This window comes from Asparagus officinalis, chromosome 3 (genome assembly GCF_001876935.1).
Source record: "Asparagus officinalis chromosome 3, Aspof.V1, whole genome shotgun sequence".
NCBI classification, from domain to species: Eukaryota; Viridiplantae; Streptophyta; class Magnoliopsida; order Asparagales; family Asparagaceae; genus Asparagus; species Asparagus officinalis.
The window spans coordinates 62166210-62236500 of record NC_033796.1 but is presented as its reverse complement, the minus strand read 5'-3'; the positions used below and the strand labels follow the sequence as shown (position 1 = coordinate 62236500).

The window sequence follows — 70291 nt, the reverse complement described above, 5'->3', positions numbered from 1 at the left end:
CCGGCCACTCCGACTGAAATTAGACGGTCGTAGCTTTGCCTACGCTTAGGCGTCCGCCTAAGATGCCTAGGATGCTTAGGATGTTTTTAAGAACATTGATATTATAATACTCAATGAATAATCTCTTTTTCCAAGAAACAGTCATCATTGTCTCAACTATCAACTTTGAGGTCAAACAGTTTAACGATAAAGGCCATTTTGGAATGTAGTAAAGGAGAGCAAGATCATTATGGGCTACATAAGTTTTTTGATGGAATGTAGTATAAGCAATCTTGCTCAGCTTAAAGGTATGGATAAAACTGTACCTTTTTGATTTATGAGATGATGCATAATTAATCCTCTACCATCAATCTCGTAGGACCTTATGACCAAAGACTCTTAACAAATTGTTTCGTGATATGTGTTGGCTAACAACCCTAGCGATCAAGCCCATAATAGGGAGAAAATCTTAGAGAGACTCCAGAAAAGAAGTAAGATAAAGATGTTGAGCCATGACCCTTTCACCATAACATTGGAGGGGGTGAGGTCAAAGTGCGACCCTTGAGGTCTTGTAATACAAAAGATCTCAAAGATACTAAGCTGGTAATGTGACAGGTCAATATATTACAATCCCACTTTTACAATGAAAACATCACCACATTCATTCAAAGCTACCCATTAAAACACAAGCTAGTAGGGTAAAAATATCTTCAGCTTTGATTCAATCACAACGAGATACTCAAGTATTGCAAAATAATCACCATGAATGTAAAAAAGTGCCTCCTCAAAGAGCGGAAATACGTGCAAACAAACCCTAAATTTTTTTGCTTAACTATGTTGTTTTAAAAGCAATGTAAGCCTGTCTGGGCCTAAGCAGTAATTGAGCTGCTTGCGCAAGTGTTGAAAGCACATGTTGAGAGCGCGTAAGTAAGCATTAGCTACTTATGCAAGCTTTACCACTAAAAAATAAGCATGCTACCCATTTAAGGAATAGTACAATGAAGAGAACATGTTCGTCAAATCGGTGCGGATCAAAACTCGATATGCAAATCTATTTTAGATAAAACACCAATGATAACATTTTAAATCTTGTAAAAATTCTTCTCTATCGATGTCTCCCATTAACCTTCCTCTTTTACCCCTAGGGCTGTAAATCTCGCACCTTCAATTATGGTATTAAAAATTGCCTTAAAACATCTAGGTGTTGCTTAAGCTTCCTCCTAGTGCCCTAGGCATTGGACACCATGTCGAGTGTTTAAACAATACTTTGCGTTTTCTAAATCATTCTTATCCACTCCAAAGGTTGGCTTAAGCACGAGACAATGTCTACTAATAGCAACCTCGTGATATCACATTTTTATCTGTCTTTTCATTTATGAGGGAGCGATTGATTACGCAGGAGAGATTGCACGTGAACTCTTTGATGAAATTTGCTAATGGATTGTCTTCTCAACAAGACAGAAGATGCAAAAGCTACAATTTAGTTGGTGTTGCAAATGTTGTCTCCCATTCATATTTTTGTGATTTGCGCCTTAGCTTCTTGTGCTTCCATGTGTGTTTATTATATTTGATACAATGTCTACATGTGTGACTGCTTTCCTTTTGTATTTGAATGATAAAACATGCTATGCAAAAACTTATTTACATGAAAGACAAAGAGAAAGCATTAATAAAAACAAAAAACAAAAGGAAAAAGAAAAAAAGAAAGAGTGCAATGGACTTACCATTCTAGAGTACCTTACAAATATGACAAGCTATGAATGAGGTATTGATTGCCGTGAACTTGAATTGCATGAAATATACAAAAGCACTGAGGAATGGAACATATCATTGGGTTTTGAAGTATTGTTTTCCTGAACATGATGAATGTTTTTGCTTCACTAAAAATGTTTCTATGAAGTAACAAGAAGGCACACTATAATAACCCAATAAGAAAAGAAAAAAACAATTTGAGATATTTGAAATTGTTTGTTGACACGTACAAAGTAAGGGAAAACCTCTGAAATGATTTCAATATTGAACCTTGGACATATGATAGTTTCGAATCAAATCTCTACGCATTTCACCGCTCCATCGAACATTCCCTCTGTCCTACCATACTCTAGCTTGGTAGTTTCCACCGCATGTCCAGGGTTGAGCCCTGGGATTTGACGACGGACCACCTAAATGGGATACATCAAACTCGCATGTCCAGTAACTTATGTGTGGTATTTGAGATGTCTTTCGACATCTAGAATGTCTTCTAATCTAGATGAATTTTCTAATCCTAAACAGGTTTTTAAAATTATTTTGAAAGATGTTGAGACACGCCCTTTTTACCATCACTTTGAAGGGGTGAGGTCAAAGTATGACCCCTAAGTCATAATACAGAAGATTTACAAGATATTGAGCTACTAATGTGGCATGTGAACGATATATGACAACCACAATTTCACATGAAAACATCACCACATGCATTCAAAGCTGGCTAATACAAAACAAGCTAGCGGTGCAAAAATATCTTCATCTTTGATTCAATCATAACGAGATACTCAGATATTGCAAAAATAATCCTGAGGAACATATAAAGCGCCTCCTCGATGATTGAAAATACATGCAACTAAATCTTGAAATTTCTTTCCTTATATGTATTGTTTAATGTGGCCCCACTCAGGCCTAAGTAGTTTCAAGTTGCTCGCACAAGTATTGGAAGTGCCTAAGTAAGCGTTAGCTACTTACGCATGCTTTGCCACTAAAAAATAGGTACTATATCCATCTAAGCATAATACAATGAAGAGAATTTTGGTCAAATTGATGTGGATCAAAACTTGATATAAATCTATTTTAGATAAAACACCAATGATAACATTTTAAATCTTTGTAAAATTCTTCCTCTGTCAATGTCACCTGTTAGTCTTCCTCTTTTCCCCTAGAGCTGTAAATGCCTCTAATTACGGCATAACAATCACTTTAAAACACATATGTGCTACTTAAGTTTCCTCTTAGGACCCTCCGCATTGGGCGCCATGTTGAGCGTCTAAAAATGCTTTGTGTTTTCTAAATGATACTTATCCACTCCAAAGGTTGGGTTAAGCACCAGACAGCCAATACTAAATAGTAACCCATGATATCACCTTCTCATCTACGTGGAAGCAGTTGATTGCGCGGGGAAGATTTCATGTGAACTCTTTGATGAAAATTGCTAATAGATTTTCTTTTGAACCAGACAGAAGATGCAAAGCCTACAATTTAGTGGGTGTCACAAATGTTGTCTCCCTTTCATATTCTTGTGATTGGCACCATAGCTCCTTGTGTTTCCAAATGTGTCTTGTATCTGTTACAATACCTTCCCACACGTGTGACCATTTTCCTTTCATTCTTAAATGATAAAACAAACTATGAAAAAACTTGATTACAGAAAGAGAAAGCACAAGGAAAAAACAAAAAATAAAAGGAGAAGAGGAGAAAGGAGTGCAATGAACTTACCATTCTAGAGTACCTTACAAATATGACAAACTATGAATGAGCTATTGCCTTATCCATTTACATTAGAAACTAGATCCGCATGTTACATATGTAAAGTATCCAGAAAACTGAGTGGCATTATTGTTGTGGCCTTGAATTGCATGAAATATACAAAAGCACCAAGTGGTGGAACATATCATTGGGTTTTGAAGTATTGTTTTTCTATTGAACATGATGGACAGTTTGCTTCCCTAGAAAAGGTTTCTGTGAAGTAACAAGAAGGCAAACTATAACAACCCAATAAGAAAAGAAAACTCCAACCTCACTACAATAGGTTTTTAAGGTATTTATCTTCACCAATTTAAGATGAATATGTATTCTCATAAATTAACACTGGGCGAAAACTAGTCATCCTAGATGGTAAAGATTTGTATGGGATATTCCATCCAGGATGTCTGCTAACCCAGTTGGATTTTCTAATCCTAGGCAGTTTTTTATAATTATTTTTCAAATCAAAAGTGGTCCCCCTGCCCAAGAGAGTCACTGCTCCAGTGTCTGTCACGTATCAATCAATGAAGTGCAAGTGTTTGTGTCAGACGTGTTAGAGACAATCTGCTTCCTGCCTTTGCATATATGTAGACACTTGACATTGACCTTGAAGGTACAGAAATTTGCTTGATATTGAGCATCCTATTGTTGATGGCGGATACCTTGCATACTTATATTTGAAGTTGAGCACCTTTCTCAATTCTCAGTAATTTAACCTTGATCTAAGAGAGTGTCACTGCTCCAGTATCTGTCACGTGTCAAGCAATGACGTGCAAGTGTTGGCGTCAGACATGTCTTAGAGACAATCTACATCCTGCCTTTACATATATGTAGACACCTGTCATTGACCTTGAAGGTACAGAAACTTAACTTGATATTGAGAATCCTATTGTTGATGGTGGATACCTTGCATACTTATATTTGACGTTGATCACCTTTCTCAATTCTCAGTAATTTAACCTTGATCTAAGAGAGTGTGATTCTCCAGTATTCACATTCTGAAATGGATTAATCTTTTCTCCCTTCTTATGTTTTAGTCAATCCAAAGGACTGTGTGTCTTGAGCACTTTTACTATTAAAAAATGTTATGATGCTCTTCTTTTCTCTTAACCTTTTACACAGTTTTACCTATTCGGGAAAATATATCTTCTGCTTATTTTCCTTTTGTACTATTCATTAGTCAATTTCCATATTTCATTCATCTAGATGCTGTTGGTCATCCTTTTTGTTGGTCTCTCGTCGCATATGATTCTCTTAAAATTATTAGTGGACATTGTATCATAGTAATCAGTTCCAATTTGCTTTTTGCCTTTAGTCAATATCTCAACCATACATTTCACGTAGACCGTAGAATGATGATGAAATGTTAGATCTTTTAACTATAACCCGTGTTTATCTAACCGATCTAGTTTCTCGGGTTGTTTATTCATTTCATTTATTATCAGTCAAATGTCATATTGACCGAAACACTGTCCATACCTTTTGAAATGGTTTATGATTTGACATTTTTCATTTAGCTCTATGGGTGCTTATATTTTATCAGTGAAGTTAATGATACCCTGTTGATTTTGTTTCTCAGACAATTCCTCTACAGTTGGCTAAGAAATGCAATCTTTATGAAAAGGACGAAATCATCCTTCGTGATCCTCATGGTACTTCATGGCCTGTGAGATTATCCACCTGGCGTGATGGGCGTCTGTGCTTGTCATCTGGTTGGTCCAATATATACGGAAAGAACAGGTTAAAGGAAGGAGATGTCTGTGTTTTGGAGTTTGTTCAAGGATGTAGTGCAATAAATGTTCACTTTTTTCGAGCTGAGGAGTATAATGCAATATCAATACCAGTATCACGTAAGCAATTTCACAAAATTTCAGTTTCCTGATTTTTCAGTAAGTGATAATATTTTACTTGCATAATGTTAATTAAATAACTTGTTATTACTCTTACAATTATTGATTTAAATGCAGATATCATTCCGTTGTGATAGAAATCATTGAGAGTTGGAGTCTAATTACTTCCATAATATGATCAGTCCTATTTGGTGCTGGATTGTGACTTAAAGAAAACAAAATCAAGTAAAGAAATAATAATTATGAATCTTATGCCTTTCATATTAAGGATTTTTCAGGGACTTGATTCTAAGTGGATAGCTTAATATGTTTCAAGCATACTAAATAAGGAGTTCAGATTTGTAAACTTTACTGTAGACATCATGGGTGTACCTTATTTGAATGTAGTAAGTAGCGTACTAGGTAATATATTTTTTGGGGATCATAGCAGTGGTTAACATTTTGGGTCAAACGTGCCTGTAGCTTTAACATCAAGGCCTAGTTCGAGAACTCCTTATTTTGGATTCTGTTACAACGCTCATTAGCTTTTCTCAATTTTCTGTTGGTATCATCTAAAGAAAAACATGAATCTTTTAAAGTACCTCGATAATTTTCATTTATGAATATGTACTGTTTGATGTCCCTTTACCTGTAAAATTTGGTTAGCTTATGTTGTTATTATTCAGATAACAACTATTCCGATTGTTTTCTCACTGTATCTCATTGCTTAACAACCCGTGCTTTTGAAGTGTCAAAAAGCAGCAGATTCGTATTACACCAAAAAAATTATCTACTCAGATAATATTTAAAGCAGGCTATGACACATATATCTTTTTTAGAAAAGTCACTATGTCTTGTTTCATGTTCTTGACTTTCTTAGTGTCACTGATGCAGATGAAAGACCTGGAGATATTAAGGAAAGTGTTTCAAGACCATTGACTGCAGATTATAAGGAAAGTGTTGCAAATGCACCCGAATCCTCTGAATCAAGTCGTCCAAAGTTCACCATACTTTGGAATTCAAATCATTTGTATCATGTGGTGCGTTTCAATTTTTTTACTTTTATTTTAACCTCCTTGCATCTATGAAGCACGGACACACATAACATGAAGCCGTGTCGTGTCGTGTCCATGTCGGACACACGTGTCGAACACACATATCCTATGTATTTTTTAGGATTTGCCTCGTGTCGGCGTGTCGGATGGCCGTGTCGGATCCGTGTCCGTGCTACATAGCCTTGCATTATCAATCATGGATATTATTGGGCAGTACAAAACACTATACTTTACATTTTAAGCTATGAAAGAAATTAGAAATTACGTTGTTATTCTAGCTCAAATCACCTTTTTTGTGTGATCAATCCATAAAATTCATTACATAAACAAAGGAAAAACAATCAGAGAGAGTGTGGTGCACGTACACAGCTACGCTTCTACCATGAATCCTATCTTTAAATGGCAATAATCGAACATAATACTTCTTGGATACACCTTAAAAACTTTTAGTACTTGTGCTCTGAATTAAGGTCACATATCTAACATATTTTTCTCAGTTTAATAAAATATACTTAATAAATTTTCCTAGTAATTATCTGTACAACTAGTACTCGTTGGTAATCATGTCACATTTCTGTTCGTGATAGTTTTTACATACTACAACAGTTGTCTTATGCTAGACCACTGTTATAAATAGCGGTAAATAGCCCCACAATAGCGGTGCTAATAGCTTCCCGCTACACTACGCTGTCACCTAATAATGATAACATATTGCAGAATATGCGTTTTTCGTTTGCAAAAGCGGCCAATAGCGCACCACAGCAGTGAGTAGCGGGCAAGTGTGGGCAAAATTCGCTTTTTTATCGCTATTTAAAAGTGGTTTGAGATTTATTTTTTTAAAGTTATACCCAACCCGCAACAACTACATCCCACCGCCTCCCTCGCTTTCCGGCGTACTCCCACCGCCTCCCATAGCCTCTGGCACTTCCCCCCAGCACTTACTCTCACCTCCTCTCGCCATGAGCTCCTCCTAGTGCAGTCCTCTCAGCGCTTAGCTCATCTTCTCGAAGATGACAACTCTTTGACTTCTCCGGTTGTCTTCGGTATTATGTGATGATTACATGTCTATTTCATGTTTAGGATCTCTTTAAATCATCAAATGCAATTTTAGATTTTCTGAACTTTTTTTTATAATTTTTCTTTTTTTAATATTTATATATTATCTAAATTAGGCTGCTATTTTGCCGTAATAGCCTCAACTAATCTTAGCGATGCCTCACCGCTACACAACACTATCCGCTATCGATAACCTTGTGATAGACCTACTTTGACATGTTAGGACAAATATCGAGTAGAGTTATAGTCTAAAACTATTAAATGTGATCCAAATTTGACATGGTTAAAATTGTGAAAGTGCAAGATTTTGGTTCATATTAATAAAATAGAATTAGAGGAACAAAGTCGTCTTGAAATTTACAGATATATCAGTTGTTTTCTATAAAAAAATGCAACCTTGCCATGTGTAGAATAACTAGTGAAATTCTACTCTCAAAATATCGTAAAATCTGTTCATATTCTAATCTTGAAGGAGCTGACAGCGCACATGCAATTAGAGCATAAATAGTGATATGATAATGACCAAGTTAATAAGAATTTTTAGCCAATCTTTATCCTTCTTACTTAGTGGATGTCATATATCACTTAAGTTACGTGCTATTTACCAAATCTATTGTTCTTCTTTATATGGGAAGTTTAATTGACATGATGGAGACTTTTTTTAATTTACATAATTTCTGTCAAATTTTTCTTCTTTTTGTATTTTTTATACTTGTTAACATTCTCTGACTCCTACTCCAGCGAATTCCAAAGAAAGTTGCAAAGGAAGCTCGCCTGAGCAGCTGTCAAAATACTACTATAATTGATCCTTCCGGGAAATCGTGGGCTGTGGACATCATTCTCCGCTCTTATGGCCAATTAGAGCTTGGGATTGGGTTGTCCTCTTTCTCAAGAGGAAATAACTTGGCTGAGGGTGACAAATGTGAATTTGAAATTTTCGCAGGAGACTACATAAGAGTACACATTATTCGCGCTGGAGAAACTAACAACTCCGGCACTGATGATTAATGTTGATGACTTGATGGTGGAAAATACATGAGTTGCAGTTAACGTATCAAATTGAACTTGAGAGTTTTCAGATATCTATCTAGTTTTATGAGCCCACGGGCTAATTTGTTGTTTTATGATAATAAACGTTATGTATTTGTCCTCAGATATACTGAAGCCTCCAAATTTAATAGCTCGTTGGTAGAGCTTAGAAGGAGCACTTTTTGTTGGTCAAAAGCATTTGAAGCGCAAGCTGATACTGTGTATGATTTATTTTTTTAAGGAATGAATGAAATGTTTTAAAAGGAGTTTTTGTTGGTCAGGAGCATGTGAAACGCAAGCTGATAACCGTGTATGATTTATTTTTTAAGGAGTGAATAAAATATTGGGAAAAGAAATTGATGAACCATAGTATTTCATATACTTCTGATGTTATTTCGTTTTATTCTGATATTTTTCACATGTTGAATTGTTCTGAAACCTTCTGTTATTCTTGGTTATTCACATACGCATCTTAGTTGAGAAGTGAAATCCTATCTTATTCAATGTATTTTTGTGGGTTTTAGTGAGTGAAAGACTTTCCTGTTTAGAGCATGTTTGGGAACTTTAGATTATAAAAGGATTAATCCATGTGGATTATGATCCTAAATGTTTGGTAACTGTAGTGGATTATGATCCTTTTTTTGTGGTTGAGTGTTTGGCGGATTATAATTCATTCTTATCAAAATGGCCAAAAAGGACATGAGGCTAGTGGTGAATTATTAAACAAGTATTCGGATTTAGTGAAATCACGAAGGACATAATTGTCTTTTACTAGGTCAAGCCTCATGGCTTGTAATCCACAAAAAATAAGCTAGGATACCCTAGCTTGTTTTTTCGCTAGATTACATGCCAAAAATACCATTTGGTTAACATCTCAAAGTGGCTCGTAGACAATTTGCTAAACATGCTCTTAGTGTATTTTTTATAGGACAAGATACGATCGAATTACATTACATATGTTTAGTTTTTTCTGTCTACTTTTTCAAATTTGCTATAGCTCTACTTTGTATTGATGTCTTTTATTGAGAAGTGCATTGCTTCAACAATATCAGCGCAACCCGTTTGGTTGGTTTTCTAGCATTCAAAGAAAACAAAAATAGGGTGAAGAAGCAACTTTTGATGATTTCCTTCCTTTTACTCAAATATAAAATGGGTTTTCTAGACTTTAGGTTAAAAAATAACGTCAAGTTGGAGGAATGGATGAGCAAGTGGGATATGAAAAATAGTGGTGGTCAATAAGGTAGTTATGAAGAATATGAGATGAATGGAGTTAAAATGGTACGCTTTTGCATTTTTCATGTTGGGCGCAGAGTCACGCCCACCTACCAATTGTTGGGCGCAGAGTCACGCCCACCGCCGCGGAAGCGATATCACCTGAGAGAGAGCACTGGCTTTTGTTTTCACAAAAGTACAGGTCAAACTCGATATCTGTGTTTCGCGAAGGAAACCCATACTCAGTAGCGAAATATCTCAGCGAAGTGAGATATCCACTCTTCCTCTCATCAGTGCAAGGACTGAACTATCGAGGGCACCTGCAAGTAAAACAAATAGTTATGATAATACAAAAGACGAGATTTACGTGGTTCGGCAACTTGCTTACGTCCACGGGAGGGGGGTTTCACTATGAGGAGAATACCAAACTATTACAAGTTCTCTCTCAACTCACTCTTTCTTTTCTCTCAAAAGAACTCCAATACAAACCCACTTAGTATTTTTCCCCACTAATTTCCCCACACCAATAACTCCTCCACTCCTTCTCTATTTATAGGAAACCAAGGGGAGGGGGAGCCGAAGAATTGGCGGGAGCTCGCGGCGGGAAATAGAACGCGTGCGGGAAAGAGAAAAAAAATCGCGCGGAGCTCGATGCGTGACGTGGGCGGGCGGCCCTGCTTTCGTGCGCGCGCACGAAAGCAGACGGTGCTTTAGTGCGCGGGCACGAAAGCGGGCGGGGTTCACAATTCTCCACCTCGTACATCATTTGATAAACGTTAAATTTTGGACGAACACCAGAAGAACCCCACGAACTCCACCAGAGAGATATCCAGGCCAAACCAGGCCAAATCAGCATCACTATACCGCGACTGCCTACATACCCTCCACCGGGATCAAACTAACCATAGTTCTGCTACTATACTCCAACATAGTTTCCACCTCACCTCTATCACTGCCCCGCAGGACCATGCCCTCTTGGGCAACTCAACACGGGCTGATATGAAGTAAGTCCAAGCAATTCTTAAACTTGCTACCTGTGACCACCTTGGTTAACATGTTCGCGGGATTCTCATTCGTATGCACCTTCATGAGAGAAATAGCACCTTCCTCTATGACATCCCTCACAAAATGATACCTGACGTCGATATGCTTAGTACGAGCATGGTGAACTTGATTTTTCGCCAAGTGAATCGCACTCTGACTATCGCACCACAAGTTCACGCTTTCCTGCTCGATCCCCAAATCGTCTAGGAGACCCCACAGCACAATGCTTCCTTCACTCCCTCCGCCATAGCCATGTACTCGGCCTCTGTTGTAGAAAGTACCACTGTAGCCTGCAACATCGATCGCCAACTAACTGGAGCTCCATGTATCCTGAATACATAACTAGTAGTAGATCGCCGTCTATCTAGATCGCCTGCATAATCTGAGTCCACGTACCCGTCGATCTGACATGTATCACCACCAAAACACAGACCCGTATCCGCGGTACCTTTCAAGTACCTCAGGACCCATTTCACCGCTTCCCAGTGCGTCTTTCCCGGATTCGCCATGAATCTACTGATCACACTAACCGCCTGTGAAATATCAGGGTGTGTACACACTATTGCATACATCAAACTGTTAACTGCACTAGCATAGGGAACATGCTCCATGTGTGCCTTATCTTTCACTGTAGTAGGAGATTGTTTACCTGAGAGCCTAAAGTGTGGAGCCAATGGGGTCACCACTGACTTTGCACTTTGCATCCCGAACCTCGCGATCACCCGCTCTATGTAGCTCTTCTGACTCAAGAACAATCGCCGATTCGCCCGCTCTCTTCTAATCTCCATACCCAGTATTTTCCTAGCAGCGCCCATGTCCTTCATCTCGAACTCATTGCTAAGTTGAGATTTCAGTTTATCTATCTCCACCTTGTTTTTCGATGCAATAAGCATGTCATCCACATACAACAGGAGATAGATATAATCACCTCCACGAAGCTTCCGAATGTAAACACAACAATCATAGTCGCTTCGGGAAAACCCATGCTTCAGCATGAAGGAGTCAAATCGCTTGTACCACTGTCGCGGAGATTGCTTCAATCCGTAAAGTGACTTCCTTAAGCGACATACATGATTCTCCTTGTCCTCAACCTTGTATCCCTCAGGTTGATGCATATAGATCTCTTCATCCAAGTCTCCGTGCAAGAAGGCCGTCTTGATATCGAGGTATTCCAGCTCAAGATCACCATGAGCAACAATACTCAATAGCACCCGAATAGAGGTGTGTTTCATCACCGGAGAAAATATCTCATTGTAATCCACACCCTCTCTTTGTGCAAACCCCTTAGCCACTAGCCTCGCCTTGTACCTTATACCACCGAGCTCTGAAGGATCTTTCTTTCTTTTATACAGCCACTTACAACCTATAGCTTTCTTTCCTTCGGGCAATGGGACCATCTCCCATGTTTGGTTCTTCCAAAGAGATTCCATCTCCTCCTCCATCGCAGCCAACCAACTCTCGCTATCCTTGTCTCGAATAGCTTCCTTGAAGGAGACCGGCTCATCTTCCTCCACCGAGAATGTGTACTCAACCAAATTAACATGCCCATAGTACTTCAGGGGTTGATCAGCCCCCAGCTTCTGTACCTGCTTGTATACTCGTCTTGACCTAGTGGAAGCCAAGCTATCCTCGAGCTGTTGTTGTTGTAGTCTCCTCCTGCTCAAGCTCATCATCTACCTGATTTCCCACTTGAACACGACTAGAACCTGGTTGGTCTTTAGGTTCTATCTCAATAACCTGGGACTTGGAAGTCCCAACAGTCTTAACACCACCATCCTTGGGCACCTTAACAATCATGGACTTCTCATCAAAAGTAACGTCCCTGCTGATCATGAACTTCGAATCTTCTGTACACCAAAGGCGGTAGCCTTTTACGCTCTTTGCATACCCCAAGAAAATTACCTTCTTGGCCCTCACGTCAAGCTTTCCCTTGTTGATGTGATAGTAGGCGGTACACCCAAAAATCCGGAGCCTCTCATAATCTGCATGCTCCCCTGACCACACCCGATAGGATGTATCACTGTCTAATGTCGAATGTGGAGATCGATTCACAATATAGCAAACTGTAGCAATCGACTCTGCCCACCATTCTTTGCCCAAACCAGCATAAGATCGCATACTCACTGCTTTCTCCCGCAGTGTTCGGTTCAGTCTCTCCGCGACCCCATTTTGCTGTGGTGTAGATCTAACTGTCCAGTGTCTGGCAATGCCCTCCTGATCACAGAACTCCTTGAAGACACCATCTGTGTACTCTGTACCGTTGTCAGATCTCAGTGTCTTCAATTTCTTCCCTGTCCTGCTCTCAACCATCGCCTTCCACTTCTTGAATGTCTCAAATACCTCATTCTTATGCTTCAGAAAATAAATCCATGCATACCTAGAATGATCATCTATGAATGAGACAAAATATCTGGAACCACCCTTGGAAGTTGTCGAAGCCGGACCCCAAACATCCGTGTGCACATAATCTAGTATCCCTCTGCTCTTGTGATTGCTCCTTAGAAACCGGACCCTGTGAGCCTTTTCATACACACAATCCTCGCAAAAATTCATACAAGGTTTCTTTAGATTCTTTAGCAAACCCTCTTTACCAAGCAGATCCAAACCCTTCTCTGACATATGCCCAAGCCGCCTATGCCATAACCGTGTGTGCTCACATTGGTCTCCACCACTTCCTTCAGCTTCAACTGCTGCATCTCCCATCACTGTCGTACCCGAGAGAGTATATAGATTACCGTGATGAACACCCTTCATCACTGTTAAGGAACCCCGAACAACCCTCTTCACTCCGTTCTCTGTTACGATCTTGCAACCCCCGGAGTCCAAAGCACCAACTGAGATTAGATTCTTCCGCAAGTCGGGAACGTGCCTTACATCCGTCAAGGTTCGAACCACTCCATCATGCATCTTGATCTTGATATCACCTAGCCCTACCATTTTACAAGCATGGTTGTTCCCCATCAGAACGATTCCACCATCAATGCTCCTGTAGGTAGTAAACCACTTCCTATTTGGACACATATGGTAAGAGCAACCAGAATCAAGAATCCACTTCCCGGAGGTATCCTCGCCACCCGTGACGACATAGCATTCCTTATCGCTCCCTTCCCCTGAAGCGTAGCTCGCCTCTTCCTTGCCTTCTCGTCTTTCAGTCTTGTTGTTGTTCTTTTTCCCACCTACTCTCTTGTTAGGACAATCGACCTTGAAATGCCCAATTTCACCGCATTTGAAACACGCTCATCCCGCAAGAGGTCTCGATTTCGATCTAGACTTTCCTCCATTGCCTTTTCCTCGCTCATTGCCTCTTCCTCTGGCAAACAGTCCATGCGCTTGTTCTTTGTTACCACCAGTGGCCATATCACTAGTTGTAATTTTTCGAAGATCATCCGCTAGAAGCGCCGTTCTAGTCTCATCCATCGACAAACTGTCACCCACAAGCATCAATGTTTGAACCAAATTCTCATAGGACTTCGGCAGAGATAGAAGTAGTAGAAGCGCCTAATCCTCGTCTTCCACTGTCACCTCAATGTCCTTCAAGTCTGATAAGATCCTATCAAACTTGTTAATGTATTCCCGGATTGACGAGCCCTCCTCCATCTTGTAAGTATACAATTTGGATTTTAAATAGATCCTGTTCGTTAGACTCTTCGTCATGAAGGTGCTTTCTAACTTCAACCACACGCCCGCAGCCGTTTCCTCCCCATCCACCAAGAAAGCTACATCCCTTTTAAGGCAAAGGATAATCGACGCCCGTGCTTTCAGATCCAGCTCCTCCCAATCCTCATCAGACATATTTTTGTTCTTCTCTTTTCCAGCCAAAACCTTGTGCAACTTTTGCGAAATAAGCAAATTTTTCATTTGCATCCTCCAATAGGAAAAATCATTTTTCCCATTGAATTTTTCAATCTCGTATTTACCAACTTTACTTGTTTTACTTGTAGAAGTTATTATCCGCTTGAATTATGTAAATCCGATTCTCTCAAGAATTTTTAACAATTACTTGTCTTTTACCACACAATATTCAACCACCACCTCAGATTAGAAATTTTACCACCTCCAGTCTGAATAAGAGGCTCTGATACCAATTGTTGGGCGCAGAGTCACGCCCACCGCTACGGAAGCGATATCACCTGAGAGAGAGCCCTGGCTTTTGTTTTCACAAAAGTACAGGTCAAACTCGATATCTGTGTTTCGCGAAGGAAACCCAGACTCAGTAGCGAAATATCTCAGCGAAGTGAGATATCCACTCTTCCTCTCATCAGTGCAAGATATGAACTATCGAGGGTACCTGCAAGTAAAACAAATAGTTATGATAATACAAAAGACGAGATTTACGTGGTTCAGCAACTTGCCTACGTCCACGGGAGGGGGGTTTCACTATGAGGAGAATACCAAACTATTACAAGTTCTCTCTCAACTCACTCTTTCTTTTCTCTCAAAAGAACTCCAATACAAACCCACTTAGTATTTTTCCCCAACTAATTTCCCCACACCAATAACTCCTCCACCCCTTCTCTATTTATAGGAAACCAAGGGGAGGGGGAGCCGAAGAATTGGCGGGAGCTCGCGGCGGGAAATAGAACGCGTGCGGGAAAGAGAAAAAAAATCGCGCGGAGCTCGATGCGTGACGTGGGCGGGCGGCCCAAAGCAGACTGCGCTTTCGTGCGCGGGCACGAAAGCGGGCGGGCGGCCCACGTGGGTGGGCCCCCTGTCCCCCGCTCACATTTCAAATTTATCCTCTTCATAGTTCTTAAACTATGTGCAAATTATGGGCGTACTTCATGGAATTATTTGAATTAGTGACTCGCATAGGGTTAGAACATCAAAAAAGGAATTTTCTTAAATAACAATATATAGAAAAATGCTATAACATTCTTTTTTTTTATTTCAAGGTGAGAATCAAACAGATAACTAGAAAAGAAAAGAAAAGCATTAAAGAAATATATTTCCTACAATAATTTTTCATGGTTTTTCTTGCAGCCAAACATCCCCTTATTAATTGAAGTCTTTTCAATTCTTGAGTCATGCATTATTACGATCTATTAATTCTATCACGTTTTATATAGTGGTTGTTACCCACAATATAAAATGATAGGAAGCAAAAATCCCCTAAAGAGTGACACAAATTATCATATTCTTACGACAATTTATCGTCTCTCTACTTCTTTCTCTATCTTAAACTTACAATTATCCAGTCATCTTGCTCCAATTCACGTGTGTTGCATTTCGATATTTAAGTTTTGAATACTCTAATATAAGCACTCAACTTCTTTCCTCTACGCTCCGAAACCTTTGAAATGAGCATGGGTAATAGTTTTCTTTTATTTTTATTTTTATTGAAATGAGGACTCCACAAATGTGAAGACTTACAACTAGCTAGATACATCATAAAAAAATTAGAGAGTAGAAGAATAAGCTCCTCCACCTCTACGGAGGGGCTTCTTCTAAACAAAATCTAGCTATTCTTTAGATACAAGCCCCTCAAAACTATTAAGTTCTTTGAAGCAAGTCTCCATGATTTATTAATTCGCACCACTTAACCCTTCTAAACTAATAAGTTGTTAGAAATTAACTCTAAATTATAGGTTAAGAAACTTTAGCACGATAGAGTTGGTTTCCGATGGGTTCAAAGTACACATTGGCTTAATTTTTTGCCTTTGCAGGAGGGTAGGTTGAAAACAAGGACACAAATGAAACAAGAAAATTGCTCATTATATAGTTAAGTGGTGTCAAGTGGATGATAATTAATCACCGGGACTTGTTTCAAAAAACTTAATAGTTTTGTGGGACATGTATCCAAATATGATAACTTGCGGGGCTTGTATCCAAATAGATGAGATTAGGGTTGGTGCTCCGATAATAGGGTCTCTTTAAATTTTTTTAATTGATAAAAACGGAAGATGGGCTTTAAGATAGGAAGGATATATGCGTCTTTCCCTTTTAATTTTTTTAATCTTGATTCGTTTTTTTCCCCAAACCACCATTTACCTACCTCTTTAAATCTACTTCTGATTATTTTTAAAGAATAATTTCACTGCATAAATGGATAGAGAGCACTGAGGGGGTGTTACTCATTTGGAATTGTTTACTAAAACTAGGATTGTTGTCCAAAAATTCTATAATCTAGGATTCAGATTAGGATTGAGATATTTTAGTTAAAGTCCTGTACTTTTTGGAAGGACTGTAAAACTTTTGATGGATTCTTGGACAGGGTGTTAAATAATTATTAACAGGCACAACTATTCTTTTACAAAACAAATAATTATTATTTAATTAATAAAATTTTATGACTAAAATTTAAGAGTAAAATTTTACTACTAATTTGTATATTTCAATATATAAAAATAAATATAATATAAAATTTTGTTAAAAAATATAAATATTAAATTATTTAATATTTTCATTATTTAACTTATATTAAATAATACCTATTTTCAATTAGATATTTAATTAAATATTAAATATATAAATAATATATATTAATTGACATAAATATTAAGTATATATTTAATATTTAATAAATTGTTTTGCATATTTAACATATGATAAATCATTAATATATTTAATATCAAATATATTAGACTATTAATTTTAATACTAATTATTTAAGCTTGAAGCGATTTAAATAATATTAAACAATTAATATTGTTAAATATAAAAGATTATTTCATTTTAATTTATGAAATATATTTTAGGAATCTGATTAAAAATTATTTAAAATTAAATATATTTACTATAAAATATATTAAATAACTAAAAATAAATATTTTAGCTATTTAATATTTAATATTTTCTTAGTTAATTTTAAAATATTACTTACAGGTAATATTTACATATTTACTATATTTCTTACTAAGAATATATAAATTATATTAGTATGAAATATTTTATATGTTTGAGATATGATAAATAATAAATGTATTCAATATTTAAAACTAAATATATTGTATATTAAATATATTAATGATTAAATATATTAAATATAAAACTGAGTAAATAATATTAATTGTTAAATATATTTCATTTTATGTATTTAGTATATTAATTAAAAAGTAGTTAAAACTGAATATGTTACATATTTTATTAAATAATTACCTAATATTAAATATAACTAGAAATGTCTTGTCAATATTAACTAGTAGTGTTTTTTTTTTAAAATGTGGACTCGTTAAATGAAGTGGAGAGCGAAAATCCTGTTAGGGTTGAACACATGACAACCTGTGCCCTTCCAGATCTTATGTCGAAAGTAGGCAAACAAGAAATCACAACAAATAAAAAAAACTTGCAGGAAAGAACGAACAAAAGAAGAAAACACCAGATTTAACCCGCGGGTGGGACAACCGGTTAGCAGCTCCCCATGGAGGAAGAGATTTCCTTAGGCTTTGTTCTTACCCTTGTCCCCGCTCTGTCCTGCCTTGGCATCCCTTCCTTGTCCTTCTGGAACATAGTAGTCTCAATCTCCTATGAAATGGCGGCCTCAGCTACCTCCCTAACTGAATAGAACCTCCTCGAGACGAGGTACCGACGGAGATTAGGGCGTAGCCCTGCTAAGAACATCTGAGCTTGACGCTCTCCTGTCTGCCACATACCCGTGAAATGCAGCAACTCCATAAACCGGCTCTCATAATCTGCCACTGTCATGTCCCCCTGAGTCATCCGGGACAACTCAAGCTCCTTCCCAGTCCGTGCTGCAGAAGAAATATACTGCCCATCGAAGAAGTAGATGAAATCCTCCCATGTGAGGGTCATCCTCTGCTCTGAAGTAAACTGTAGCCGGTACCATCTCCCGGCATCTCCCTTCAGACAGTAGGATGCCAACCTCTGCTTCTGAACCGAATCTACACTGAGTATGTTAAGTATATTGCTCACATCCTCCTTCCACTTGTGTGCTGCAAGAGGGTCTGGTGACCCCTGAAACTCTGGTGACCCCTGAAACTCTGGTGGTGTCCGTGGTGCTATATGAGTCGTTACCAACTCCTCAATGGCTGTCATCCTGGCAATAAGAGGAGCCATGATAACCGCCAAATACTGAGGAGCCTGCTGTGGTTCTGGTGGTGCCTGCTCCTGCTCGGGTGGAGCCTGCTGCGGCTCAGGTGGGGCATGCTGGGGCTCTGCCTGAGCGGCCCTTCGAGTGCGAGGTCACCCACGTCCTGCCATCTCTCTGATCATAAGAAACAATAAAGTTCATGAGTCAAAGTAGACGTATATTCTATTCATACATAGTACATCACAATATGATTTTCACATTACATAATATTCACGCATACACTTTAAGCAAAAATAGTTGTCATAAAAAAAAATTCTCAAAATTTTGAAATCCTTAGCGGACTCTACACATGAATCCTAAGAAACTCTAACCTAGCTCCACGACTCGACACATGATGATCCTAGGGATACTGAAACTAGAGCTCTGATACCAACTATGACGCCCCTGGGTTCACACAAGGCTGCAGTCCGAGGTGAAACCAGAAATGTCAAACCTGCCATGCACCACACCGTGCAATAACATGTTTCACCATCACAATTACTATCTCTCTAGTGAAATCAACAACAGGTGTAGTACAAAGCAAGTAAAAGATTATACAAGAATCAACTGATGAAATAATAAAGATTTAATATTTCATTATCTAATATACTGGAATACAAGTAAATGTCTGAAATGTACATAGTCAAAGTCTGAAATGAATAATAAAGATCTGGAGACCTCAACATGTCTTAAAGTACATAATGTCTGATACAGGAAATAAGGCACACAGCCTTTATAACTCTAGAACATAAACCTCTCAAGTCTGAAATGTCTCAAGTGGAGTACAAAAATAAATACATCTAAAAAGAGGATAATAGACACTAGTATGGGTCGCCCTCAACCTGCGACTCTCCGGGCTCCTGGCTCGTTACCTGAAAGGGGGAGGGACAACGAGCGTCAAAGCACTAGCGAGCAACATCACAACCAACCCCAAGGGATATGGCTCGTTGTATATGAAAATACAGTATTACATAATAATATAAATCATTTACACAAACATTAATGGGTTTTAGTACTTAGGGAAATACAACACGAGCATAGGTACGTCGAGCGAAATAATCCAAACAAGGAAACCCTCATGTATATACCTTGTATCTCAAATTGTACATCCCTAAATACCAAACCCGAAGTTGGTCACAAGAACAATAAAGAAAAGAATACATACCCATCTCTACCGATAAAATGAAAATAAAACGAAGCTACAATAGGTGTTATGTACGACCTAGGCAGCAGGGACTCTATCATCCCCAGCTAATCAATATTCGTGTACGCAACTTGGTTGAATTAACTGCCAGTTTAGCAAATCCTAGAAACGGTTTGGAAATGGATTATGAGGTGCAACACGAGGACTCTAAATCGGACTTATAGGCAACACGAGTACTGAAATGAATTATAGTGCCAAAACGAGGACTGTGCATAGAAAGATATACCTACCGATTCGTAACTGCCCTGCTGTTGCGATCTACAACTATGCACAAATGTCCATCTTACATGCACAGATTGCAAAGAGATTGTATGGCAGAATTTAATACCGATAAAACATCAGGCAACACAGCAAGTCAAGAGAATATAGCACAGTACCCGCATCATATATATATTTAATCATGTAATTATATTACGTCATAGTAGATAACTGCATATACACTGTATAGTGTATTACTATAGTAGTTATATAGGTATCCAGCAGATGATTAAACGAACACAACCGAAACAAGGAAATACGTGATGAAGTCGATCGTGCTCATATCATAGAAGGGTCGACTCAGTCTTATCGGGTTCGAGCTCATGATCCGATAACAGTGATCTAGCAGAAAGTTGAGAAGTAACGGAGAGTCTTCGGAGTCGACTCATAACAGTCATAGGGAGTCGACTCCCATACCTGATGAGTCGACTCGGTGATACAGTCGTGAGTCGATTACGGGCTTAAATCTACATATACTACAAGTGTAAATTCCACCGAACTCGATCCATCTTACATTATAGCTGATCTAGCATCCTCGATAGCTATTCAAGTTCTAAGACATTATACGGAGAAAAAGTGTTAAATCAATGTAATCAATACTGTATATTTAAATCTAACAATTAAGCCCTAAACATTGAAAAGGCATGTTAACATAAGAAAACTCATAGTTGTTTATTCTTAGAAATATTTTCAATATCTGGTTTCTCTCAAAAAATCGTTGGTGAGATATTTAAGAATCGAACACTGATTTTGAAGCATTCAGCCTAATAAGAACATGATTTATACTTGAAATAAGTCTTAGGCTCATAAAACTGCATGAAGAAATTGTAAACCATTAAAACATGAAGAAGGATGGGCGATATTTAATCCCTCAGATATAGATGATAGACCACCATTCGCGTGGCAATCCACTAAGAGTGTTGCGAAAATCTCCAAAAATCGGGGCGCAAGAATACCCAAACACAGGACCGCTTTAGGGGGGAGAGGAGGCTAGGGTTTACTCTAGGGTTTGCTGATGAAAGAAGATGTTTTCGGAGAGGGAAAATAAGAGTGAGTAAATAGAGACCCGCGCCGAAACCCAACAGACCCGAACTGAGAAAACAGCCAAAATACAACCGAGAGTCGACTGGTTACTGATAGGCGACTCATGGGTATCGGTCGAGCTCCAAATTCATAGACGATCGTCAGCATAACAAAGGCAACAGACTCGATGCAAGTGAGTTGACTCATGAAGTGTTCATGGGCGACTCAACATATGAGTAATCGTGACTTAGTCATGGGTCGCTATGACTAAAAAGCGATTCTTCGATTTCTGTTGCGGACACCGATTTCAAATTTGCAACGAAACCTCATACTGAGGCATATCCACATCTCTCGATAAATCAAAACCTAGTTTTCTGTACAACCTGATGCGCATGAAGATATTTTATCATATATTAAATATGCGTGTTCAGTAATATTCAATATATTCGAACGTATCAAATCACGGGTCGATACATTCTTCACCTCTACAAAGAATTCTCGCCGGAATTCAAGCGAAATCAACTAACTCATAAAGATAAATCTGAAAGCATGAAAAGGTCTAAGCAAGCTGTACACTAGCGTGTATAGCACATTTCAAATACCTGAATGCTTAGTGTACAATAGTGATATTCATACTTAACAGTCTACGAATGATAATTATACTTCCGTAGACCTATCTAACGAACTAGGTCGGTCGAGAAAATCTAAACGAGAACCCCATGGTAACTCACTCCATGTGGTTCCGAAAAGTGAAATTAAGTGAAGAATACCCCTCATACTCAGGTGTGTAGAATATAAGTACGTCATATAAGTAGCATTTAAGATAGAACCCTAGTAGGATAAATTACAATAAGTCATATCATAGGAATAATTTAATTATGGTTTATTACTACCTGCTCGAGCAAGTGGGAGCCTCGCGCGGCATGTCCTCCTCCCGTCCCAAGGAAGCTCCTTAATCACTTCGGTTCAATTAGAAGTTTCACCATGAAAGCGCACCTTGTTCTGAGTCTCTTGTATCTCTAGCAGTGTACGTGGGATTGGTAATATGGATTCTTGAATTCAATAGCGAAAATATCCTGGACACTTCATCTCCGGTGCATCCAACACTCGCATGTCTCTCGCTCATCATGGAAGGTGCTGCTTGAGCAGAAAATCAGGAATACATTGTGTATACGAGACATAGAAGATGGGAAGATCTAGTCTGTGATGACAGCTCCAATGCGCGTCCAAATCCGGGAACAGGTCGCATGTATCCGTCGGTGCAAGCTTCTCACCCTCCCCGAAATTCGCTGTAGCCCGNACATTTGATAACAGAAAAGGACTTTGTGAGTCGACTCATGACAGTCATGGGTCGACTCATGACTTATGGGTCGACTCGTATGCTGACGAGTCGACTCAGCAGAAGTAAAAAGACAACATAATTGGACTTCGTGAGTCGACTCATAACAGTCATGGGTCGACTCAACCTGATGAGTCGACTCGTGATAAATCGTGAGTCGACTTACGGGCTTAAATCTACATATATCACAATTTAAATTCACCAACTCGATCCATCCTTCCATTATACTGATCTACATCTCGATAGCTATCAATTCTAGACTATGATACAGTGAGAAATTTATATCTAATGTGAAAATCAAATACTTATATGTTAAATCTAACAATTAACCCCTAAACATGAAAAAGGCATTTAACCAAAAAGAAAACTCATATTTTTATTCCTTAAAAATATTTCCAGATCTGGGTTTTCTTCAAAAACTCGTTGGTGAGTATTTAAAATCTGAAACACATGATTTCTAGCATTCACCCTAATAAGAACATTGATTTATACTTGAAAATAAGTCTTAGGCTCAATAAAACTCATGAAAAACATTTGTAAACTATTAAAAACATGAGAGAAGGATTGGGCGAGATGTTACTCACCTCAGATATGATGATGAACAATCCCCTTCGCTGCAATCCACTAAGAGTTGCTGAAAATCTCCAAAAATCGCCCAAGAATACCCAAACACGAGCTAGGCTTTAGAGGGGGAGAGGAGGCTAGGGTTTCTCTAGGGTTTGCTGATGAAAAAGAGTGTTTTCGGGTAGAGGGAAATATATATGAGTAAATAGAACCCGACCCGAAACCCAACAGACCCGAACTGAGAAAAGCCAAAAATCCACGATGAGTCGACTCATGGTATATTATGGGTCGACTCATGGGTCATGGGTCGACTCATAATTCATGAGTCGACTCAGCAGAAACTAAATGGCAACAGGACTCGATGCCGTGAGTTGACTCATGACAGTCATGGGTCGACTCAACATGATGAGTCGACTCGTGACTTATCATGGGTCGACTCATGGACTAAAAACTGCATTCTTCGATTTCTGTTGCACACGATTTGCAAATTTGCAACTCAACCTCATACCTGAGGCATATCCACATCCTCATAAACTCAAAACACTAGTTTTCATGTACAACCATGCCATGAAGATATTTTATCATATATTAAATATTGCGTTTCACTAATATTCACATATATGAATTATCAAAATCAACGGGGTCTTACATTCTTCACCCCTTAAAAGAATTTCGTCCTCGAAATTCAGGAAATCATATCTAACTCATAAAGATACTTGAAAAGCATGACAAGGGTCTAATCCAACCTGTACACATACACATTTCGCAATACTGAATGCTAGTTAGCACATAGTGATATTCATACTTAACGATCTAAAATGATAATATTCTTACCTAACCCCTAATCTAACGGAACTAGTACGTCGGGCAAAAAATCCAAACAAGGAACCCCCCATGTATATACCATGTGTTCCGAAAGATTAAGAATTAAGTGAAAATACCCTCATTCTAGTGTTAAATATAAGTATCAAAATATATGTAGATATAAATATTCAAGTAATAAGTCATATCATAAATACTTTAATTAGTTTTACCTGCTCGAACAAGTGTGGGTAGTCGCGTCGCATGTCCTCCTCGCGCTCCCAAGAAGCTTCCTTAACTCCACTTCGGTTCCATTGAACTTTCACCAATGGAATCACCTTGTTCCTGAGTCTCTTGTCTTCTCTAGCAAGTATGGATACTGGAATCTCAATAGTCGACAAATTATCCTGAAGCTCAATCTCCGGTGCATCCAACACTCGCTGTCGCTCCTCATCATGCAAGTGCTTCTTGAGCATAGAAATATGGAATACATTGTGTATACTAGACATAGAAGCTGGAAGATCTAGTCTGTATGACACAGCTCCAATGCGCTCCAAAATCCGGAAAGGTCCAATGTATCTCGGTGCAAGCTTTCCTCACCTCCCGAATCGCTGTACGCCTTTCATAGGCGATACCTTCAGCATAACCAAATCCCCAATCTGAAACTCGAGGGGTCTTCGCCTCTTATCTGCATAACTCTTCTGCCGACTCTGAGCGGCTAGAATCCGCTTCCTGATCAACGCTATCTTCTCGGTGGTTTGCCTCACAAGCTCTGGTCCAAGCATCAAATTATCCTCCGGCTCTGCCTAACATATCGGTGATCTACAGGGTCTCCCATACAGTGCCTCATACGGAGCCATACCGATCGTCGCTTGATAACTGTTGTTATAAGCGAACTCTATCAGTGGGATATGATCCTCCCAGCTGCCTTGGAAGTCAATGACACATGCTCGCAACATGTCCTCCAACACTTGGTTCACCCTCTCCATTTGACCATCTGTCTGTGGATGGAATACACTGCTATAAGATAGCTTGCTGCCAAACGAGTCCTGAAAACTCCTCCAAAAATACGAAGTGAAAACCGATCCTCGATCCGACACAATCGTATCTAGAACCCCGTGCAATCGAACTATCTCCCGAATGAAGACCCTCGCATACGCCTCAGCTGTATAAGTAGTCCTTACTAGGATAAAATGTGCTGACTTCGTCAACCGGTCCACTATCACCCAAACCGAATCATTCCCCTTCTTCGACTTAGGCAACCCTACAATAAAGTCCATAGAAATGTCCGCCCACTTCCATTCTGGGATAGGCAACGGCTGAAGTGTGCCTGCTGGTCTCTGGTGCTCCGCCTTCACTTGCTGGCAGGTAAAACACTTTGCCACATACTCTGAAATCTCCCTGAGCATACCACTGCACCAAAAGTGCCTCTTTAGGTCCTTGTACATCTTTATGGTCCCTGGATGTACTGTGTACCGAGTACGGTGTGTCTCATCAAACAACTCCCTCTTCAGCTCTGCACTGGCTGGCATAACCAATCTACCCTTCATCCGTAGACCTCCATCTGCTCCAATGGTCTAATCGGCCTTAGGCTCTTTGGAAATCTCCTCCTTACGGATTTGAATCCAAGAATCCTCTAACTGAGCTCTAACAACTCTGCCGCTCCAAGTTGGTTGCACTGATATAGCTCCCAAAAATACACTAGTGCCACCAAACTCAGGTCTAAAATCAAAATGGCTAAGAGTGAGAAGGTCTCGGTGCAATGAGCACCTCAAAGCCGCAATCTGATGTCGACGCTTCCTACTCAAAGCATCTGCTACGACGTTCGCCTTCCCCGGGTGATACTGAATCGCAAACTCGTAGTCCTTGATAAACTCAATCCACCTCCGCTGCCTCTGGTTGAGTTCCTTCTGAGAGAAAAGATATTTGGACGCCTCCTAATCCTGCCAATGATGCATCTGTGTAGACGACGAATGTCCTGTCGTTGCTCGGGATAGTCAAAACTGGTGCTGAGGTCAACTTAGTCTTCAAGATATCGAAGGCCTTCTGGCATTCTGTGCTCCAAATAAACTGTACACCCTTCTTCGCAAGGCGTGTAAGTGGCGTCGAAATCTTCGAGAAGTCCTGGATGAACTTCCTGTAGTAGCCTGCTAATCCCAAAAAGCTGCGAATCTCTGTCACTGTCTTTGGTGGCTCCCAATCAAGCACTACTGTAACCTTAGCTGGGTCTACTGATATGCCCTCTCTGCTGATGATGTGGCCGAGAAATCTGACTTCTGAAAACCAAAACTCGCACTTGCTGAACTTGGTATATAACTGGTGCTCCCGTAGGGTCTGCAAAGCTAAACGGAGGTGCTGCTCATGATCTGCCTCCGATCTCGAATAAATGAGGATGTCGTCGATGAAAACAATCACAAACTGATCTAAGAATGGACGAAAAACCCGGTTCATCAAGTCCATGAATACCGCGGGTGCATTGGTCAACCCAAATGGCATGACCAAGAACTCAAAAGATCCATAGCGCGTGAGGAAAGCGGTCTTGGGGATATCCATCTCCCGAACCCGCAACTGATGATAACCAGAATGAAGATCAATCTTCGAGAAAAATCACGCTCCCTGCAACTGGTCGAACAAGTCATCAATCCTAGGCAGTGGGTACCTATTCCGGATAGTGACCTTGTTCAACTCCCGATAATCTATACATAATCTCATGCTGCCATCCTTCTTCTTCACGAAGAGGACTGGCGCGCCCCACGGAGAATGACTCCGACGAATAAAACCCTGAGCTAACAACTCGTCCAACTGATCTGAAGCTCTCTCATCTCAGCTAGCGCCATGCGATAGGGCGCGCGGGATATCGGGGCTGTGCCCAGCTGCAACTCAATACAAAACTCAACCTCTCTCACAGGAGGTAACCCATGTATGTCCTGAAAGACATCCAGATAATCTGAGACAACTCGAGTCTCTAACAAATTAGAACTCTGATCCCGCAGCATCACCTCGTCGATGAACGCCAGAAATGACTCCGCAAAGCGATTGCCCTGAGAAGTGGCCACAATCATCTCGGACCCATCGGACGCTCGCAATCTGACTATCTTCGCAAAGCAGTCAATACTAATATGGTAGGAAGACAACCAATCCATACCAAGGATAATATCGAACTCGGACATAAGCAACACTATCAAATCTACTATGAACTCCGACTCGTCTAGACTGACGGTACACCTCCTACAAATGCTCTCCAGAAGCGATACCTCACCTAAAGGGGTGGAGACTGATAAAGGGGTGTCTAGAGGCTGAGCTACGAGCTGGAGTCTAGCCATAAATGCATGCGAGATGAAAGAATGCGAAGCTCCCGAATCGAAAAGAATACGGGCTGGAACGGAATTCACAAGGAACGTACACTCCACAACTGCTCCGCTGGCACCGTGATCATGGGGAACCACTGCATATACTCTGCCTGTGGCTGAAGACTGCTCTACTGCTAATGCTAGAGAATATGGAACAATCTGCCCCAGGGGAGCCTCCTGGACTGCTCGAACCTGCCCCTCTGCCCTCTGCGTCACTGGCGGTGCCTCAAGCCTGTTCTGCTGACCCTGACCTCTGCCCTGCTATCGCTGCTGCTGCTGGTTCGGGCCTCTGCCCTGCTGAGCTCCTGATGGTGCACTACGACACTCTAATGCCTTGTGCCCGACCTTGCGACAGTTGAAACAAGATCCCTGGAACTTGCGCTGCTGATGCGCTCTCTGATCCTGCTGGGGTCCCTTCTTATGAGGGCCCTGCTGCTACTGATGCTGATGTCCTGACAAAGGTCTCTTGTTCTTACCTTTGTCCCCGCTCTGTCCTGCCTTGGCCTTCACTTCCTTGTCCTTATGGAACATAGTAGTCTCAATCTCCTATGAAATGGCGGCCTCAGCTACCTCCCTAACTGAATAGAACCTCCTCGAGACGAGGTACCGACGGAGATTAGGGCGTAGCCCTGCTAAGAACATCTGAGCTTGACGCTCTCCTGTCTGCCATATACCCGTGAAATACAGCAACTCCATAAACCGGCTCTCATAATCTGCCACTGTCATGTCCCCCTGAGTCATCCGGGACAACTCAAGCTCCTTCCCAGTCCGTGCTGCAGAAGAAATATACTGCCCATCAAAGAAGTAGATGAAATCCTCCCATGTGAGGGTCATCCTCTGCTCTGGAGTAAACTGTAGTCGGTACCATCTCCCGGCATCTCCCTTCAGACTGTAGGATGCCAACCTCTGCTTCTGAACCGAATCTACACTGAGTATGTTAAGTATATTGCTCACATCCTCCTTCCACTTGTGTGCTGCAAGAGGGTCTGGTGACCCCTGGAACTCTGGTGCCCTCATCTTCTGATACCTCTCTACCATACGGAGCCAAGCTTCCTGCTCCATGGCTCTATCTGGTACCGCTAGTGGAATAGCTGTATGTGCTAACTCTGGGTCTCTCTCTCTGATCGGGACGGCTCGTATCCCCTGCTGCTGAGCTACCAGTGGTGGTGGTGTCCATGGTGCTATATGAGTCGTTACCAACTCCTCAATGGCTGTCATCCTGGCAATAAGAGGAGCCATGATATCCACCAAATACTGAGGAGCCTGCTGTGGTTCTGGTGGTGCCTGCTCCTCCTCGGGTGGAGCCTGCTGCGACTCAGGTGGGGCCTGCTGGGGCTCTGCCTGAGCGGCCCTTCGAGTGCGAGGTATCCCACGTCCTGCCATCTCTCTGATAATAAGAAACAATAAAGTTCATGAGTCAAAGTAGACGTATATTCTATTCATACATAGTACATCACAATATGATTTTCACATTACATAATATTCACGCATACACTTTAAGCAAAAATAGTTGTCATAAAAAAAATTTCTCAAAATTTTGAGATATACGCATATATCGTCCTCACTCATACTAGGAAATCCTTAGCGGACTCTACACATGAATCCTAAGAAACTCTAACCTAGCTCCACGACTCGACACAGGATGATCCTAAGGATACTGGAACTAGAGCTCTGATACCAACTGTGACGCCCCTGGGTTCACACAAGGCTACAGTCCGAGGTGAAACCAGAAATGTTAAACCTGCCATGCACCACACCGTGTAATAACATGTTTCACCATCACAATTACTATCTCTCTAGTGGAATCAACAACAGGTGTAGTACAAAGCAAGTAAAAGATTTTACAACAAATGCAAAATCTACAGTGGAGCTCAAAAGAAAATATATCTAAATAGCCGGCTGAAGCTAAAGTACATCGTCATCAACCTGCGACTCTCCGGGCTCCTGGCTCGTTACCTGAAAGGGGGAGGGACAATGAGCGTCAAAGCGCTAGCGAGCAACATCACAACCAACCCCAAGGGATAGGGCTCGTTGTATATGAAAATACAGTTAATACATAATAATATAAATCATTTACACAAACATTAATGGGTTTTAGTACTTAGGGAAATACAACACGAGCATAGGTACGTCGAGCGAAATAATCCAAACAAGGAAACCCTCATGTATATACCTTGTATCTCAAATTGTAGATCCCTAAATACAAAACCCGAAGTTGGTCACAAGAACAATAAAGAAAAGAATACATACCCATCTCTACCGATAAAATGAAAATAAAACGAAGCTACAATTGGTGTCATGTATGACATAGGCAGCTATCATGCCCCAGCCTAATACAATATGTCGTGTACCCAACTTGGTTGAATAACGTGCTCAAGGTTTAGCAAAAGTCTAAAACATGTTTGAAATGGATTATAGTCCAACATGAGGACTCTAATGGATTATAGCCCAACACGAGGACTTGAAATGGATTATACTCTAACACGAGGACTGTGCATAGAAAGATATACCTACCCTATTCTTGTACATGCCCTGCTGTGCTGATCTAAACCTATGCCACAAATGTCATCTTACATGCACAGATGAAAACAAGATTTACTGCAAATTTAATATCCGATAAACAAGGCAACACCGCAAGTTCAAGAATAGTAGACAGTACCCTCGATCATATATATATATACACTGTATATATGTATATATATATGTATACAGCAGATGATTAAACAGAAACACAACCGAAACAGGAAATACTGTGATGAGTCGACTCGTGCTCATTCATGGGTCGACTCATGTATCATGGGTCGACTCATGATCCGATACGAGTCGACTTAGCAGAAACTTAAGATAACAGGAAAAATTTCTTCGTGAGTCGACTCATAACAGTCATGGGTCGACTCAACCTGATGAGTCGACTCGTGATAAGTCGTGAGTCGACTTACAGGCTTAAATCTACATATATCACAAGTTAAATTCGCTAACTCGATCCATCCTTCCATTATACTGATCTACATCTCGATAGCTATCAATTCTAGACTATGATACAGTGAGAAATTTATATCTAACGTGAAAATCAAATACTTATATGTTAAATCTAACAATTAACCCCTAAACATGAAAAAGGCATTTAACCAAAAAGAAAACTCATATTTTTATTCCTTAAAAATATTTCCAGATCTGGGTTTTCTTCAAAAACTCGTTGGTGAGGATTTAAAATCTGAAACACATGATTTCTAGCATTCACCCTAATAAGAACATTGATTTATACTTGAAAATAAGTCTTAGGCTCAATAAAACTCATGAAAAACATTTGTAAACTATTAAAAACATGGGAGAAGGATTGGGCGAGATGTTACTCGCCTCAGATGTGATGATGAACAATCCCCTTCGCTGCAATCCACAAAGAGTTGCTAAAAATCTCCAAAAATCGCCCAAGAATACCCAAACACGAGCTAGGGTTTAGAGGGGGAGAGGAGGCTAGGGTTTCTCTAGGGTTTGCTGATGAAAAAGAGTGTTTTCGGGTGGAGGGAAATATATATGAGTAGATAGAACCCGACTCGAAACCCAACAGACCCGAACTGAGAAAAGCCAAAAATCCATGATGTGTCGACTCATGGTATATTATGGGTCGACTCATGGGTCATGGGTCGACTCATAATTCATGAGTCGACTCAGCAGAAACTAAATGGCAACAGGACTCGATGTCGTGAGTCGACTCATGACAGTCATGGGTCGATTCATGGACTAAAAACTGCATTCTTCGATTTCTGTTGCACACGATTTGCAAATTTGCAACTCAACCTCATACCTGAGGCATATCCACATCCTCATAAACTCAAAACACTAGTTTTCATGTACAACCATGCCAGATATTTTATCATATATTAAATATTGCGTTTCACTAATATTCACATATATGAATTATCAAAATCAACGGGGTCTTACAGCCACACTCTCTTTAAGATCTCTGATCTCAAAGTGCCGTCAAAACCCTCTCAAAGACGTCCTCACATAACCCTAAAACGTTTTAGGAAACATATATATACACAACTCAAAAACATATTCCAACCCGAACTATAGGAAACCGCCTGACCCGACTTCGGTCGACCGATAGCATCGCATCGGTTGACTGGTTGATCGCCGTCGGTCGACCGATAGTATTGTTTCGGTCAACCGTCCAGAACTCTGTTTTCTACAGGGTTTCTTGTGCACGTTTTCAGTCGACCGGGACCATTGCTTCGGTCGACCGACCAGAGCGGGTTTTTCTGCTCAGTTTCCTGCAGTCGATTCGGTCGACCGATCCATGTGTGTCGGTCGACCGATGCTGAGTTTTCCAGAATTGTTGATTTTGATCCAGGTTTGGGTCTATGGGTCTACACTCTCGAAACCAACAAATCCTAGGAGGAAGATATCATATATTCCAAAACAGTAACCGTTTGACCCATTTAACCCAGTTCGTCCAAAAACCCATTACTTACGCTCTCTTTCTCCGATACTCCAGCCCCATAGATTCTCTGTGGTTCATTGATCCCTTTGTCATAATCGAAGACAAAGGAGAATACCGCATTTAGCCTAAAACTCTCCAATCTTATATATGGCGCCCTTTCCCACTTTCACGGAGGTTATTGGATTGTTATCATTGTTCTCCTGCATTGCATTACTTCAAGTTCTCATTAGCTACGAGACATCTCTTGCTTGCTACCCGTTTTATTTTATTATTTTTTTGCCCTAATGACAGTCTATGTTGGGATACTAATGCTTTCAGTTTGAAGAAACACTGACCAGTTTATTACTTGGATCAGGTTGAGGTCGAGCTTAATTAAACCGGTCGGGTCAAAGTTTACCCAACCTGAAACGGCCCGGTGGCCGTTTTCTGGTTGGTTGGCGGTTGGGAGCTGGGTATTAACTTTTCCCAGGCAATTTTACTCCAAAATAAATAAACAGTACTCGACGAACATAAATCTTCATAAAAGGAAAATTTACTGGCCGCAAGTCCCGCTCAGCACCCGGCCGTTACGTACCACATAAAATGGCGGGAAGCACAACCCTCATGAGTACCATCACCTTCATTAACTCCCTCAGACTAACCACATAATAAGTAATTAATATAAGCACCCAGACTTTTTCGACTACGTACACTCCAGAGCCCTTTCAAACTGCCAAGTTAAAAGAACAAGGCGAAGCAATTTCTTGGACTCACAAACATCCCCAGCTTCAACAGCAGCAGCAGCAACAACAACAACAACATTTTCTAGAGCTCTGCTATATATTGATCAAATGGGTAACCCCAAGTCAATGTCAATATTGGACCGCCCTTCATTCTTCAAGGTGATGATTGGGGATTTCACATGCTCATTGGTAAGCCCTGGGCTCATTTCCTCGTGATTCTCTGGTCTTCGTCCTTTTTTTTAAATGATTTTTTCATCATCAATTTCCCAGAGAATCCCACCAGAATTCAAGAAGCACCTGGGAGAAACAATCACGCAGAGACCGGTGGTCATCCGGAGCTCCCAAGGCCGGCGATGGAGGATCAAGTTGGGCATTGTTGGTGGGAATCTCTACTTTCGCGATGGATGGGAGAGGTTCGTCTCTGCGAGCTCCGTTACTGAAGGGGATTTCTTAGTTTTTTTCTACGATGGCGACTTCGGGTTTGATGTGATTATTTATGGGACTACTTGCTGTAGCGAGGAACGTGTCAATATTCCTGGTGAGAGAGACAAGATTGAAGCGGAATCTGAGGATTCTGACGAAGAAGAACCTGGGTCTCGGAGAGAAGTTAGGAGGAAGAGAAAGCCGAAAAAGATGACAAATAATAGTAAGTGCTTTTTTAATTATTGTTAAGTCAGGGTTTTTTTTTTAAATGTAAGATTTTGATACGTTAGGAATGAGAAATGGAAATGAATCATTACTGGTTATATGTTACTGGGTGACGACGACGACCACTTAGATAATGAGCTCTTATTGCCAAAACTCCAGGTGGCTTTTAGATACGCATGCATTAAGTACTTCTCAATTTATTGTAAATGCTTAATTAGTAGATTTGTTGTTAACTGAGTTAACTGGTTCGTGTCCATCCAAACATATGCAGGTTCCCTGTTTTCTTTTCGCTTTCTACAGATGGTCCGTGGTGCGTGTAGGTTATTATTGTCTTCAATATTAACAATCAATTCAATAGAAATAGAAAATCTTTTGTGCAACTCTTGATCCAGTGTAAGTTAGAAGCTAGAATAATAGTATGTTTAAGTTTGAAGAAACACTGAGTAAATAATATTATGAGGGCCGATTTGTCGCCAATGAGGGGCCCACCCTCAAAAAAATTGAACCAAAACCCTACCCCTGACCGATGTTTTCTGCTCCATCTCAAACCTGCTGCCTCCTTATCCTTTCTGCTCCTGTATGCGCCCCCGAGCCTCATCGCCCCCCTCGCAGCCTCCGCTCCGCCAATGCGGGGATTTTTTTGCAGATTTATATACATTTGTGACGGGACTTTCTGTCACCAATGTGCAATGGCGATGGACCATACGGATGATGGTACTAACCTGTCACCCTTGCCTAGCGGTGACGGACGCTAGCTGTCCATTGCCTATGTCCATTGGCGACGGAATTAATCCGTTGCCAATTCTGCCTGTCGCCGATAGGATTCCGTCGCCAATACTCATTGGCGACGGACAACCCCTCCGCCAATGTTAATTCACGATAGACTTATTACCGATGGGCTGTCGGGCGTCACGAATGTGTATTGGCGATGGATTTCCCCGTTGCAATGCTCTGTTTTTTACTAGTGGGTTTTATGTCTTTTTGCTAGCTACATTTTGTTAAACTTGGAAACTTTAGGCTGTACTAAGAGTGTGCTGCAGAGAATCGGGGCCCGGATTTTAAGTCTGATGTAAAACTGTGGACTCATGGTCGCTGATGACATTTTATTCTAGCTAGGCAATAGGAGTTTAACGGGTGCTTTGATAATGACTAACATCATTTTAGCTAACAAAGGTTAACATCTTAGTTACACAATCCACTACTAAATAATGAGGTATCCTAGACGGAAAATTCCGTCTAGGATACCCAGAATTCCGTCTAGAATGCTTATTCTAGATAGAATTTCGTCTAGAATACGCGTCTAGTATGTTTCCGTCTAGGATGTAGTATTCTAGACGGAAATTCCGTCTAGAATACATCCTAGACGGAATATTCTAGACGGAATTCAAAACCGTCTAGAATACATCCTAGACGGATTATCGTAGACGGAATTTCCGTCTAGAATAATTCATCCTAGACGGGAAAAAATTCCGTCTAGAATAAGTATTCTAGACGGAAATTTCCGTCTAGAATACTCATTCTAGACGGAATTTGATGTTTTCTATTTTTTATTTATTTTTTTGTTAAAAAGGTCATCCTAGACGGAATTTGAGCATCCTAGACGGAATTTCCGTCTACGATACTATGCTACAGTTTTTTTTTTTTTTGCAAAATCTACTTTGGGTGCATGTACACAATATTGAACAAAAAAAAATTATATTCATATCCAACACAATTTAATTATATTCCAATATCAAATCCCATTATATTCAACTAATACATTCACCAAAATAGTAGAGAGATACATAAATTATTTATAAACTTTTACATAAATTATTTACAAAAGGTTTTGTATGCTCCATCGCACAACATTACGCACAATTCCTCCTCTTTGGAAAAATCGAGCAACAGCAAAAGCTACATCCTTTGCGGGCCTGTGAGGATCTGGTGAATCCGCAAAAGCTACATCCTCTTCGATTTCCTGAACTGATCTCAAACCCCTCCTTCCAGCATCCCACACCTAGACAAAAATACATAGAGGTTATTAACAGGAAACTCCTCTTTCTGAAACATATTCACCACCTTCAAAGTCTATCAAATTATATCTGTTGGTATTCCGCTAGTTAAAAATCCTATAATTACATGGGAAGTACAGCATATTATCTTAGTTCAAGTCTGCGCAAGGTACTGGTAAGGTGTTTGAATTTTACCTTGATAGTCCCATCCAGGCTACTAAAAAGTCGACCTTTTGAAAGAACCAAAGGTACTCCTCTTTAAATACTCATTTTTCGAGGTTCAACCTGCATTTTATGTTTGCTTAGATTAACTATGCCGAGATTAATAGATCAGAATTCTTATATTCTAACTAATATAGCCTTTATGAAGACATACCAGAAGATCAAGCTGAAGAAGAAGACTAGCAACTGCAACCTGCTTCTCCATTGGAGCCATCTGAAGGTAGACGAGCAAACTGTGCATTGTACTAAATGCTCCTTCATCTTTAATCATCTGCAAAACTCGATTGCAGAATGTTCTCCTGAAGCAGAAAATAGAAAATGCTAAGGAAAAGCAACTTAAGACGAAAACAGAAATACATTTGCAATGAATTAGTAGGTTAAATATGAATTGTTAGTGGACACAAGTTGGTGTGGCACTTTTTCAGAATAAATACGGCCAGCGGATCAGTTGTTGATCCATTTGGCCATCCTTGTCAAGTACAACACCTCTAACATTAATCACAAGTATGTAGACAGCCCCATAATGCTTTACATAACCTCATATGAAAAGCATAACTGAATCAGACTTATCATCTTATAGATCAATTTCATCCCAATCCCAGTCATCCATGCATGTAGAACTGTGGCTGAAGTTTTCTGCAATGTCTTGAAAACCTATCGAACCACGAGTTCCTTCATCCACTTTCCCAGGCATCAAATCAATTAGATGTCATCAAACGTAGCATAAAGTGAACCTTAGGAAAACACATAAAACAGAACTCCCAACAGCTCTAGATTTTATCAAAGAAACTAATGCAAGAGCTCTTATCCCAGAGCAGCAGTATGATGAACAAAGAAAAAGAAACAAGATTGTCAAAGTACCCAAAATACAAAAGACATACCTGTTCAAATAAACAAACTCTGAGATAAAATCAATGCATATGCTCCTTGTGCTATCATCTCCAGCATGAAATAGCTCAAGCACGGGGAGCAGCTCGGTTCTATTTGCTATCAGTTTTCTACATCTTCTATCAGAACGCATGCAACTTAAAAGTATAGACACGATGGAAAGTCTCCCATCCATTTGATTCAGGCAATTTAATAGAGCAGGAATCCCATTTGCTGTGACAACACTTGAAGCATTGACCGAACGACTATTCTCATCTCCTCCTAATAGAATCTGCTCCAGAATTGCTATTGCTGCATCCTTGGGTTCCATTATCAGCTGAAAATCATCCATCTTTTCACCTTTGTTCGTGATCACTTGAAGCAAGGATGGCACAAGGTTTTCCCTGGAAAGCTGGCTGAACGTCGGCCACAGGAGGTATATAAGGACCACAGCCTCAGCCAAGCCATTTATCAGCAAAGCAACTATAGAATCAAAATCAGAGTCTATATGGGTAAGTGTGTCAGCTACACTTTCGCCTCTCTCCCCGAGATCGAGTACGGGATCGGTTTAAGACCTGGCGACGGCGACGAATTAGGCGATGAGGAGAAGCTGGACGCCGGAGTGAATCTTGAGTCGCGGAGGTAGGGTTTGGGCATTAGCCAAACAACAATACAATTAAACGGTGACATACTAGAAAGTTATAATGTTACACCCCGTGCGTCTCACAACTTACATTATACCGACGGGCTCGCAGACTCAAAGTATACACATATTCGAATTGGATAAGCACGTATATAAGTTTTTCTTACCAATACACATTGACATTTGTATCCATATTTGTGATAGTAAATAAACATGAATAAAGTAAGTATCACATCAGCGTCATATTCAAACCGTATTAGGTAAGTATGTGAAGTCAACCCGAATGCATTTAATTTTTCTCGAGTTAGTCCACGAAATCATTATTAGTAAACTTTACTATTCTATTCAACCATACTGATTATATGAAAACAAAAGGAGGAAAAAATTCCATGTGCACAAACTTCTATTATTTCCTTTTGAAGTTTTCACTGTTGGATAGCAGTATTCCTATGGATTGCAGGTTCCTAATCTATTTTGGTAACATGAGGTTATTAGGATTCCTAATCTGCTTTGGTAACAGGTTATTAGGATTCCTAATTTGTTTTGTTTTTGGTTTTAGGATTCCTAGTCTGTTTTGGTTTTAGGTTTTCTATATATATGGAACGCCTTAGAAGAGATTAGAATCATCAAAAAGAGGAGAGTTGTAATCAAAGATTAGAGAGACTTTTGAGCATTGTGAGAGAGAGATATTGTGAGCAAGTTGAGAGCTTTGGTTGAGGGTTAGTTTGTGAGTTATGTGAGATTGTAACCCTTTGTACTCTCCTTAATTTAGTAGAATCTCCCACATCCTCTCCCCGTGGACGTAGGCAATTTGGCGAACTACGTAAAATTGGTTGTCTCGCTATTTGTGTGATTTATAATAGCTTACTTAGGTTCCCTCAACAGGTCAGTCCTAGAACTGATGAGAGGAAGAGCTGATATCCCACTTTGTTGAGATATTTTGCTTAAGATTCTTGTTTCCTTGGTGAAACAGGAATTCCTATTGCGACTGACTCTCTTGTTATTGCACCGAGATGCTGCCGAAATTTTCGCTGCGCGCAACAAGTGGTATCAGAGCCCAGGTTTCAGATCTAAGGTTTTGGAATTAGGTGGAGAAAGATTCGTGTGTGAAGCGTAGTTCTTGGAGTTCTAGGCTTCGGTGGAGATAGCATTAGAAGTTGCCGTTAGAGATTTCGCTTTCCTCATGTGGACAGGAGATCTATTTGGAATCCGATCTAGGGTTCAGTTGGATAATTCTTAATTTCTATCAAAGTTTGATTCTTTCTCTATAACTTGGAGTTAGTTTACAATTAGAGAAGAATGTGAAAGCAACAAGTCGATGGTGAGTATAGTTCAAATTGGTTTTTAGAACATAAAAATTAGTGTGGTAAAATATGACGGTAAAATCAACTTTGGTTTGTGGATGAGCGACGTACAGGATGCGCTCAATGCTCAGAACTTGGAGGAGACCATCATGGTCCATAAGAGACCACCAAAATATAAAGAGACGATATGAGAAAAGATAAATAGGAATGCTTGTGGGGTGATCAGGTCATGTTTGGAACAGGAGCTGAAGTATGATGTGATTGGGGTAACGTCTGCGATGAAGATGTGGGAAATTTTCAACAATAAGTACCTTACGAAGAGTATTGAGAATAGGTTGTATTTACTGTGTAGGTTATTCAGATTTTAGATGTCTAGAGGTACCTCGCTTGCAGCTTATGTGAACAATTATACAAAGTTGTTGTCGGACTTGACAAATGTTGATAAGAAGATATCGGATGAGTATAAGGCTATTATCTTATTAGGCTCCTTACCGGATGAAGAGTATGACACCTTTGTGCTCACTTTGATAAATGAGAGATCTTCTATCAGCTATAGTGAAGTTACTAATGCATTGACAAATTATGATTTGAGGAGGAAAGACAATGAGACTTCCCGTGCTAGTACTTCAGGCGAGGCCTTGTCGACAAGAGGTAGAAGTCCATATCCGAAAGATGATAATAGAGAAAGGTCAAAGTCAAGAGGTCATCACCAGCTAGGAAAGAACCAATGTGCATTCTACAAGGGGCATAGACATTGGAAAAGAGATTGTCCAAAAATCAAAGAGAAGGAGAATAGCAAGAAAAAGGGCCCGAAGGCCAATGAGGTGAACATTGTGAAAGACGATGATTCCGATGATTCGAGCTTTTCTCTATTGTTTACTCCGGAGGTGAACCACTTGGATGCATCAGATTGAATGCTTGATTCCAATGCTACCTATCATGTGACCCCTAGGCGAGATTGATTTGCATCTTTTGAGAAGCTCGATGAGGGTGTTGTCATTGGAAATGATCAATCCTGTGGCATTTATGGGATAGGTACCATGCGGATTCGGATGCACGATGGAGTAGTCTGTGAATTGAAGGAGGTGAGATTCGTTCCTCAGCTGAAGAACGATGGAGTAGTCTGTGAATTGAAGGAGGTGAGATTCGTTCCTCAGCTGAAGAAGAATCTTATCTCAGTTGGAGCTTTAGAGGCGTGAATTGAAGGAGGTGAGATTCGTTCCTCAGCTGAAGAAGAATCTTATCTCAGTTGGAGCTTTAGAGGCGAAGGGATTCAAGGTGACCTTTGAAAATTCTATAGCGAAGGTTACTAAGGGATCTTTGATGGTGATAAAGGAAGTCTGCAGTCGAAATTTATACTATATGAAAGGGAGCACCGAGATTGGCCAGGTTGCTTCGGCTATTTTAGAAGCGGACATGAGCAGACTTTGGTATTACAAGTTAGGGCACACAGGCGAGAAGTCACTATAGGTGCTGTGCAAGCAGGGGCTATTGAAGGGAGCCAAGAGTGGTATAGAAAAATTATGTGAGCACTGTGTTCTTGGCAAGAAGACAAAGGTAAAGTTCGGGACGGTCATTCATAGGACGAGGGGCATCATGGACTACGTGAACACAGATGTTTGGGGTCCATCAAGACTGCATCACTTGGTGGTCGATATTAGTTCGTCACGTTCGTTGATGACTATTCTAGGTGTTGTTAGGTGTACATCATGAAGCATAAGAATAAAGTCCTAGATTTGTTTGTGGAGTAGAAGAAGAGATTAGAACTACAGACTGAGAGAAAGATCAAGACGTTGTGATCCGATAATGATGATGAATATACTTCAGACCCCTTTCAGTAGCTATATCGAGACGAGGACATAGAGAGACACTTCACGGTTAGTCATACACCGTAGCAGAATGGGGTGATAGAGAGGTTAAATCGGTCTTTACTGGAGAAGATCCAATGTTTATTATCGCTGAGTGGTTTGGAGAAGATCTTTTGGGCTGAGGCACTTACATATGCGAGTCGCCTTATTAACAGGCTGCTTTCATCTATGATTGAGGGGAAAACCCCTATGGAGATGTGGTCAGGAGAGCCATCACATGATTATGACCAGCTCAAGGTATTTGGGTGCCCAGCATTTTATCATGTGAGAATAGATAAATTGGAACCTCGAGCTAGGAATGCTATATTTGTAGGATTCAAGTGTGGTGTCAAGGGATACAAGCTATGCGATCCAGTTGATAGAAAGATTGTGCTGAGTAGGGACGTCACATTCGATGAGGATTCTATCTTAAAGCTTCCCAGCTCTCATCAGGTGGAGAGCGACCCGACAGAGGAGATATCGCAGGTGGTGGAGATCGATACAGCTCCACATTGTCCAGATGGTATAATATCTATTAGAATGCCGACTTAGGTGACATCAGGTGAGCACCACGACGACGAGGAGGATACGAGTACAATTGTACAGGATCAGGGACCGACGGCTCAGGTTCAGGATTCTATTACGGTTGGGAGATAGAGGAGAGACATATGAATGCCAGCACGGTATACCGACACAGTTGCGTATGCACTTCTGATTGAGAGTATCGATGAGATGGTGCCTACTACATTCAGAGAGACCAAGCATAGTTCGAAGGCTGATTCGTGGCAGGTAGCTATGCAGGAGGAGATGGAGTCTCTTCACAAGAATGATACGTGGGAGCTTGTTGAGCTTCCAAAGGAGCGTAAGGCAATTGCTTGCAAGTGGGTATACACGAAGAAGGAGGGCATTAAAGGTACTCCATTGAGGTTCAAGGCTAGGTTGGTTGCGAAGGGCTATGCACAGAAGGAAGGTATTAACTATAATGAGGTTTTCTCTCCGGTTGTGAAGCACTCTTCGATTCAGATTTTGCTAGCTTTGATGGCACAGTATGGTTTAGAGTTAGATCAGTTGGATGTGAAGACGATATTTCTTCATGGTGATCTTGATGCAAAAATATATATGACTCAGCCATTCGGATTCTGAGCTATAGAGAAAGAAAAATTGGTTTGCGGATTAAAGAAATTGCTATACGGTTTGAAGCAGTCTCCTCGACAGTGGTATAGGCGATTCGATAGTTTTATGATTGGTCATTTGTACACTCGGAGCCAGTTTGATCATTACGTATATATTCGCAAGTTGAAAGGAGGTGCGTATATCTATTTATTACGTTATGTCGATGAGATGTTGGTTGCCTCTATTTTCATATCTGCTATAGATGAGCTGAAGGCACAACTTTCAAAGGAGTTTGAGATGAAGGATTTGGGTGAGAAGAAGCGTATTTTAGGGATGGAGATTGGCAGAGACAAGAAGAATGACAGAATTTGTTTGACACAGGTTTCTTATTTGAAGAAGGTTCTACAGCGATTTCATGTTAGTATGGATACGAAGCCAGTTAGTGTACCATTGGGAGCCTATTTAAAGCTTTCAACTGATCTTTCATTGAAGACAGTTGAAGATCGAGAGTTGATGTCGAAGACTCCATATGCGAGTGCGGTTGGAAGCTTGATGTACGCGATGATATGTACGAGATCAGACTTGTCACAGGCGGTGAGCATGGTTTTGAGATATATGCATGATCCAGGAGTGGGTCATTGGGACGTCGTGAGATGGATTTTGAGGTACATTCGAGGTACGCTCAATATTGGTTTGGTTTTCGAGCGGGACATTACATGTAGACAGTTGTGCATTGGCTATGTTGATTCGGATTATGCCGGGGATTTGGATAAGCGCCGGTCTTTGTTTGACACAGGTTTCTTATTTGAAGAAGGTTCTACAGCGATTTCATGTTAGTATGGATACGAAGCCAGTTAGTGTACCATTGGGAGCCTATTTAAAGCTTTCAACTGATCTTTCATTGAAGACAGTTGAAGATCGAGAGTTGATGTCGAAGACTCCATATGCGAGTGCGGTTGGAAGCTTGATGTACGCGATGATATGTACGAGATCAGACTTGTCACAGGCGGTGAGCATGGTTTTGAGATATATGCATGATCCAGGAGTGGGTCATTGGGACGTCGTGAGATGGATTTTGAGGTACATTCGAGGTACGCTCAATATTGGCTTGGTTTATGAGCGGGACACTACAGGTGGACAGTTATGCATTGGTTATGTTGATTCAGATTATACCGAGGATTTGGATAAGCGCTGGTCTACGACGGGGTATGTGTTTACTTTGACTCGTACGCCGGTGTGTTGGAGATGCACCTTACAGTCTATGGTGGCTTTGTCTATGATGGAGGCAGAGTATATGGTGATAACAGAGGCTGTGAAGGAGGATATTTGGCTTCGAGGACTTTTGGAGGAACTTGGTATATCCCAGTGGTCCGTCACTATTCATTATGATAGTATGAGTGCTATCTATTTGGCTAAGAATCAGGTTTTTCATGCGAGGACGAAGCACATTGACGTTCGTTATCACTTCGTTCGAGATATTCTTGAAGATGGTGATGTGGAGATTGTGAAGATCCACACGAAGGATAATCCAATGGATATGCTCACTATGGTGGTTTCGAGTAACAAGTTTGGTCATTGTAGAAGCTTGTTACACATTCGTGATTATTGAGGCCGTTGACGGCCATTTGGATGAACTACAGGCAGCTTGATCCCTTGGGAGAGGGGTTACGTAGACAACCACATTGGTACAGCCGAATTTGGTGAGACGACGTATTGGTGCTCATGTTGGTGTCGGCTCAGTTTTAGGAATACTTCGCCGGGGTGGAGAATTGTTAGATTGCAGGTTCCTAATCTATTTTGATAACATGAGGTTATTAGGATTCCTAATCTACTTTGGTAACAAGTTATTAGGATTCCAAATTTGTTTTGTTTTTAGTTTTAGGATTCCTAGTCTGTTTTGGTTTTAGGTTTTCTATATATATGGAACGCCTTAGAAGAGATTAGAATCATCAAAAAGAGGAGAGTTGTAATCAAAGATTAGAGAGACTTTTGAGCATTGTGAGAGAGAGATATTGTGAGTAAGTTGAGAGCTTTGGTTGAGGGTTAGTTTGTGAGTTATGTGAGATTGTAACCCTTTGTACTCTCCTTAATTTAGTAGAATCTCCTCATCCTCTCCCCGTGGACGTAGGCAATTTAGCGAACTACGTAAAATTGGTTGTCTCGCTATTTGTGTGATTTATAATAGCTTACTTAGGTTCCCTCAACAGGTCAGTCCTAGAACTGATGAGAGGAAGAGCTGATATCCCACTTTGTTGAGATATTTTGCTTAAGATTCTTGTTTCCTTGGTGAAACAGGAATTCCTATTGCTATCTGACTCTCTTGTTGTTGCGCCGATGTGCTGCCGAAATTTTTGTTGCGCGCAAAAAATAACTAGCCAATATTTGCACTTAGCTCTAAAAGCTATCATTTAAATCATTCAATCACTCAATTAATATCCCATATGAGACTATATCTTGATGTATTGCAACCCAAGTCACTTAATAATTAGAGCAAAAGCAGACCGAACCGATTATAATCCTGCAAATGCTGAAGCCTAACATATAGTGAAGACTGAATATATATATATATAATATTTATATATATATATATTATATATAATATATATATATATATATAAGAGAGAGAGAGAGAGAGAGAGAGAGAAAACGGGAGGTGAGCTGGCAGCGTAGGAAATTTCCTACGCTGCAAGTGTATGACATGTGAGCCCCCTACTAGTCACATCGGTGTGGGGGCTCACATGTCATACACTTGCAGCCGTAGGAATTCCTACGCTGCCAGCTCACCTCTCGTTTTCTCATATTATATTATATATATATATATATATATAATATATATTATATCTATATATATATATATATATATATATATATATATATATATATATATTATATATGTATATATATATTTGGCGCGCAACAAAATTTCGGAAGCACATCGGCGCAACAACACAGAGAGTCAGATATGCAATAGGAATTCCGTTTCACCAAGGAAACAAGAATCTTAAGCAAAATATCTCAACAAAGTGGGATATCAGCTCTTCCTCTCATCAGTTCTAGACTGACCTGTTGAGGGAACCTAAGTAAGCCTATTATAAATCACACAAATAGCGAGACAACCAATTTACGTAGTTCGCTAAATTGCCTACGTCCACGGGGAGAGGATGAGGAGATTCTACTAATTAAGGAGAGTACAAAGGGTTACAATCTCACATAACTCACAACTAACCGCTCAACAAAGCTCTCAACTTACCTCACAATAATCTCTCTCATCACAATGCTCAAAAGTCTCTCTAATCTTTGATTAGCAACTCTCCTCTTTTTGATGATTCTAATCTCTTCTAAGGCGTTCCAATATATAATAGAAACTAAAACCAAAACAGACTAGGAATTCCTAAAATAAAAACAAAACAAATTTGGAATCCTAATAACGTTGTTACCAAAGTAGATTAGGAATCCTAATAACCTCATGTTATCAAAATAGATTAGGAACCTGCAACTAACAATTCTCCAACCCCGGCGAAGTATTCCTAAAACTGAGCCGACACAACATGAGCACAATACGTCGTCTCACCAAATTTCGGCTGGTACCAATTGGTTGTCTACGTAACGCCTCTCCCAAGGCATCAAGCCTGCCTGAGTTCATCCAAATGGGCGTCAACGGCCTCAAATCACCGAATGTGTAACAAGCTTTCTACAATGACCAAAACTTGTTACTCGAAACCACGCATAGTGAGCATATCCATTGGATTATCCTTCGTGGGATCTTCACAATCTCCACATCACCATCTTCAAGAATATCTCGAACGAAGTGATAACGAACGTCAATGTGCTTCGTCCTCGCATGAAAACCTGATTCTTAGCCAAATAGATAGCACTCATACATCATAATGAATAGTGACGGAACTGGGATATACCAAGTTCTCCAAAAGTCCTCGAAGCGCAAATATCCTCCTTCACAGCCTCTGTTATCACCATATACTCTGGCCTCCATCTAGACAAAGCCACCATAGACTGTAAGGTGCATCTCCAACACACCGGCGTACGAGTCAAAGTAAAGCACATACCCGTCGTAGACCAGCGCTTTATGCCAAATCCTCGGTATAATCTGAATCAACATAACCAATGCATAACTGTCCACCTGTAGTGTCCCGCTCATAAACCAAGCCAATATTAGCGTACTCGAATGTACCTCAAATCCATCTCACGACGTCCCAATGACCCACTCCTGGATCATGCATATATCTCAAAACCATGCTCACCGCCTGTGACAAGTCTGATCTCGTACATATCATCGCGTACATCAAGCTTCCAACCGCACTCGCATATGGAGTCTTCGAGCATCAACTCTCGATCTTCAACTGTCTTCAATGAAAGATCAGTTGAAAGCTTTAAATAGGCTCCAATGGACACTAACTGGCTTCGTATCCATACTAACATGAAATCGCTGTAGAACGCTTCTTCAAATAAGAAACCTGTGTCAAACAAATTCTGTCATTCTTCTTGTCTGAAGCAATCTCCATCCCTAAAATACGCTTCTTCTCACCCAAAATGCCTTCATTCTCAAACTCCTTTGAAAGTTGTGCTTCAGCTCATCTATAGCAGATATGAAAATAGAGGCAACCACATCTCACCGACATAACGTAATAAATAGATTATACGGCACCTCCTTTCAACTTGCGAATATATACGTAATGATCAAACTGGCTCCGAGTCGTACAAATGACCAATTCATAAAACATCGAATCGCCTATACCATGTCGAGGAGACTGCTTCAGAACCGTATAGCAATTCTTTAATCCGCAAACCAATTTTTCTTTCTCTATAGCCTCAGAATCGATTGGCTGAGTCATATATATTTTTGCAACCGACGATTATAATCCTGCAAATGTGAACCTAACATATAGTGAAGACTGAATATATTATATTATTTATATATATATATATATATATAATATATATATATTATATATAATATAAGAGAGAGAGAGAGAGAGAGAGAGAGAAAACGGGAGGTGAGCTGGCAGCGTAGGAAATTTCCTACGCTGCAAGCTGTTATGACATGTGAGCCCCCCTACTAGTTCACATCGGTGTGGGGCTCACATGTCATACACTTGCAGCGTAGGAAATTCCTACCGCTGCCAGCTCACCTCTCGTTTTTCATATTATATATTATATATATATATATTATATATAATATATATATATATATATATATATATTTATAATATATATATATATATTATATATATATATATATATATATATATTTTGGCGCCCTGACAATAGATTGAACCAAAGCATGTGTTGCACTTAATGGATCCCAGGGTTTATATCGTGCCAACAGGCTCATGGAGTTGATGCATGATAAATGATATTAGAGCAATTAACCAGTCATACATGTGGAGTTAAGTGCTATGCGAGATTAAGTGTTGTACCGCGTGAATGTGGTGGGAACCACATCTAGAAGCCCGTAGAAGCCACCTCGCTCTAGAGTCTACCAGGCATATCTAGAGTCCACATCATCTGGTGGTGAAACTGGGACGGACCAATTGTCATGCCATGATGAGGACGTCGCGTAGTTAAGATGGGGGTAATTGTGATACTTCAAGATTTAGTCCAATATCGGATATTAATTGAGTGAATGGTTTAAATGATTGAGCATTCAAGTTCGTAGACTAAGCAGTCAAATGGTTAATTGGCTCCTGACTTTTTCTCTCACTTGAATAATTGATTGATGTCGAACCATAATGATCAGTTTAAATCAGTCAACTGTTTGCCATTAACTCCAGTGAGATTGCATTTTATGCCCGGTTATAATCTCGTTTGATGCCCACAGTTAGCTTTTGGTTTAGTTTGTATCAAACACTGGAATGACTATTGTTAAAAAAATTTAATATTATATGCTCATCTAGGACTAGAGATTGGTCTATAAGATCACTTATTAACTGGTATTAGACCATTTTATGGATCAACCTTTTCCCACAAAACAATTATCAAAATGTAAAATTTCTCAACTGCCAAATTGAGATGGAGAATTTTTACGATAAAGGTGACTTTGGGATGTAGCAAATAACAATGAGGCCAATTTGGCTCAAAAGAGCCTTCATAAGTTTTTCTAATGGCAATTTAGGGAAACCTTTAAGTAGGGGTCGAAACGAACCGAATTCGAATCGAATACCCAGTATTCTTATTCATATTCGGCTCCTATTCGACTATTTGAATTCGTATTCTAATTCAAAATGAAAAGAAAGTTGGTACTCTAATTCAATTCAGATAGTATTCAAATATTAGATAACTATTTGCGAATATTTGTTAATAGTGTTTGGGTAATCTTTGCAAATTACTCGGTCCATATTTGTTAGATATTCAGCACATATTTGTTATCCTAGTCTTGCTATAGAGCCAAACATGATATACCTGATGAATATGGAACCTAGTGATATATAATATTCATAAATAAAAAACCGTTTATCCGCATTTACAAGCATCAAAATGAAATTTTATGGACTAAACTATATTAAAAAAAGTTTGTTAAATAAACGAATCGAATATATCTATGGTTAATTTCTATTCGTTTATGAACTTAATAATTAAAATTATTCATTTATTTTTAAATGAACTGTCAAAACGAACATGACCGAATACTTAGGTGAATAAATACTAAACTATTTGTTAAATATTCGGTTCGTTTCCACCCCTACCTATAACCCCTACCTATAACCAATCATGATTGGGTATAGATAAAATTCAATATTTGTTTGATTGACGAGATGGTGTGAAGATGAATCTTCTAACATCAATATCTACAAGAAAAGGACCTTTATATGAGCAAAGACTCTTTAAGAAGTCATGGTTCGGGTTGGCTACTGACCTTAAAGGTCGAGCCCATAATGGAGAGAAACCTTAAAGCGACTATCCAAACAAGAAGTATGATAAAGAGGCCGAGATACAACACAAACATAATGTTGAAAATGGTGAGAGCAAAGTATGACACCTAAGGTCGTAATACAAAAGAAGATCTAAAAGAGATTGAGCTAGAAATATGGCATGTGAACGTTACATGGCAGAGTAGTAAAAATAGAAAGCATAACGACACATATTAGAGAATCATACAACCCCATAACTTTTGTGCATGAAAATATGACCGCATGCGATTAAATATGCACTAAGGAATTCCTGTTTCACTAAGGAAACAATAACCAAAAGCAAAATATCTCAATAAAGTGGGATATCAACTTTTCCTCTCATCAGTTCTAGGACTAACCTATCGAGAGAATCTAAATAAGCTATTACAAATTATACAAATAGTGAGACAAACAAATTTTACGTGGTTCGGTAAATTGCCTACGTCTATAGAGCAAGGAGGGGGAGATCTACTATTAGAGAGAGAGAATATAAATAGGGTTTACAATCACACAAGATCTCACAAATAAAACCCTCAAACAATCTCTTCTTCTGTCATAAATTTCTCCACCAATGGATGCTCAAGACCCTAAAAAAGACTGCTCAAAATCACAATTTTCTTCACAAAAGTGACTGGTTTTTCTCTAAGCTTGCATAGTCGCACACGAATTTTCACCCTCTATACTTGCACAAAACCCTAGAACCAATTAGAAGAGAAATATATAGCTGGCGAAATCTCAGGGTCTTCGGGTGGGCCATCACCACGCGAAAACGAAACCACGTTCGCTGAACGTGAGTACTTGTTTCACACATGTGGGTGGCCCCCACATCCCCACTTTGTTCACAATTCTCCACCTTAGTGAAGTTTCTCCCAAAACTAAGCCAACACCAACCCACTTATTGTGTCTAGTACATCGTGAAGTTAATTCATGACAACGAACTCAATCCACAACAAGTCGGGAACCCGAACGAGAGTCCAAACAATCTCACCCCATAAAAATCAACTAATCCAAACTGGCTGCATCATAAAAAACGCCTACGTATCCTCTTGCCCAAGGAATCAAACCTCATGTAGTTCACCCAAATGGCCGCCAATGGTCTCAATAATCACGAATGTGCAACAATTATTTACAATGATCAAACTTGTTGCTCGGAACCACCTTTATGAGCATATCCGCCAGATTATCCTTCGTGTGAACCTTCATAATCTCCACATCACCATCTTCAAGAACATCACGAACAAAGTAATAACGAACGTTAATGTGCTTCATTCTCATATGAAAAACGTGATTCTTCGCCAAATATATAGCACTCATGCTATCACACTAAATAGTGATGGACCACTACGATATACCAAGTTCCTCCAAAAGTCCTTGAACCAAATCGCCTCCTTCACAGCCTCCGTAATCGGCATATATTCTGCCTCCGTCGTAGACAAAGCCACCGTAGACTGTAAGATGCATCTCCAACACACCGACGCACGGGTCAAAGTGAACACATACCCCATCGTAGACCGGCGCTTATCTAAATCCTCAGTATAACCTAAATCAACATAGCCAATACATAACTTTCCACCTGTATGGTCCCGCTCATAAACCAAACCAACATTGGACGTACCTCGAATGTACCTCAAAATCCATCTTACAGCTTCCCAATGACCCACTCCTGGATCGTGCATGTCTCTCGAAACCATGTTCACCGCCTGTGATAAATCTGGTCTTATACATACCATCGCGTACATCAAGCTCCCAACCGTGCTTGCATATGGAGTCTTTGATATCAACTCTCGAACTTCAACTGTCTTCAGTGAAAGATCAGCTAAAAGCTTCAAATACGCTCCTAATAGTACACTAACTGGCTTCGTATCCATGCTAACATGAAATCGTTGTAGAACATTCTTCAAATAAGCCACATGTGTTAAACAAATTCTGCCCTTTTTCTTGTTTCTGCCGATCTCCATCTCTAAAATACGTTTCGCCTCACCCAAATCATTCATCTCAAACTCCTTTGAAAAGTTGTGCCTTCAACTCATCTATAGCAGATCTGAAAATAGAGGCAACCAACATGTCATCGATATAAAGTAACAAATAGATGTACGCACCTCCTTTCAACTTACGAAAATATACGTAAGGATCAAACTGGCTCCGAGTGTATGAATGACTAATTATAAAACTATCGAATCACCTATACCACTATCGAGGAGACTGCTTCAAACCGTATAGCGATTTCTTCAATCTGCAAACCAATTTTTTCTTCCGTACAGCTCGGAATCCCAATGGTTGAGTCATATATATTTCTTCATCAAGATCACCATGAAGAAATGTCATCTTTACATCCAACTGATCTAACTCTAAACCATACTATGTCATCAAAGCTAGCAAAATTTGAATCGAAGAGTGCTTCACAACCAGAGAGAAAACCTCATTATAGTTAATACCTTCCTCCTGTGCATAGCCCTTCGCAACCAACCTAACTTTGAACCTCAATGGAGTGCCCTCAATGCCCTCCTTCTTTGTGTATACCCACTTACAACCAATTACCTTCTGCCCCTTTGGAAGCTCAATAAGCTCCCACGTATCATTCTTGTAAAGAGACTCCATCTCCTCCTGCATAGCTACCTTCCACGAATCAGCCTCCGAACTCTGCTCAGACTCTCTGAATGTAGTAGGCACCATCTCATTGATACTCTCCACCAGAAGTGCATACGCAACTGTGTCGGTATACCGTGCTGGCATTCGTATGTCTCTCCTCTGTCTCCGAATCGCAATAGAATCATGAACCTGAGTCGTCGGTCCCTGATCCTACATGTTAGTACCAGTATCCTCTGTGTCACCGTCGTGTTCGCCTGGCGTTACCTCAGTCGGCACTCTAATGAATATTGTACCATCTGAATACTGTGGAGCTGCATCGATCTCCACCACCTACGATATCTTCTCTGTCGGGTCGCTCTCCACCTGATGAGAGCTGGAAAGCTTTAAGATAAAAGCCTTATAGAATGTGACGTCCCTACTCAGCATGTAATCCTAGATCTTTGGCACCAAAAGATTTCCTCTTATTTGGCTATCTCAGCAAGTTTAGATCTAAGGTCTTTCCTAGTATAGACTTCTGACTCTAAGAGGTCTAATGTCTTGCAAAGAGTCTAGAGATTGAATAAAGATAGGAGCCGTTTTTTTGGAAATTTGGATTGAACCAAAAACATGTTTTCTCCATCCACTTGTTTCTTTTCTTGAGAAGATTAAGTTTGAATTTGAAAACAACAACTTGGTTTCCTTGATGAGAGATGGATGACCAACAAGTTCGAATGAAGTCCTTGAATGATGGGTGGTTAAGCCAGACTTTCTCCAATCTAGAAGAAGGATTGGGGACATGACCTCCTAAATCTAGAATGATGGGGAGAGTGGTCAGAACAAGATGTTAGAAAAGAATATTGAATCAAGGTGGAAAAAAGGATTTAAATGCTCCATTGATGAGGAATCTATCAAGCCTAGCAAGGCCGGGGTCATCTCTCATATTGGACTAGATGAATTGTCTGCCACTACGAGGTAGATTCATAAGAAAAAGAGAATCAACTAATAATTTGAAGGAGTTTATACCTCTAATGGAGCTAGATCTACCCATTCTTTCCTTAAACTGAGTGTCACATTAGAATCACCAAAGAGCACCGAAGGCAATGGAAAGATGGAATTAATTCTTTTGATCTCCCACTAGAAAACCTCCCTCTCCTCTCTCTCTCTCTCTCTCTCTCTCTCATTGGACCGCTCCAATGTTCTCATAGTCCAACACAGATATGGGAGGGTGGTGATGAAATTATCCTAGAGAGGGGTGAATAGGGTAAATATTAATCTAATCCAATTTAATGCCAATTTAAAACTTATTAACAATTTATTCTTGCAAGTATGATATACAACTAATTATGAGCAAGACTGCTGGTGATTCGGGCCCTGCCCTGCTGAGCTCCTGCTGGTGCACTACGACACTCTGATGCCTTGTGCCCGACCTTGTGGCAGTTAAAACAAGATCCCTGGAACTTGCGCTGCTGATGCGCTCTCTGATCCTGATGGGGTCCCTTCTTATGAGGGCCCTGCTGCTGCTGATGCTGATGCCCTGTCAAAGGTCTCTTGTTCTTACCCTTATCCCCGCTCTGCCCTGCCTTGGTCTTCCCTTCCTTGTCCTTCAGGAACATAGTAGTCTCAATCTCCTGTGAGGTGGCGGCCTCAGCTACCTCCCTAACTGAATAGAACCTCCTCGAGACGAGGTACCGACGGAGATTAGGGCGTAGCCCTGCTAAGAACATCTGAGCTTGACGCTCTCCTGTCTGCCACATACCCGTGAAATGCAGCAACTCCATAAACCGGCTCTCATAATCTGCCACTGTCATGTCCCCCTGAGTCATCCGGGACAACTCAAGCTCCTTCCCAGTCCGTGCTGCAGAAGAAATATACTGCCCATCGAAGAAGTAGATGAAATCCTCCTATGTGAGGGTCATCCTCTGCTCTAAAGTAAACTGCAGCCGGTACCATCTCCCGGCATCTCCCTTCAGACTGTAGGATGCCAACCTCTGCTTCTGAACCGAATCTATAGCCATAGATTTTCAATTGGAAACCTTGTGGTGTAGCTCAATAGATATTGAAAAAATCACTATGAAGCAATCAACACACTCATAGAGGCTATTATTCCATCCTAATGGCACACTACCTCTAGACTCATCAGCATCTAAATTAAGGTAAGAATTAATTCTATGGCCACCCAGAGCTTTAAGGGTTCTAGTTTTCACAAAGTTAAGCTTAGATTATTGTAGCCTCACTATATCAATACCAAAAAATAAGATACAGTCTTTGACTGATCTTCTCTTAACAGGATTATTATGCCCTCTAATGTTTCAAGAACCAATCTTAATAATAAACCAACAAAGATACCAACCTAATCAAGATCAAAGAAAACTTCCTTAGGGGATTAGGAAGTATGCTTGGCTCTATCTACTTCTAAAGCAATTAGGTCACTAAAAGCCTCTTTCGGTAGATGCTCTAGGACACCACGATTTGCAGCAATAGAAGAAAGCAATTCTTGAAATAATGAATTAATTGGCATGAAAGGAGTTGAAGAAGATGTGGGCTGGCCCTTTTTGCATAGAGGAGGAAGGGTCTTACATGATCCAGCCATGAACTTGCGGTAAGGCTTATGATTGAGAGAGAGGAGGGCTGGAGGACGCCTTCTCATACGTGAAGACCTTTCAAAACTAGGTGGCTGAGCTGAGGAGGACAAAGCATCTGTGGACATTCTAGCAGAGGGTTCGAGGGGTGAACTTGGAGCTCTTCCATGCTAATGAAGGATCGTTATTAGCTGGGCCTTTACTGGAGCCTTCATGTGGTCCAAGTTTGAGCTCAGCATAAAAGGATTCCTGGTCAGCTCTTGGTAAAAAGACACTTTTACCATCCACAATTACCTCTACCATCTCAGGAAAATTAAAAATAGGGAAACTGCTGACCTATTCCCGTGATTTCATGGGGATATCTGATTCCTTAATAACTTCCTCCTTTCCAACTAAATTTGAATGATGGGCAATTATATTTTTGCCCTTGATATCAATCTTCGGTGGCTATATATTCCGGTGAAAATGTGTCCGAGTAGAACGGCCAATGAGCTTCTGAATCCATATCCAGACCTAAACCAGGTAGATCCTTCCAAGTGAATTGGGTGGAAGAATCCCCTTCGTTCAAGAGGAACTGTGATCCTTTCTTAGTTTTGAGAGCCTCTTCTGAGATAGGATTGCTGTGAAAGCCTTTCCCTTCAGAAGGCAACCGTTTACATGGGAGATTTAGAGAAAGGGGATGGACTCGGGAATGTCCTTGCGACATCTAGTTTTGAGAAGGACTTTGCAGGCATCCATTTCTTCCATATATCTAACACCTCAAGATAATGCATAAACCTCCCCGAAATAATTAAGCAATGCAGAGATGAAATCACAGTCCCACAGATGGAGAGGGATACGAGATAACTTGATCGAGAAAAGTTTTGGCTTGGGGAAGAGTTGCAATCCTTTCGTTTCCATCCATTTGCTGAAAGTGCCACCGAATGAACCCATATCAATGTTAGCCCATAAGAACAGCTTGATCTCTGAGTTCAAGGAATGGAAATTCAATCATGAATTTACCGGACTCAAAGTGAAGGATCTGAAAGCTCCATTCTTTAACATTAAAGTGATATTCTGGCATTTCCTTGAGCTCAGGGATAGATGGAGAACGCACACCCATGGACAAAATATCAAAATATGACAACTTTGAGATCTTATCTTTGACAGAAGGTCGTGTGGAGATAAGGGGGATGGTGGTGCTATGGGGCAGCCTAGAGGGGGAGACAAGGCAGAGGGGCAAGAATGGGAGGTGTGCCCCCACTTCCCTGCACTTGAAACATCTAAAAGAATCAAGGTTGCAAGCTCTCACCATGTGATTAAGGTCCCCACAAAAGAAACACTTTTTAGGCTTTGGAGGAGAAGAGCACGATGATCTGCCCTTGATTTGGCCACTCGTTTCTTATTAACCAACTACCCTGGTCCATCCTTGATCAGGAAGAGGAGGCGTGACAGAAGGGAGAGGGAGAAGATCTGTATCCTTTTCTGAGATCAGTGGAGGTAGGGATAGGGTTTTTTTAGAGGAAAGGAGGTGAAGGGTTTTGAAGAGGATGCAACAAAGGGATGCAGAGGCTAATGGTTAGGATGTGACAACGTAGTCCCACGTTGCTGAGGAGGAGGCAGAAAGGATGAGAAGGGTTTTTTAATGGAGATTTCACCATTAATGATCCTTACCTGCCTCCTAAGGGAGAGAGTCGCCTCACCTGATCGCCTCCTAATCACCACCATTAGAGTTTTTTGTTGGGTGGTCCAGTTTCTGCTATGTGTTGGATTGTTACTTAGGCTATGTTTGGTTTGAGAGAAAGGGAGAGAAAAGAAAAAGAAAGAGAAAGTAAAAAGAAAGGAAAAGAAAAAGAAAAGAAAGTGATATTCTTTTTATTGTTTGGTTAGAAAGAATATTGTAAGGAAAGTTAGAAGAAAATTCATAAGAAAGTCATTTTCTCTTGTTTGGTTACATTTCTGAGAAAAGAGGAAGAAAATTATCACAACATAATTTTAATTCATACTTTTTGAAATTAGATTCAGATTTTAAATAATTTACAAAAAATAATTAAATTAAATTATGATTCTATCATATTTTTAAAAAATTTACAAGTTACCAAACATGTTTGCACAATCTTAACTTAGAAAATTTAGTCAAATTTATGATGACTCTAAATTTGCATATAATCTTACATGGTCTTGGACTTGCAAGTTATTCATAACCTCAGGTGAAGAAAGATGATTCCGAATAAGCTCTAGACAATGATGCAATTCAAGCATAATTATTCAAAATTAGTATCATTCATATCTTAGGAAGTAACAGGTTAATAAACATGTATTTAAAAAAAATTTGGCAATTTCCTAACACAAAAACTTGAGTGGCCATCAACATCGAGTTTGTGAATATTAACAAGCAGAAGCACAACCACAATTCCGCTAATTAAATAACAACATTTCTCACACATAATATTTGGAGAAATAAAGGTCAATGAAAGAACCAAAACAAATCTAAAGTAAATATCATGATATTCCTAATATAAAGTATATAAAAAGGTCAATGAAAGAACCAAAACAAATCTAAAGTAAATATCATGATATTCCTAATATAAAGTATATAATCCGTTTCTAGTCACAAAGTCTATTACAATCAATTTCATATAAAAAACCTTAACTAACAAAATATATTACAATCAATTTCATATATAGAGAATCTTAACCAAATAGAGAGAGAAAAATATGCCGAAGTCCTTGGTTTTTGACTTTAGTGAGCCCATCAAAACATCAATCTCGCATCCTTCATCCCCTGAAATTAATTCAAAAAATTTCAAATAAGTAGAATATAAAGGTCCGATATAGTTATAACTTAGAATTTGCTACAAATTATATATAACACAGTAAAAAGTAAAACATAAACGAAGACGTGAGCTCCAATATAGTTATAACTTAGAAGTAAACCAACATAACTCTCTATCACAATGAAGAAAGATTCCTACACTTCTGCCTATAAACCAACATAAACTCCAATATAGTTATAACTTAGAAGTAAACCAAAATATTTGTGTGAATTCAAAAAACACAAGGTCCCAATTGACACACAACAGTAGTAAAAAAACACAAGGTCCCATAGGCCTTAGTTACTGGTGGAAGAGAATTATAATACCTGAGGGGGAAAAAATACATGAATAGATTTAACAAAGTCGTTGTGAACACCAAGCTAAACAACAAAGTCAAGATAAAACAAATAGATAGACTTATGTAGCATAAAAACTAAAATTGATTAAATGTCCAAGAAAGTAACTGAGTAGTAAACCTGATTCCATATTGGCATTCTGTTAAGCTCGATACATGACCTTATTTTGTGTAGAATATGGACAAGAATAAGGACTGTGCTTTGAGTACCAAATGCAACTTAAGTTTCATGTTATTTTGTGTAGAATATGGACAAGAATAAGGACTGTGCTTTGAGTACCAAATGCAACTTAAGTTTCATGAAACTATAGAACATATTCAAATATCTGTGCTTTGAGTACCAAATGCAACTTAAGTTTCATGAAACTATAGAACATATTCAAATATATAATACAACCTAACACACAAAAATTAAACCCCATTGCCATTTGACTATATATGACTTTCTTTCATTAATGCGAGAAGCAATCAAAAGCAAAGATTGAACCAATCTTCATTTTGACCATATTCAGTAACATCTAGAACAGCTAATGAGACCTTATTTGGTTTAGCAGATATAGTAATTGAATTCAATATCCAAGCAACAACTGCAAGAGGAGACTACTCCACCCCTCGCACCAGATGATACGCAATATTGAGTAACATCACATGGCTAGATGAAAATGAACTACTACTTTTTACAGATGCCATTTCCATTTTCTTTCAACCCTACCAGAAGGCAACATCAAAGTATCCTATGTTAAAGACCTAAATAACTATTAAAGTATTAATAACATCAGTCATCAGAGTAATACAACAGAATTTTCAATTGCATCTGGATGCGAAGAATTAACCCCCACAAGTAGGAATTTCTGAGTCATTTTTGACCATCAAATACTCCCCTTATATTTTCCTAACAATTTTTCCATGTGACTCCAAGAATACATAATACTGCTAGCAGCTTCACAAAGAAGACTCGAAACTAAATTAACCAATGGAAAAGTAAAAAATTAATAGAGGCGATAAAGGGCTTGGTTAAGTGGAGAGATGGGTCATAATTGTGTGATTTGATGAAACAAACAGGAGACAACGTATAGAGATGGTAGGTAATAAGTTTTCCGCCAGATTCAAACAAAATTTGCGGCACAAAAAATGCAACATGATATCCAAATGGACTCACAATCTCCTGCTTCCACTTCTCCAAGTATGATATCAACAAATTCAGTATTGGGTATGCACATTGATTTATTTTTCTTTCTTTCTCCTCCTCCTCCTCCTCGATATTTTTTCTTATTTCTGATTTCTTTTCTTTCTTCACTAGTATCTTTCTTTCTTCTTCCCCCTCTTTTTTGTTTGCATTGCAACATGCAGTATTTGCAGAACATACAAAGCATGTACAACATTGAAGTAACATGGGAAATATCAGCATGATTGTATCCAATAGGGCCACATCAATTGCAAAATGATTAAAGGTTTCGACTGGGGATGTATAAGGTAAAGATCAAGCAACTGTCAGTTATATCCATACATTCTTTTAGCATGTATGTACATTCTTTTGTGCCTGCAAAGGCAAGGATGCAAGTGAATGAGCTATTGGCTCACTCGTAAATTAGATGATAGCTTTAAGACAGAGGAAGAGAAGAAAGGCAAACAGTTTAAGAGGAATGATCAAATACGACAGTTGCTTCATATTACCGAAAGTTTAAACATAAAGAGCATGATTTATAGTTACATTGTACTTATTTATAATTCCTATATTATGTGTGAGAATTTTTTGTAAATATGCGTATAATTCCTATAGCAGCAAATGTTTTTTCTTTCTTTATTTTTTGTGAATGCACGCACATAGCAAAAAGCAAATGTATTTCTCTGTACAATGCATATAATTGGAGGGATTAGGGAGGATTTCCTTTTTAGTTTTTAGAAATATTTCACTTTAGGAGTTATTTGGTTCCCTCTTTTGCCTTCGAGTTAGAGATAAAAGGTAAAGATTAGAGGAATTTGATACTCTCTACTTATCACCTAAGGGACTGTTTGGTTCATGGATTGTATTTTGATGCATGGAAACTAATTGGACCCTAATTGGAGAGGATCCCGAGTCCTCCCTATAGTTATCCTACATTTTCGGATAATTATAAGAATCCCGACAACCGTACTTATCCTCTCCCCACTCGTTTATTAGCATTTATCCTGAAGTTAAACAATTTAAGAAGATAAATTACAGTCAATCCCCCATTTTCTCATAAAGCTGAGAGCAAAAAAGTGCTAATAAACAAGCGAAGAACAAATTCACATATAACACTTACATTGATCTTTGCAGCAGGAGAGAAATAGGAAATGGAGAAGTCAACGGAGATCTTGATGTGCCCAACGACCGTCATGATCGCAGCAGCCCCAACATCATCGATCAACGCAGCGATCGCCACAGCGTGCCAATTCCCTTGCTCATCCTACGGTTCCCCAAAAAAACCTAATCAGTAACCAAATCTTCAGCAGATTCCAAATGAAAAATCAGAACTTTGAAGTCGGATCGGTGTTGTTACGGTGAGATGGGGAGGAACGTTGAAGGAGAGCTACAGTCTTGGTTTGATCGACGTCGAACTAGGATTTGATCGGCGTCAAAGCTTCGGTCGGTGTCGAACTAGGGTTTTAGAGACTGATCGGTCGAAGTTTTGCAGAGAGAATGAGGGAAGAGAGAGAGAGGAGATTGATCGGCCGGAGTTTTGGAGAGAGTGGACATTGATCGATCGGGGAAAGTCGGAAGCTCGAGCGACCGATTCTCCTTCGTTTTCACCTGGGCAGCGGAGAGAAAGGGAAAACGAAAAAATAGATAGCTATTTTTCTGCAGTGATAATGGTTTTCTTTTTCTTTTTAGTTTTCTTTTAAACCAAACAGAAGAAATTCACTCTCTCTTTTATTTTACTTTCCTTTCTCCCACTTTCCCTCAAACCAAACATAGCCTTCAAAATTAAGTAAAGGGATGGTAATTATGAATCTTATGCTTTTCGTATTAATATTTTATGGGGACTTGATTCTAAAGATGGATTACTTAATATGTTTCAAACACACTAAATAAAGGGATGAAATCAGTAAACTTTTCCAGTAGCAATCATGGGTTACCTTAATGAAAAGCAGTGGGATGCTAGGTAATATATTTTTTGGGGGATCTTGATCAGTTGGTTAACATTTTGGAGAAATCCTTTTGTTGGATTCTGTTTTGACGCTCATTAGGTTTTCTCAAATTTCAATCGGTAATCAACTGAAGGAAAAACTTAAAATTAATAATGCTAAAAACTTTTATGTCCTACATCAATTTTCAGTCATGAACATGCACTACTTGTTTTGATGCCTCCTTACATTTAAAATTTGGTTAGCTTATGTTGTATATTCAGATAATGTCTATTTTGATGGTTTGCTTTTCTATATTTCATTGCTAAGCAACCCGAGCCTTTGAAGTGCCAAAAAGTATTGGAGTCTTTTACACCTAACGACATTTAGAGTAGGAAATGTCACGTATTTATCTTTCTTCAACAACTCACTTTTTTTTTCATGTTCCACTGGTGCAGATGAAAGACCTGTAGATGATAAGAACATTGTTCCAGGACTATCGACTTCAGATGATAAGGAAAGTGTTCCAAATGCACCCGAACGCTCTGAATCAAGTCATCCAAAGTTCACTATACGTTTGAAGTTGAATCATTTATATCATGTGGTGTGTTGAACTTCTTCTTTTTTTTTAACCTCGCATTTTCAATCATGGTTTATTGGGCATTTACATCGTTTTTAATATGGTATACTTACATTTTCTCACTCTTATTCCAGCGAATTCCAGCGGAAGTGGCAAAGGAAGTTGGCCTAATTCGAAAGACTACTCTAATCGATCCCTCAGGGAAATCATGGGCTGTAGACATCATTCTCCGCTCCGATGGGCAATTAGAGCTCGGCGTTGGGTGGTCATCTTTCTCAGTAGGAAATAGCTTGGTGGAGGGTGACAAATGCGAATTTGAAATATTCGCAGGAGGAGATTACATGAGAGTACACATTTTTCGTGCAGACGGTGGGAACGCTTGATATCAAACGTGAGAAATTTTTCTTTTAGAGTTTAATTATCTAGTTTTATGCCTTGGACTAATAATTTATCATTTTATATGAATAAGAGTTGCCTATGTGGTGCGCTTGAGATGGAACGTATTACGTATGCCAACATATTCAATAAGTAGTTGCTAGCGCTTGAAAGGAGCAATTTCTGTTATTCAGGTGCATTTTAAAGAGAAAGCTTATCACGTGTATGAATTCTATTTAATGGAGTGGAAAGAAGTATTGTGTGAAAGTAAATTGATGTGCTATTCTACTTCAGGCACTTTTCCTATGCTTTTTGTTTCTATGCACTAGTACAAAATAGGATAGCCCAAACAGTTGGAACCGTTTGGGAAAACCCACTCCCAAACGGTTACATCGAGTTTGCGGAGTCATTTCTAGCGTACATCGAGGAGATGATATTGCGGGATCAAAATGTTGATTTATACGAGATTAGAGTCGTCTCAGAGTATCAAGATGTCTTTCAGGACATACCTGGGTCACCTCCTGTGTGAGAGGTTGAGTTTTGCATCAAGTCGATATCCCGAGCACCCTATCGTATGGCACCTGCTGAGATGAGGGAGCTACAAACCCAGTTGGATGAGTTATTAGACTAGGGCTTTATTCGTCGGAGTCATTCTCTGTGGAGAACGCTGGTCCTCTTCGTGAAGAAGAAGGACGGTAGTATGTGATTGTGTATCGATTACCATGAGTTGAACAAAATCACTATCCGGTACAGGTATCTATTACCAAAGATTGATGACTTGTTCGACCGGCTACAGGGAGCGTAGCATTTCTCGAAGACTGATCTTTGTTTTGGTTATTTTTTTGCGAGTTCGGGAGATGGATATTCCCAAAACCGTCTTTCTAACTCGATATGGTCCTTTGAGTTTTTTGTCATGCCATGTGGGCTAACCAATGCACTTGCGGTATTCATGGATTTGATAAGCCGTGTTTTCCGTCTATATTTAGACCAATTTATGATTTTATCTATCAATGATATCCTTATCTATTCGAGAGCGGAGGCAGAGCATGAATAATATTTACGTTTGGTATTGCAGACCTTGCGGGAGCATCAGTTGTACGTTAAATTCAGCAAATACGAGTTTTGACTATTCCGAGCAGTGATAGAACATTCGTTATCTATATGGATACGTCATTAGCAGGTTTAGGAAATGTTTTAATGTAGACACAGAGAATAATAGCTTATGACTCTAGATAATTGAGGACGCATGAGCAGAACTATCCCATGCATGACTTGGAAGTAGCAGCAATATTCTTCGCATTAAAGAAATATAGGCACTATCTGTATGGAGTACAGTTTGAGCTATTCGCAGACCAAAAAGTCTAAAGTATCTATTTTCTCAGAAGAAACTCAACCAGAGGTAACGACAATGGGTCGAGTTCATCAAGGATTATGAGTTCGCGATTCAGTACCATCCGAGAAAGGCGAACGTCATAGCGAATGTTTCGAGCAGGAAGCGTCGACATCGGAGTGCGGCTTTGAAGTGCCCGTTGTGTTAAGATCTTCATACTCTTAGCCAGTTTGAATTTAGGCCGAATGTTTCAAGCAGGAACCAGCATTTTTTTTGGAGCTATGCCAGTGCAGCCATCTTGGAGTGATATAGTGGCTAGAGCTCAGTTAGAGGACACCTGAATTCAAACTCGTAAAGAATAGATTTCCAAAGAACCCAAGGCCGATTTGAACTGTTAGGGCAAATGTAGAACTTCAGATGATAGTCTAATTAGTGATGTCAGTTAATGCATAACTAAAAGGGAATTGTTTAATGAGGCTCATTTCACCAGATACACAGTGCATCCAAACACAACAAAAATGTACAAGGACTTGAAGGGACATGTTTGGTAGAACGGCATGCTTAGGGAGATTGTAAAGTCTGTAGCTAAGAACTCTACCTGGAAGCAAGTGAAGGCAGAACATCAGAGGTCAATATGGACCCTACTAACTTTACCCATTCCGGAGTGGAAGTGGGCAGTTATTTCTATAAACTTCATTGAAGGATTACCAAGATCGAAGAAGGGAACAATTCAGTTTGCGTGATAGTTGATCGGTTGATGAAGTCAGCATATTTTATACCAGTGAGGACGACTTACATGGAGGAGACTTATGCGAAGATATTCATCCAAGAGATTGTAAGGTTGTATGGAGTTCCAGAAACGATTGTATCAGATCAAGGCTCGGTTTTTACTTCACATTTCTGGAGGAGTTTCCAAAATTTTATTCGGTAGCAAATTATCTTATAGCAGTGTATTTCATCCACAAACACATGGGTAGGCGAAGAGAGTAAACCTAATGTTGAAGGACATGTTGCTGGCATGTGTTATAGATTTCCATGTTAGGGAATTTAGCGATTCGGTAGACGAGGGAACTTACCCCGAGATATGTTGGATAATTCAGGATTTTCAAGCGTGTTGGAGTAGTTTCATATAGACTAGATCTTCCAGCATCCATGTCGAGTATACACGATGTTTTCATGTTTTCCATGCTTAAGAAGGATTTACTTGACGAGGAACAGTAACGAGTATTAGACGTGTCGGAGATTTAACTCCATGATGATTTGACTATGATTGAGATTTATATTTGTATTCTTGTTATGAGAAAACAAGAGACTTATAAATAAGGTGATTACATTAGTCAAAGTTCAAATGAACCGGAAAGGAGCTAAGAAGGCTTTTTGGGAGCGCGAAGAGGATATGCGTTGTGACTACCCACACCTGTTTGAACAGGTAAATTAAATTGATTATGATTTGCTTATAGTTTATGATGATTTGGATAGTCATATTTATATTTAACACTAGTATGGGGGTATTAACACTTAGCTCCTAATCATTCGGAATACATGGTATATATATGGGAGGTTCCTCGTTTGGATTTTTCGTCTGATGTACTAATTCTATTTAGTTAGGGGTTAAGTGAGAGTATACGCATTCTAGATGATTAAGTGTAGTTATTGCTATGTTTCATATCTAGAGGTTAATAATAATGTATTATTAATCTCTAAGATAAGATGCAGAATTTCGGAGACGGAATTCTTTTAAGGGGGGAAGAATGTAAAACCCTAAAAATTTGAATATTTTGTTATAAATAATAATAAATTTGTTAGACATTGATAAATAACATATTATGATGTTTGAGTATGCTAGAAATTGATTTGAGATCAATTCAATGTATATATGTATATATGAGTGCAAATGCACAAAACATGCATGATGAATAAATCTGGAAAATAATGACTAGTGGAGAGATTTTGTATTTTACATACTAATATAGTGTGAATATGGAAAAATATAAAACATAAAAGTTGTAGGTATCTTTAGCACATTTCTAACAAATCTTTAATCACCTTATTCTATGGTCGGATGTGAAAGTTACAGCCAAAATACCGAAGAGTATGTTTCTAGTCAGGCTGGGTTTCCAGTTTCGGGTTTCGGGTTTTGGGCTGTATTTATTCAGATTTGCTGCCATATATATACATGTTTATATATAAAAAATACCTCTTTTCTTCTGTATTCCAAACCCTAGCAGCCCCTCTCCTCCTCTCTCAAAACCTAGCCCTAAACTTGAGTTCTCGGGAGAGTTTCATGAGGCGAAAAGCGAGAAGAATGCGAGATTTGTGGCGTTTGGCATCAAAGGATCGTTTGCTGATTGTTTCAGGGGTTGTGCACATGATAAGACAAGATTATCTGTATCCAAACCCTTTCCTTAATAAAGATTAGACTTTTAATGGTTAAAGTGATGTTTTTCATGGTAAAGTTTAACCCGACATGATAAAGTTTAGATTTTTTATGATAATTCTTTAAACCAGTATAGATCTATAATAATACCTTACTGTTTATGATAGAAATATGATCATGATCATTAGGGTTATTCATAATTTTGTTTTTAATTTATTAATCATGATTAAAGCATGTTTAAACCCTAATTTGATAATTAAATAATATTTTATGTTGATTAGAGATGCTTAAAACCCTAGGTTTGGGGTAAAACAAGATTTAAAAACGTGAAAATAAAATTGTTACATCAGTTTCAAGTTTTATACAAGTATATTTATGTTAATTTTGTCGATAACTAGGGTTCTTGTAAAGAATTTGATGTTTCAAGTTTTATACAAGTATATTTATGTTAATTTTGTCGATAACTAGGGTTCTTGTAAAGAATTTGATTATTTGGGTTGTTAAACTTGATTAGGTTAAATCAAGTTTAAGTAAATCATGAGATATTTTTCTGATATGTAGAAATAAAGTTTTCATATTATCATATGATTTATAAATAAAAAAATTCATGTTTTTGATAAGTTAAAATTTTTGCAAGTTCAAAACCTGAAAACCTGTTATGCTTCTGCGCGGTCGACCGCTGGGTGACGTTTTTGTGCAGGAAGCTCTCTGTTTCTGCACGGTAGACCGTGGTGGACGTGGTGGTCGATCGTTGGGTGATATTTTGTGCAATATCTTTCTGCTCATTTCACGGTCAACCGCGGTGATCGGGGCGGTCGACCGCTGGACCTGTTTGTGCATGTACATATTGTTTACATGCGTTTGTATGACCAGCGAGTTGTCTGGGTTATCTGGTATTTTAATACACTGTTAATTGCCTATTCTATACATAAGTTGATTATGGACATGAGTTTGGGATTCACTCACCGAGGCACGAGTGTGAATAGTATATGCATTTTACTTACTGTAGGCTGTCTAAAAACCACAATAGATAGCTTATCCCCCCATCAAACACCGATGATGGAAGTTACAATCTGACGACTTCCAGAAGGCTACAATTTGAAGACCTTCACGTAGATCGCTGAAGGTTACAATCTGACGACCTTCACGATAACCGATGAGAGCTCTAGTTCAACAGCATTCACAATCAACATCGGGAGTTACAATCTGACGACTCTCATATTCTCAAGGAGCCAAGACGAAGATTACAAGACAATGATCTTTGCAACGCTATGACAAAAGAGATTACTTGTTGATAATCTCTCCAAAGCAAGATGTGGAACTCATCACCGCGCTCTAAGACCAAAACGCGGAGGACCTCCCAGTGTATCAACACCAAAACGTGGAGGTCCTCCCCGTGTGTCAACAGTAAAATGCTGGAGTCGGACCCGCATCACAACATCAAAACGCGAGGGTCGAATCCACGTTACAACATCAAAACACTGGAGTCGGACCCGCGTTACAACATTAAAACGCTGGGGTCGGACCCGCGTTTTTCAGCACCCAGCGAGTACCCAACTCCGCGTCTCCATTCTAAAACGTGGAGTTAGGGTCCTGAACGCTGACGTGGGCGTTTGACTCGTTCAAACACGAGCTGAACGGTTGCAGGAACAGTTTTTCCTCCACGATCTGAGGGATTTTTGCCCCACTTATGAGCGGATTAAGGGGGCGGTTACACCCCTCTCAACCCCATTATGGAGAGAATTAAGGGGGACGGTTACACCCCTTAATTCCCTATAAATATGGGTAAACTCAATTGAGTTCAGGCTGGCTTTTTGAACGGAGAGGCAGCATAAAGGCTTCTTTAGGATCTCAACCGTACAGAGAGGCATGAGAGAGGAAATCCTTAGAGATAGGATTTTTGAATCAAATTCAGAAGATCAAAACTAAATAGATTCTTCAACAACAGAATATCTACTTGATCATTAACCAAAATCTTCGGTTCTAACAACTCTATTCACAGAGTTCTAACTCGTTCAGAGTTCTTAAACTCATTAAGAGTTACTCATCAAACTTTCCACAGAAGTTCATCGTTCCCACAAGTTAAAAGACGGTCGGATCGTCAACGGAGAGCAATTTCGACGCAAGCAATCGAAGGAGGCACTCCATCGCTACCAAGAAGAACCCATTTTTAAACAAAAGGGAGAACCAAATTCGTTCTCCTCTCTTTTGTAATCAAATTATAATCGGATTGAAGAAATACAAGTCAATTTTTTTTATTCTCTTTATTACAATTTTTCCAACATACAAAAGATGGCGACTCCGCTGGGGACTAGCTTCTCTAATGAAGAAGTGGTGGCGCAATCCGATGTTCATCTCACTGGAACAATCGTCGAAACTCTCGTGGTAGAGTTTGATCAAGCCAAGTTTGAGGAGGCTATCTCCTCCGGATCCCTTAGCCCCAAGGTTATGCGCAAGATCCACAAAGTCTCCAAGGAGACTAAATCTCTAACTATTGCTGGAGTGCCGAAGAAAGTCCTCTCCTTTGGCCAAAATTCATCAAACAGCCCCTCCTCTGAAGGACTGGGCTCTGCCTTTGCCAAACTCGTTCAACGAGTTGAAAACTCCACACCCGCGTTAACACGACGTGTCATGGGTGGTAAAAGGCCTACGACGGAGATAGATCCAATCAACATCGATGATGCCCCTGCAAAAGCCTTAAAATAGGCCAAGAAGAGCGTTGCTCGTCGAAGAAGAAGGTCTCAGCGACGAGCACAACTCCGAGAAAATCGATCCTCCAACCAACGCGAACTTCGCGTTCATGAGCTTAAACGCGACCCTAAGCTCCGCGTTTCTACTTTAGAACACAAGCCTCGTATTTATGAGCCCAAACATGAGCTTCGCGAGAACCAGACTGAACGCACCCCTCAATGGCGTGTTTTACAGCCAAAACGCGGACCTCAAGCCTTCGTTGAACGCGAACTTCAACTTCGCGTTTCCCAGTCAAAACACGACCCTCGCGTCGACAATGAAGAACGCAACCCTTATGTTGCCAAACCAAAATGCGGACCTCGCGTTTCAAGTGCCAAACGCGACCTTCGCGTCTCAAGTGCCAAACGCGACCTTCGCGTCTCAAGAGCCAAACGTGACCCTCGCGTCCTAAGTTCCAAATCTAATACAGAACCTGGTATATACCGTGGAGCTTCGGGGCGCTGCCCCGAACCCCGCCGGGGGGTATCCTGGCCAGGGGCGCGCCGCCCCCTGGACCCCCGGCTCGCTGATCGGGCAGCGAGACCCCCGAATACTCTACGTAGAGCGACTAGATTGAGGGGCGGACATAAAAAGTTTATGGATTCAAGGCATCTCAACCAGATCCATATTCACCAAGAGCCTGTCCTGTCTAATCATAGACTAGGGGTTCCAATTCAAACCTCACGATCAGTGAGTAATTCTCCTTGAATCTTTATAACAGATTTGAGAGAGTTCATATCGAGAGAAAAACTGATGCAGCAAGTCATTCGTTCATTCCAATGTGAACGGCTGATTCCTATGGTCCTCTCAGGATATCAATGCTGCTCATATGCGGCCAAACCATTGGTGTTCGACCAATTAATGGATGTTGCTTTGTCTAACCAACGACGACGTTCGCACAGGAAGAAGTCTCTAGAGACCGAATATCCTGAGGTTACTATCAATGTGATCGGCAGAGGGAAAGCCTTAGGTCCTAGTTCCGATGACTCTGAGACAAGTCGTTCGCCGACCGTCATAGAAATTGCTAACGAGTTTGAAGGAGTTTACCGACGTACTCGGACGCGAACAGGAGCCATTGCCCCTGTCAACTATCAAAGGTTAGCCAGGGGAACCAATTCCAATGATGAACACTCAGCCATTGCAGAGTCCCAATCATCAAGCTCTTTTGTTGAACATGAGAGCCCCGCTTATATGACGGGAAACCATGAAGATCTCACGAAGAGACTTGATGAGCAGGAGGCCATGATCAAATCTTAGCAAGATGCCATCAATGAACTCATGGCCCTGTTGACTCAAATCGTCGCAAACAAGGCCAAATCTCAGAAGACATATTCGCCACCCAGGCAAGAATCTTCCCGGAGAGGAAAAACATCTTCATCCCGACCTCACACAAGCAAAGGGAAGGGAAAGGTGGTTGATGACACGGCTTCTGACCAAGAAGCCCACAACCTGGAATCTTCCTCTGATGAAGAAGGAGAGACTGAGAATGAGTATAATCTCCAGTCTGCCAAAATGGAAGAATTGGAAGCCCGCCTCAATACCATGGCCAACAGAAGCGAGCTCCAAGACGAGGGAGTTGTCAGACCCTATCCTGCCGAATGGGATGCAACCCCTTATCCTCCAAAATTTGAAGTCCCGACACTACAAACTTTTGACGGCACAGGATCACCGAACCAACATATTTATCATTTTAAGTCACAGACTGGGAATATAATATCAAACGATGCCATACTGGCTCGATTGTTCATTGGCACCCTTAAGGGAGTTACCTTTGAATGGTTCAGGAAACTACATGCCGGATGTATCCAAAGGTGGGCAGATTTAGAGAGACTCTTCCTGTTAATATTTTTTGAAGAGGATACAGAAGTCTTCATCCATACCCTTCTCACCACTAAGCAGAAGAAGAGGGAATCCGTCAAAGCCTTCGTCAAAAGGTTCCGAACCATGGCTCTCCGGTGTTCGTCAGGTATGACATAGTCTACTTTAGTAGAGACTTGTCGACACAACTTGCAGACCGACCTCCTAGCCCGAATCGGAGTTGCAGAATGTCGTTCTTGGAGACAACTAATCTCTCAAGGTGAACAGGCTCAAAAGATTATTGCCAGGATCAAAGCTGAAGAACAAAGTAGGCAGGATCAACCTAGGCAATCGGACCAAGCCCAACCTTCTCCTGAGCAATCGGACCAAGCACAATCTCCTCAGTCAGAAAGGGAAGATACTACGACCACTGAAGCTAATCCTCTTCAGTAGGATGCCGGGTCTCTAATAACTATCACGTTAATAATTACCTCTGATAGTCAAACTCATTAGATAGTGGCCTACTCCTTTTTCCCCCTTGCACTTGTTCAAGACTGGGGGTTGGTTTATTTGTAGTTCATTGGATTATGAGTAATAAAGTTTCTGAGTTGTTATTTTTAATAGAATACCTCTGTCAACCACAAAATCTACCAAAACTATCACGTTAACAGTTATCTCTGATAGTCCATCAATCTGCCAATCCTCTTTAATAGGATGGTAGGTCCACAAAACTATCATGTTAACAGTTACCTCTGATAGTCCATCAATTTACCAATCCACTTCAATAGGAGGGCAGGTCCGCAAAACTATTATGTTAACATCTACCTCTGATAGTCCCTCAACTTGTCAATCCTCTTTTCAATAGGATGACAGGTCCATAAATCTATCACGTTAATAATTACCTCTGATAGTCTATCAATCTGCCAATCCTCTTCAATAGGATGACAGGTCTAAAAATCTATCACGTTAACAGTTACCTCTGATAGTCCATCAATCTGCTAATCCGCTTCAATAGGATGGTGTTCGCGGAAAAAATTGTTGCTTTCTTCATTAATGATTCCATTGTACACTCTTGTAATAGTTTATCGATTACAAAGATCCGGTCTTTTTATAAGATCCGGTTACAATGAAAATCAAATTGAAAAGACATGAAAATTACAACTTTGTTTCCTTGTTTGTCGAACGAATCACGAGCTCCTGCAGTCGCTCGCTTGGTGGGTTCTTTGCCTGCGTCGGGGTTGTTTGCCGTGGACCACCACGCGATCTAGATCCGGTCGGATCTACGCAGTACAACGGGTATTATTTCACCAAGGAAATAATAGCCGGGGAGGATTGTTTCACCAAGGAAACAATCGTCCAAATCTCGGGATCTAAGACCAAGCTTAGATCCGGAGTACGTCTGCGTAGATCTGAGATCCGGTCCTCTCGAACACCTGCCTTTTTTGGCGTTGACGATCGCTGAGCACCAGATCTGGAAGAGTGAATCCCCGAAAGCTCCAATCTTTTTTAAGTTTTTAGTCTTGAATCCGGCAGAGCTTCGCCTCCAAATTTTCCAACCCTCTCAAATGAACAAGGGGGTGGCCTATTTATAGGCTACCCTCACTGTGCCTTGGGCACAGTGTGGCCGGCCACCTAGGTGGCTCGGCGGCCACCGAGCCACCTATAGGTGGCTCGGCCACCGAGCCACCCAGAGGTGGCTCGGTTTTGGCCGAGTCCCCTTTGGTGTTTGGGTTTTGCCGATTTTTCCG

General features: G+C 40.0%; 4 protein-coding genes and 1 long non-coding RNA gene across 6 annotated transcripts in view; 3 read left to right on the top strand and 2 right to left on the bottom strand.

Moving 5' to 3' along the window:
* LOC109834244 (B3 domain-containing protein Os11g0197600-like) overlaps positions 1 to 8796 on the top strand; it is a 15393-nt gene extending 6597 nt beyond the window's left edge. Inside the window, exons 5-7 of the mRNA XM_020402223.1 lie at positions 5051 to 5321; positions 6195 to 6340; positions 8153 to 8796. Of these exons, the coding sequence (XP_020257812.1) occupies positions 5051 to 5321; positions 6195 to 6340; positions 8153 to 8419 (684 nt within the window). The 3' untranslated portion in view covers positions 8420 to 8796. The remainder of the gene's footprint in view (positions 1 to 5050; positions 5322 to 6194; positions 6341 to 8152) is intronic.
* On the top strand, positions 32415 to 33175 carry LOC109832309 (B3 domain-containing protein Os01g0723500-like). 2 transcript variants are annotated; one of them, XM_020399730.1, is made up of 3 exons: positions 32415 to 32616; positions 32698 to 32840; positions 32943 to 33175. In XM_020399730.1, exons 1-3 carry the CDS (start codon positions 32536 to 32538, stop codon positions 33097 to 33099), a joined length of 381 nt encoding a protein of 126 aa, XP_020255319.1. In that variant the 5' UTR covers positions 32415 to 32535; the 3' UTR covers positions 33100 to 33175. The 2 variants fall into 2 exon arrangements, with proteins under 2 accessions (XP_020255319.1, XP_020255318.1); XM_020399729.1 differs by having other exon boundaries at positions 32698 to 33175.
* LOC109834243 (putative E3 ubiquitin-protein ligase LIN-1) lies at positions 34769 to 36806 on the bottom strand. Its single transcript, XM_020402222.1, has 4 exons — positions 36173 to 36806; positions 35446 to 35590; positions 35265 to 35354; positions 34769 to 35074 (listed from the first exon to the last, which is right to left on the bottom strand). Exons 1-3 carry the CDS (start codon positions 36508 to 36510, stop codon positions 35328 to 35330), a joined length of 510 nt encoding a protein of 169 aa, XP_020257811.1. The 5' UTR covers positions 36511 to 36806; the 3' UTR covers positions 34769 to 35074; positions 35265 to 35327.
* Positions 55652 to 59153, bottom strand: LOC109834242. The gene is made up of 3 exons (XR_002245507.1): positions 58790 to 59153; positions 58553 to 58696; positions 55652 to 55881 (listed from the first exon to the last, which is right to left on the bottom strand). It is a non-coding gene; the product is annotated as an uncharacterized LOC109834242 (long non-coding RNA).
* Positions 59371 to 60317, top strand: LOC109835193 (B3 domain-containing protein Os01g0723500-like). Its single transcript, XM_020403178.1, has 3 exons — positions 59371 to 59392; positions 59813 to 59958; positions 60069 to 60317. The coding sequence occupies exons 1-3, from the start codon at positions 59371 to 59373 to the stop codon at positions 60315 to 60317; spliced, it is 417 nt and encodes a 138-aa protein (XP_020258767.1).

Coding starts and splice junctions, on each gene's coding strand:
- LOC109832309 (XM_020399729.1), top strand. CDS start 32,536: ATGGGTAACCCCAAGTCAATGTCAATATTGGACCGCCCTTCATTCTTC. Junction 32,617..32,697: donor GGGATTTCACATGCTCATTG/GTAAGCCCTGGG, acceptor TCAATTTCCCAG/AGAATCCCACCAGAATTCAA.
- LOC109834243 (XM_020402222.1), bottom strand. CDS start 36,510: ATGGATGATTTTCAGCTGATAATGGAACCCAAGGATGCAGCAATAGCA. Junction 35,591..36,172: donor GAGTTTGTTTATTTGAACAG/GTATGTCTTTTG, acceptor TTTCTGCTTCAG/GAGAACATTCTGCAATCGAG. Junction 35,355..35,445: donor TTCTTCAGCTTGATCTTCTG/GTATGTCTTCAT, acceptor CATAAAATGCAG/GTTGAACCTCGAAAAATGAG.
- LOC109835193 (XM_020403178.1), top strand. CDS start 59,371: ATGAAAAGCAGTGGGATGCTAG. Junction 59,393..59,812: donor GAAAAGCAGTGGGATGCTAG/GTAATATATTTT, acceptor CCACTGGTGCAG/ATGAAAGACCTGTAGATGAT. Junction 59,959..60,068: donor TGAATCATTTATATCATGTG/GTGTGTTGAACT, acceptor CTCTTATTCCAG/CGAATTCCAGCGGAAGTGGC.